Source organism: Lepisosteus oculatus, chromosome 3 (assembly GCF_040954835.1).
Source record: "Lepisosteus oculatus isolate fLepOcu1 chromosome 3, fLepOcu1.hap2, whole genome shotgun sequence".
In the NCBI taxonomy this organism is placed as follows: Eukaryota; Metazoa; Chordata; class Actinopteri; order Semionotiformes; family Lepisosteidae; genus Lepisosteus; species Lepisosteus oculatus.
This window is the reverse complement of record NC_090698.1, coordinates 28,075,764-28,147,852: the sequence shown is the minus strand read 5'-3', so window position 1 is coordinate 28,147,852 and position 72,089 is coordinate 28,075,764. Positions and strand designations below refer to the sequence as shown.

Sequence of the window (72,089 nt, the reverse complement as noted above, 5' to 3'; positions counted from 1 at the left end):
TAAATATCTAATATTCTTCTTAATAGCAATAAAAACAGATATTAAACCATGTGGATAGATTCAGCATTCTCTCTGACTCACATGTTGCTTTCCCTTAGGGGTTTAAACAGTCACTTGGGTGGGGGAATTTGCACCTACTGTACATCTACCAGCAATTAAAATAGTAAAACTTTTCCACCTGGCCTAGTGATGAGTCTAGTGATGGAAAAGTGTACTTGAAAAAAATGTCAAACTTTTTGTGTGTCAAAAGAATGTATTTTTATCACACTGAATGTAAGAACCAGAATTAAAAGATCATTAAACATTGGGGGAACATGTTTTTCTACTCCACTGTGCATGTGCTGTACTGTATTTTAAACATTAATTAGGATAAAAAACCATGATTGATAAAAAGCATTCCATTAGTGTTATTAACTCAATATTACAAAGTTACATAATTTACATAAGTTACAAAGGTTCATATAAGTATAAGTTACATAAGTATACTTATATAAGTATAAGTTACATAATTTTCAAAATACATTAGGAAGCACGCAGTGCTGCTAACTATTCAAACCCAAAAAGTTGTTAATTTTTTAATGAAAATCCATTATTACTAATCAGCAAATATTATCACAATTAATTAAATGTATTTTTGAAAATGTCTAGAATATTATCAACTAATTTATATATATATATTAAATATACATTTTGTTTGTTGCATTCCCTTTGTAACAAAAGTCAATATTAAGCTACAATTCTTTTTTATAAGGAAGAATCCATGTGCAAATATCAACACAGAAAGAAAGAGCAATAACAATGCAAAAAAAATGCTCATCCTTTTAAAACCTTTTTACAGAATGGAATAAATAGTTGTAATAATGGGGATTAGTACTGTCAACAATAATATTATCAGAGAAGGGACAGGGAGCTACATAAGAACTGAACTGTAAGGTGGAAGAAAATAATGAGCACTAAAAAGATGCTAAAGTAGTGACAATTGATCTTCTGACATTTAAAATATATAGATAAATATAATCAAAAATATTTTTGTCCCAGAAACAAGTACAAGTTCATTAGTTTATCTCATAATCACACTTTGTTGGCTAATAGATTTTAATTGAGATTAGATGTGTGTTGATCTCTGTGAACACTCTGTCACTAAATATTGTAAAAAATCTCTTTATTTCCTTGTTAAATACTGTACATTGTAACCACAAATTTGGTGTGACCTGAGAAGTGTCAAAAAATATTCCTCAAATAATTCTACCTATTTATTCAACCAAAATTGGTAAACTTAACTTTGTTCACCATCATGACTGCATCATCTACACTACTTATCACCTCCATACTTAGCTCTTTAAAAGGGATTTTTAAAACAGATTTCTTCTAAATTTCTGAAGTGAATTTTTGAAGGTTTTTACTTATTATTCACTAAAATTGAGAGTATTTTTCCCCGATTGTCATACCCTTTACTTTTAGTTAATCTGACCGCAGAACAAAACTGTAATAACTCATCAGAATCCAAATTGACTCAGCAAGGGCACTAATTGTAGCAGTGCTTTTTTCTATTTTCTGAGAAACACTTTAGTCTATTTGACATGTTCATTATAATGAATAATAGTAGAAAAAAGAGAAATAGTTTCTTTCAAGAGGGATGGAAGGGACTCAAGGCTCAATAACAGTCTACAAATTCAGACTATAATTCACAATTTTGAATACTTCATAAGAACTTCTTAGACGGGGTTCAATGTTTTAAAAACAGGTCCTTCTATATATTAAGAAAATTCACTTATCCCCAAAGAAAATGTGGAATCATTAAAAGAAGGATAATTTCCTATAGTCCAAATAAATGTAATTGAAATAAAGAGAATTTCTTAAGGTAAGTAACTGTCACCAAAATTAGTGATTTATTCTCAAGAGGGTAGTTAGTTGAATAAGAAATATCACATTAATGTCATGTGATTATGAGAAATGCGTACATTAATTCAAATTCCATAAGTGTAATGTAACAAAATAATTACTTTAAAGAAATTAACTTCAGCACTTTTGTCTGTTATTCTCATTCCGATCATTGTAATGCCTTACTTATCAGACTTTGCTCAAATACCCAGGCTAAGCTACACAGGAAACAGCACACTTAACTGATTTATCCAGTGCTGTATTATGAATAAAAGCTAATTAGTGTAAACCATATGCTTTGCTCCATTTTCGATAGAGTGACCTAAGGTTTATTAGTTTAACAAAATGTCTTTACACTAGAAATCACAACATCACTAACAAAAAAAAACTAGGACAGTTAACTCAATTCTAAATGTTTAAGGGTTATCTCTCTTTCTCTTATAAGATCTTTGACAGGAAGATGCCATAACAGTTCTGAGAACCTTATCTAAATTGTACATCTCTGGTGTGAATTACAAGAATCAACTTGGATGAAACAAGGAGATGGGCATATAAGGCTGATTTATACGTTAGGTTTACACCTTTTCAAAACTCTAGCAGAGATTTCTGTTTAGTAAAAATGCAACATTATGCACAATAATTCTTGGTTGGATCTGTTTGCTATCTCATGATGAAACCCAATTGAGACTGAAGCTATTTTATGACCTATTTTAACATTTTTACCACATAATCATACTCTTATTCTAATTTACGGTATGTCTTACCATTATTTTAAATTATTTAATTTCTTTTATATTTCATTTTAAGTTTAAAGAATTGCAGAAAATGTTATGGAATCTCACACATTTTTTCATGCAATGGCTGGGAAAATAGTGCTATCTACATTTTAAAAGGAGAGTGTCAAAAAGCTGAACGTATATGGTGAAAAAGAAAGTTGCAGGTTTATGCTAACATTCTCAAGGAAATTGCTAACTATAATAGAGTCTTCCAAAAAGAAAGACAAGTTTATTTTTCCAAAATTATTTTTGGCAATGGAAATAATCCAAGAATATTGTTTTCTCCTATTAATATTTTGATAAATCTGTCTTCAGTGAATGACTGGCAAAGCCAAGTCTCATCACGAAAATGCGAAGAATTTGCATTATATTTTCAAAACAGAATCTTGAGTATATGATCTTGCAGACCTCAGATGTAGCAGTCCTAGACATCCCTTTTAGTCCACCTATGAATAATATGAATGCTTTTTTCTAAGATAGAAACATACTTAAAAATGTAGTCATACAGACTAAATAATCTACTTGCTGTTTAGACCCTATTCCAACTAGGCTTTTTAAAGAAATTTTTAAATTGTTTAGCAGTGTTCTGGAAATTGTAAACTGTTCTAACAACTTTTTAAATGAAAACAGTGTTCTGGAAAAATATCAATCTGGCTTTCGTAAAAATTATATCATTGAGACTGTTTTGGTAAAGGTGATTACTGACATTAGACTTGGTGTTGATAGAAACATTGTATGTGTACTTGTTCTCTTGGATCTCAGTGCAACACTTGATATGATACAAGTAATAGGTTTATTCCATGCTGAAAAAAAGAAGAAAGAGAACACAACGTTTCAGCCGTGGAGCCTTCTTCAGGTGTGAGAGAGACAGGGCAGTAGGCAAAGGTAAAGTAGCGGGAGAACAAAGGTTGGGAGGGAGGAAGAGTGAGAGGCGGGAGCAGGGGACAGAAAGAGAGGCCAATCAAGAGGTGTGAAGCCAGAATGGGTGCAGAGAGGTGTGAAATGAAACTTCCAATGAATGGAGAAAATTTAAAAGAACAGTAATCTGTCGTTAAGGGAAGGGAGAATGTGTGATCCTAGCTGCAGAATAATTTTAGTTTCGGTGGTCTTTCTGATGTATGAGTTCGGAAAACCGTCTTTGAGAACACAGACGGAGAGATTAGAGTGGTCGTGGCCGTCAGAGGTGAAATGAGAAACAATGGGCTTGGAGAGATCTTTAATCTTCACAGCCCTGACGTGTTCTCTGAAGCGGTCTCCGAGTCTCCTTCCTGTTTCTCCAATGTAGATGGCTGGGCATTTACTGCAAGAGATACAGTAAATAAGGTTGCTGGAGGTACAAGATGCTGTCTGGGTGATCCGGAATTGTCCTGAGGGGCCTTGAAAGAGTGTGGTGGTGGCTGTGTACTTGCAGGTGATACAGCGAGCTCTGTTGCAAGGCGAAGTGCCTTGTGTGGATGGTTGTTGAGGGCGGTCAAGGGAGCTGTGAACAAGGAGGTTACGCAGATTAGGTGGTCGGCGGTATGAGATGATAGGGCGATCAGAAAAGAGAGCCCCAATGGAGGGATCATCCTGTAGGATGGAAAAGTTCTGGTTAATGGTCCTGGGGATAGGAAGTGTGTTAGGGTGGTAAGGAAGCACCAAAGGAATGCGGTTGTTACGGCGGGAGTTCCTGATTGGGTTGATGGTCCGGGGGGTGTTTTTGGCTCGGGCAAGGGCCCTGTCAATCACACTGCTGGGGTATCCTCTGTTGATGAAAAATGAGTACATTTCGAGGGCTTGGTTCTCGAAGTCGATGTCGTCACTGCATAGTCGTCGTAACCTAAGGAACTGTGAAAAAGGAAGAGAGTTTTTAGTGTGGTTGGGGTGAAATGAGCTGTACAGGAGGTAGCTGTGTGAATCTCTGGGTTTGTAATAAACTGAAGTGGACAGTTGGGGGTAGTTGATAGACAAGTGGATGTCTAGAAACGGAAGAGTGGTGGAAGATATGTTAACCGTATATTTGAGGGACGGGTGGAAGTTGGTGAAATGGTGCAGGAAGAATTCAAGCTGATCGTTGGAGCATGTGGCGGCACCGACGCAGTCATCAATATATCGCTTGTAGAGGTCAGGGACATAGCCAGTGTAGGAGGCGAAGAAGCGTTCTTCTACCCAGCCGACAAAAATGTTGGCATAGCTGGGTCCCATTCTGGTGCCCATGGCAACTCCACTGACCTGTTGGTAAAAAAGATTATTGAAAGAGAATGCGTTCAGTGTGAAGACCAATTCTGCAAGGCGTACCAGGGTGTGGGTGGGTGGATCAAGCACTGTGCGTTTGTCCAGCGTGTGCTTGAGGGTTGTAAGGCCGGCATTATGGGGAATGACGGTGTACAGAGATGTGATGTCCATGGTAAAAATGTGGCATTCGGTACCCTGAAATTGGAAATCATTGAAAAGTTGGAGCACGTGGTTGGTGTCTTTGATGTATGAGGGAAGATCTTCAACCAGCGGTCTCATGAGGCTGTCGAGAAAGGCTGAGATGTAAGTAGTTGGACAGTTACATGCTGATATGATGGGGCGTCCAGGGGTGTCCGGTTTGTGGATTTTGGGGAGGAGGTAAAATTGAGATACCTGTGGATGTTCCATGATGAGCCAGTTCGCCTCCTGGGGGAGCTCGTTACTGCTGATAAGAAGGGAAATGGTGGATACCACTTACTTTTGGTAGTCAGTGGTAGGGTTCTGTTGGAGAGGGAGGTAGGCAGAAGTGCCAGTTAGTTGTCTAGAGGCTTAAAAGATATATAGATCCTTACGCCACACCATAACAGCACCTCCTTTGTCCGCTGGTTTGATAACGATATCATCCCTGTTGCGGAGAGACTGGAGCGCCTGATTTTCTCCTTGGGTGAGGTTAGACCTACAGTATGTTTACTGGGTACTGCCTTGGGAGCTTGATTAGTGCATTGGTTGATGAAATAATCAACTGGTGGAAAACGGCCAGAGGAGGGAGTCCAACAACTCTGTTTGGGATTAATGTTGTTAATGAAATCAATAACCGGATTGTTATCAGCTGCCTGTGAAGAGGAATTGTCGGCAAAATGTGCTCTGAGACGGATCCTGCGGTAAAAGCAGTTAAGGTCGACATTGGTCTGGGGGATGTCCAGCTTCCTGGGAACTGGTACAAAACTGAGCCCTTTGCTGAGGAGGGATCGCTCATCCTGTGAAAGGGAAAGGTCAGAAGGTATGGTGACAACAAGGTTGGGGTTGGTGAGGGTGTCCGGGGTGTTGATGGTTTTCTTCTGTAGAAGATGACTGAGTTTTTTGTCCTTCTCTGTAGTGAGAAACTGGTAGAGTTTAGAGTTGAGAGATCTAATGAGGTTAGCTATGAAGGGAAGATGATGTGGAGCTGTCAGCCGTAGAAATTCCTTAGCCTCTTTGATGTTGTTGTCGGAAAGGATAATCTGTTTTTTGAGGGAGAAAATGGTAGAGAGCATTAGTTTCCTAGAAAATTGTTTTAGAAGTCTCTGAGTGTTACTCTGGGTGGTATCAGAGTCAAAAGAAAAGGTATTCAATTTAAGGTGAAACCCTTTAGGGATGATATTATGTCGACGACATCTGCAAAGGAATAGAAGGTGGTTAGAAAGCCTCACTTGATATGATAGACCATCATATTCTGCAACATCGTCTTGAAAACTGGGATGGTCTTTCTGGTAATTTACTCAAATGTTTCCAAACATATTTAACATGTAGACAATTTTAGTTAGTTTAGGTGATCAAGTAACAAAGAAAAGATATGTAACATGTGGAGTCCCACCGGGATCGATTCCTGGTCCACTTCTGTTTTCTTTGTACATGCTCCCTCTTGGAAGAATTATTTGTAAGCATGGTGTCGATTTTCTCAGTTATGCAGGCGACAAACAGCAATGTATCTCTATAGCACCCAATGACCCAAACTCACTACACCGTTTAGTTAGCTGTGTAAGTAGCATTACAAATTGAATATAAAAAAAAATCTTAAAATTTAATGAGGACAAAACAGAGATTTTAATTGTAGGTTAGAGGGAGTTATTAACCTCCAAGCTTGGTCATCTTTCCCGTCAGAGTGAATCTGAGGTGTTATTGTTGATTCTGACCTTAGTTTCTCATCCCATATTAATAATGTTACAAAAATAGATTTTTTTCCAACTATATAGCAATACTATGTAGGAATATAGCAAAGGTTAGACCATTTCTGTCTCTGTGTGATGCTGAAAACTGATACATGCATTTGTTAGCAGCAACTTAATGCTCTCTATACTGGATTGCCTAAAAAATGTATTGATAAATTACAGCTAGTGCAAAATGCAGCAACAAGAATTTTAACTAAAACTAAAAAGAGAAATAATATACAGTAACTCCTGTGCTGGCTAAACTGCATTGGTTACCTATTGTTTTTAGAATTTATTTTAAGGTTCTCCTCCTTGTTTTGAAAGCTTTAAATGGATTAGCACCAGAATATCTTACAGAATTTAAATCAAAATATACCCCAGGTCGAGTTCTTAGATCCTCAGGTGCTTGGATATTTGTAAACAGCAGCTTAAAACATATTTTTTTACTCTTACTTTTTATTTATTTTTCTTATGTGATTTTAATTCTTTGTTTTGTTTTTGTATGTTTCTTTTATTGTAATAAGCACTTTGGGTTGCAAAATTGATATGAATGGTGCTACATAAATACAATTATTATTCCTTTTTATATTTTCAACACAGAAGATGTCACTACTCCTCCTCCTCGTTCTACCTCATTCCCCACACCTGTCCCTTATTCCAGCCCCTCTTTAGTTCCACCTTAAAAGCCAGGCGTAGACCTCACACGAGGTTCCTCATTGAATCCCGTGTCATGAGAGCCCGGGGTCCTGCTGCGTCTGGCTCCGTTATGCTTTTAACTTTCTGTTCCTGACTCCCCTCGCCGGTTCCAATCCGGTTCCTGTCCCCCCCCCCGGAAGGATCGCCTGGCCATGGACTTTTCCCTTTGTTTCTGATTACCCGTTTGGATTTCCTATATGGATTGTTTGCCCAGGACTCACTTCCCCTGGACACCTGCACTCCTTGGACACACCCCCTTGTCTCCATCCCTTCTCCTGCATGATTATATTCCTACTGTGTCTTCACCAACCGGATCGTGTCGTCTGCATAGGGCCTGGATAGAACTGTTCGTGACAGAAGACTCATTCCTCCATGTAATTACCAGTTAAACTTAATTGTATTACGCTGCAATGTCTTTGCCATTACATGGCAAGTACATTTCTAATCAAATGAAAACAAACCAGTGTGTTAAGTGATTTTTGTGTATTTTCTTTCAAATTTTTGGGATCTTTTAAATTCTTTCAGCAAGTATGATCTTAATATCTTATGTGAATTTCCTCCTTATAGCAACTGCATACATGTTAGGCAAAGCCACACTTTAGTTAACAGCCTTTCTGCCTAAATTCATACTAAAAACAACTTTCTGCTAGTTTTCCATAATCTTAGTCTGGCTGTGGGATGTATAGTTTGTACATAAAGCCTTCTCCACCCAGATCTCCATCCAGAGAGAACAGTCCAACTTTCCTTTACAGGCACATTAATTAAAAAAAAAACACCCTTAACTTTTGACCAGATCACAGATCAGTCAGATTTCAGCAGATAAAAAATAAATGTATAATTAATACATTTCACTGTTTAAAGCGACAGAATTAGTTCAGGTTTGGGATTCATAATTCCCAGACTCTGCAAATAACCTAATTCTTTACAGCAATAGAAGAGAATAAAAATAAACCAAAGACACAGACAAAATCAAACCTATAAACGTCTTCAGAATAAAGAGTGACACATCACGCAGGGGGGTGGATCCAAATGGAAATTGACATTTAGCACATTTAAAATGACGAGCAAGGGGCACTACTTTACACAAAGGGCAGTGGGAGTCGACTGTGCCATTCTGTCGCTTCATTGAAGAAATTACTAGCTGAGATCCTCTGATCATTTAACTGCTAAAAAACAAACAAACTCAATGGCCCGAATATTTTTCCCTTGATCGCAAACTGTGTTATCTTCTTACAAAAGTAGACTTGATTCTAGTCAAAAACCCCTAATCATACATACTTGAAAGCACAAGGGAATTTCTGTTTATTCGAGGGTGGAGTACAGGATGTTTAATTTTACTCTGAAAATAACACAACAAAGACATTAAACTCCTTGAACAGCTGCACTTCCTACTACTGCATTACAACTGACTATGAGTCAAGCAACTGACACCATAAGTAGAACATATAATGACCAAATCACCAGATCTCCTGTCTGGCTGCAGGATGTACTGAATATTCTGTATATGAGGTTTTCTCCACCCAAGTCACCATCCAGGGAGACAAAGTCTAACCTTCCTTTGCAAGCACATCAACTTTAAAGGAAACACTTCTGAAAGAAGGATTGGCAGACAGCCTCAATATTTTCTTAGACACTACATATAATTGTGCCAGCACTACTTTAAGAGTTCTAATAACACTGCTCAGAGGAAATCTTTCATTGTGACATAATGTTAATAACACAAACACCATCAAGTTAAACGATCTATGGATCTATGAGTAAATATTTGCACAATTTAAATATTTGAAAATTATACACACTTTGTGCATTTACAAATGTGTATGTATTTTCATTGAAATATCAATCGGTTAAGCAATAGCCTGCCTGAATTATTTGGAAACTAAATATTCAATGAGAGGCAACCTACTGTAAAAACATTCCAAAATGTATAAAGAAAACTGTACTTATTTTAGTGTTACAAGAGAAAAGAAATAAGGGTTCAACTAAAGCATAGGTGTAAGTGGAGGAATTTCTTCATATCGTGCTTATGAACTTTAAAAACTTAAAAGATCAAATGTTTTAAAGATATTAGATATGATATGTGACATCTGTTTCTTTGACTGACTGCCAAAACATGGTGTTTACTGCAATTGCTTTGACTGTGGTTTACTATTATACACTGCAGCAAAATAAATCCACATTGGCCTAGTTTTGTGTTTCTTAATGCTTCAAAGCCCCAATTTGCAATTTTCTATGAATGAAACAGGAATCAAGGGGAAAACCCCAAGTGCCTCGTGGAAAATATATTCAAAAGTCTAAGTGAAGATTTCTTGCCAAGTTCATACTGAGGAATATTGAAAGTGCTCTCAGTACTTCCTTAAGGGACACAAACTCGCTCATGAATCAATAGTGTTATTTATTTAAGCAGCACGATCTTGAATCAGAAGTGTTATTTACAAGCAACTTGCTCTTGAATCTGCAACATGCTCTCAAATGAATAGTGGTATTCACAAGTAGCAGGCTCTTGAATCAGCAGTGGTGTTCACCAGCAGCACAGTCTCGAATCAGTGCTGGTATTCAATGGCAGCACAAATCAGTCTTGAATCAGTAGTGTATGCATGCAGTACTGTGCAAAAGTCTTAGATATTATGCATTTCCCTGTTCCTCCAACTCAGTGTTTTCCCTGCTTTATGCAGAACAATTCTATAGTGATTTTCTACTGAAATTTTAGTCATTCTGTTTAAAGCCAAGAGTTAATCCTTATAGACTTCTTACTTTGTAGTACAAAAGTAGAGATTTCGCTCAATGGATGTGTAGAAGATGTAATTGATGTACATGAGTCAATGATATTTAATTGGGAAATGTGATAGATTTTCCCCTACAATGCAAAGGATTGCTCATTGCTTTGCATTTCTGGGAACAATTTCTTATATCTGCAAGTCACTTGTAGTAGAGGTCGCACACCAAGAAACAGTCTGCAACAGGATGATACAAACACATAATTGTCCTTATTAAAAACATCCTGTACAGAGTTCCAAAATCAAATTTTACAAAAAATCCAAGAAAACTTCTTTATAGTTCAGTCCATTGGGTAATCAGAAGACATCTAAATCTGAAATTAAATTTCTCTTTCTTCAAAATGCTCAGGAATATTTTGGGTCATTCTCTTCTTTTGCTAGAAAACCTTTGCTGAAAACTTCAGCCATGTCTTAAATAGAGGAGAGTTGTGATTCCCCAGAAATGGCAGGTATATGCAATGAGTGGGCCCAAGAGCTCTTCACAGCCAGAGTGACCTGTGGTGAGCTGGTGACATCACCTTCTTCCGTGGTTTACACACCAAGAAACACTGGCCAAACCAGACATCATGTCCTTGTTTACATTATTCTTCCCTGACCACTTTTACACAGAAAAACAATAAGATGGCAGAGAAAAAATATTTTTCTCAGATTGGGGTTATGACCTTTTGGAGAGTGGCATGGTGGATTTTAGTGTAAAAGCATGTCCCTACCGTCCCAATCTGTTTAATGACTAAACAAAAATTGAAAATTCAAAAATTGAATAGGGTGTTTTCCAATGCAATGCTAAAGTAGTTTTAAGTCCCTGAAATGTTGCCTCACGCATCAGGGACCATTTGATTTTCACCTTCCCCCTCCCTTTTTTGAAACTCTGAAGGGTTCCTGCGTGACACAGAACAGCTGAAGATATAATGTGCTGAAAAAGGACTCCATATATTTTCCTAGAAAGACAACTGTGTTGTCACAAGGGGCTATCTGTACAGACACTATGGATTTCATCAGTCTGGCTAACAGAAAGCAATGGTGAAGAATACAGTATTAGCAGATCCACGGCGTTTCAGATTGACAGGAAAGATGGAAGAGGTGGAGATATATAACACTACACGTGAAGATCATTCAGACAAGAGAGATGTAACCTAAAAGCATCAAGGGTGTCAGATTCAGTCTGAATGTTTCTGATTGAAGAAAAAAATATTCAAAATGTATAGTATTAGAAGTGTGCTATAGAACATAGGAGGTCATTCAGCCCATCTAGCTCAGCTGTTTTTTAGAAGCTAAGCGGTCCAAGGATCTCATCCAGCAAGCCTGAAAGAGTTTGACACTCTTTTGAGCCTGGGAAGTAGAATAATCTTTGTCTCTCAGGTAGCCACACAAGCTAAATTCACCATAGCAACAGACGTTGAAATGTTAAAAAAAAAACTAACCTGCAGTTGAGTCTTTCCTAATCAAGTAGAAAAAATCAAATCCTATATTATTGACCTCCAGACCCTCTGGGTTTGCATTCTCCAATGGTTCCGCAGTGATCTAAGGAAATATAACATTTGTTTTATATACAACATATTAATGTGGATTATAAATCTGAAGGAAAATGACTGCAGTTAATAAAATTATTTGCCTTGGACTTTCTAGTACTGAAAGTGGTTTAACCTTCCATCTTAATGCATTCTCCCCTCTTCTTTGTGTGTATAGCTGCCATTTTTTCCTCCTTTTGGGGATTGTGTGGATATGGTCGACACATCAACTCCATCACAGAATGTAATCCGAAGATACAGAATCCAATACAAGGTAGGTATTAATAAATGACCATCACCATATTTTATCTCTTTCTTTTGAACCTTACAGTAACAGTCTTATCCACACACCTTTATAGTGTCTACTGTACAATTTGAGTATGTTAACAAAAAGGTTTAATGTTGTTTTGCCAGAAGATAGCTTTTCAAAGACATAATAGTTCTCAAATCTTCAATCCTTAATACCTGCAGGACTCCAAGCTTTAGACAAAGGGTTTGTTTTTCAGTAAGCTGGAGATTTACATAACCATTAACCATCTATTGAAGATCATCTGGACTGTAGCTGACAGCATGTGGGAGATAAAAGATATAAAAGAGATAACCCACAACACTGTGCTTTAGCTCAAACTTGAAATTTCTATAGTAAAATATTATAACATTCATAATAAGAGAACTACTGTGACACACTGAAAGTGTCTGTTATTTTCGGCTCTCTAAATGCCACAGGAATGTCATCTGTAAAATGGGTGATGTGTAGGAAATCATTAACCTGAACTTTTGAATAATTAGTCTATCTTAAATTTTAACTGTTCACCCCATAATTTTGAGGAGCAGTTTTATTAAATTCAAAAACTGTAAAGTAAATTAAAAATTCAGATGATACTTCTAAACGTTTTTTAATTTTAGATTTTATTTGTGCATATGCTGTGCTATCTCTTTGACTACGTAAGATTATACTATATTAAAAAAACCTTTGCACTGCTAAATGTTAGATAGTCCACAAATACAAAACATTTTTAAAACTGTAAAGGTAATTGGTACATTATTAATCATATTCTATCTGTAAACGTTTTTTGCTAGAAATGTCAAACCAGCAAAAGTGATTTATTTGGACTCTGAACTCATACAGAAAGTTTTGCTGGTTTCAGGAGACAACACAATGTCTGGTTTCTTAATGTGTAGTCTAGCACTGTATATGCAATGTGATTTTAGATGATTATGGGGAAAAAAGGTTTACAGAAAATGGCCTTGAAATTGAAAATGTTTCAGAGTGTGTTCCGCCCCTATATGCATCTACATCTGTAAAACATTTTTTTCCACACATGAGAGTCTGGCTGTTATTCAGACCTCCATTTTCATGCTAAAGGAACCCCATATCTTTAAACATCTTACAATTTATTAGTTCAGGTGGGTAGCTGCGTCAGCATGCGTAGGCTGCAAAGGAACAAGTAATAGGTTTATTCCATGCTGAAAAAAAGTAGAAAGAGAACACAACGTTTCGGCCGTGGAGCCTTCTTTAGGTGTGAGAGAGACAGGGCAGTAGGCAAAGGTAAAGTCTTACAATTTATTATTACAATTTATTAGTCTGAGCCTTGGTTTGTACTTTTTTCACTTTTTTTCCTTAACTACTCAAATACCATTATAACATCTGAATATGATATTTTTCTAAGCAGAAATTACAAAGTACATAGCATGACACATACCAGCAGAACTGTAGCAGAGTCAAATTTATTTTTAGAGAGAAGAAGTGAAACTACTTTTTTGATAACTTTGAAAAAACAGTTACATTTACTTATTACTAAAAGCACTTCTTAAGTAATATATTCATTTTGGCAAGCAAGTTATCATTTTCAAAATTCTGCATTTTTTCTAATTGGTCATGAAACCTATCTCCTTTGATATTAGGTATCCTTTTCAAAGCATTTAATTCAGAATGCGTGTTGCAAATATTAACTACACTGGCATGCACTGGGAAACAACACTGGCATGAAAACATGCTGTTTAGAATTAAAGGAAGAGTATTAGATGATAGGTAATAGTACATAATTACTACTAGCATATTACAATGTGTTATAATACCATATTACTAGAGCAATAGCAGGAAGACGAAAAGTATAATCAGAAAAAGAGGAGAATTAAACAGTTTTTATTCTTTGCCCAGGGTTGCCAAAATTCCTAATTAATAATCATTAGCACCGATTTCATTTTGATTCATACCTTTATTTATGCAAAGTATGTTATACTATGAGTATACATACTCACAGTATAGCGTGAGTACACAGTATACAGTATTTTGCCAGAGACTCCAGTGAGTTGTTAATGGCAAGCACCTCAGAGGAACCATACTCTCTATAACATTATATTTTTTTCATGGCTTCTGAGAACACTGCAGATACTTAATGAAATGTGTGATATGAGAATGAAATGTGCTAATTGTCATTGCTGCACCCCTGCATTACACATACTCTATTTTTTCATACTTCACAGCCACACATTAATTTTGAAATGTGACAGCCCTCTTTTACCAGTAAACCACAGACAGGATATTCAATTCCCAGAAGCATGGTGCTACCAAGAGATAACTTAGCACCTGTAAACAGTAGTTTTCTCGACTCCACAACTTTCACACCAGGAGATTGCCATTCACAACATTGTCGTCTTTAATGTCATTTTGGCGCCTGCTATTAGAATTTAACATTTACACTAGTATTCTGTGCTAAAGGCATAGTCGAGGGTAGAAAAACATGTTAAATCTTGGTAAAAGTATGTGAAATTATACTGACGCATAGGAAGGTATGATATCACCTATGGAAAACCATGGCAAAGTGATGTCAAAGCATAGAAAAACCACTATGCAAATTTACAGTGGTTATTTTTCATAAGTGAAGAAATGATATGACTGTTAACTTACAGGAATATGGTAAAATGAAGCTTTAATCTGTGTTGCTGATTCTAAATGTTCTGAGAATGCTGAGGAGAGTGCCAAAGTAGTAAATTAGTGCTTACAGCTGAGGTACAACTTCCTATCATGTGGTATTCCTCACATTCACAGAGGTCCCCTAAAGGTAACCCAGTGTGGTTATATGAGGTGTTGGTTCACACTGCTATGGTGTTGCCTGAAAACATCCCCAGGGTTTATCATACAAAACCTATAGATAAGGATGCAAAAAAGCTCTAAAAATACTGAAAATAATACAATGCAGGTAAATGGGTTTCTATATAAAATTTCCTGGTTTCATCCACCAAAAACAACTTTTTAATGGATAAAGGTGATGGTCGAGCTTTGAAATAAAAGCATTTTAAATATGGTCCTACATTAATAACCATCTAAACAATCATGAACAATTATTTCTGTGTTAGTTTTAGGGCTTTTAGGACATTCGAACTGGCTTGTAGATTGGCAAAGATTTAAAGTCCCAAAGATCATTGTGCAGAATCTATTCAGTTTGCTCATGTAGGTCATAGCCAAATCATAACTGACTTAATTGTAGCTTTAATCAAATTTTGCTAGATTTTTGTTATAAACAACATTCATGTAATAAAAGCCCCCCCCCCATACACACATACTGTATGCACATAAAATAGTAAGTAAAAAATATTTTAATCCTTTGCTTTGAAGCCTGTGACAGGTACTGTAGACATATAGCTTTGAAGGGCTTTTTAAAATCATGATGATTAAAGAAAAAAAGTTCAAATGTGGAAGATAAATTGCAGGAGGTCAGTAGGTTTCTGCATAAAGAAAGCATTAAACTTGTCTGATAATTTGAAGGGCTGTGATTGGATGCTGCTTTATAATGTTATGCAATGTTTTTTCCCCTACTCTTATTGCCTTTCTTATATTCTCCATTGTTTGAGAATCGTATTCCTCAGATTCAGTGCCCCAGCTGTTCATTTCAAGAGTTTTCTCTAAATATCTAAGTAAAGTTGCTTCTTCTGTACTTTTTAAACAATTAAGTTGTTTTTTCAATCTCCTTTATGTGAGTTCTGGCTTTTGCATATTTAAAATAGATAAAATACATTTTGCAAATCATATTTACAGTTTTGGACACCAGTGCGTTCTTAAAATAACAAAAAAAACACTAACATTCTTTTCACAGGAACATGCATAACGTAGCCAGCCCTGCCCCTTTCTGTCCTTCTGTGTGTATGTATACAAGTGCGGCTTTTTACTGCACTTTTTTCTTTCTTTCGATTTACTCAGCTAAAGTCATTCGCAGCCAACAAGACGAAGAGCCTATTGGAAAGAGGCAGTGCTGGAGTTTGTACAGTGTGACATCTTCACAATGTGACAGAAAAAAAGCTGATAATGAAACATCCTGCTTTAATGAGATTGCTTTGTGTGGAGATAGGTAAGTCACTTCCATTATTCAACTTATGCTGTTTAACTTGGAAAATAAGTAAAGCCAGGAGCAGTAAAGTTTAGACTTGACTTGGAAGTAATGCCAGCATAGGTCTGGGACTTGAACATTAAAATTAACTTGGTAGCAGAGGGCTTCAAAGTAAATTTAGAAATAAATCAGTTCTACTTCTTATATGAGGCATTTTACATCACCGAAGCAATTGAATATATGTTTTTAAAACTTAGTCTGTCAGTCCATTTTCTAAACCGCTTTTTCCAGGAGTTGCAAGCTGTGAAAGCAGATAAATATCTCCTCATGCAAATCATATAAGGAAATAATTAAGGATGTAATTTAAATATAACTAAATAAAACACTTGACTAAATAAATGTGAAGTAAACTTAGACAACTGTGACTTGCTTTTCTATTTTTTTTCCATTCAGGTATTGTTTGTGCTGGTTTCTTTGTCTCTGTGCAATGTCAGACATTTAAAGGTGTGTTTTATCTTTTTCTCTATATAATTCCCATTACTCTTTGGATATAAGAACTGCCTTTGGTAATTTAAACAGTTAATATACAGTATTTGTACAGTTGTCAGATAATTGAGGCATATTTGGTGTGCTTACATTTAATTTACTTTACTTTACACCTTTTACTTGCCCAGTACACATCAGTCGTGCATGTTATATCACCAGGCTTTTTTTTAGTACTTTTGACCAGTTTCTGCAAAATAGTTTGAATTGGGCAATTGTAGATATGAGTTATTTTAAATAATAATATATTCATTGGGTTTCACATTGATTTTGCTCAATATACTGTAATTACTTATACATACCATATTTAAGTATGTACTGTATAAATAAAACTCTACTCTGTATGTCCTGCTATAAAAAGCTTTGTGATTGTAGATGTGTTGTGGCAGAGAAAACAAATCCCATAATTTCTTGTAGTTTATGATCTTTATTTCTTGATTAACCAGAAATACTAATACTAGCGTCAGACTGAAAATGGATCGCAGAGTAACAGATCGCTCAGCTCTGTTACTCTGTAAAAAAAGTTAGAATGCAAAAAGTAAGAATGTATTGATGTTGGGTCTTTTTTTTCGTCTTAGCAATGAGTTTACATAGATTCTGGTGCCACACGAAAATAACCTTAGCTTTTAAATTCTACTCTATAGCATAATTGACTTACCTTGTGCAGTCCACCTTTAAGCAATATGGCATGCCCTTTCTTCTTTTTTGAAATCCAGAATCATAGATTATATGTTTTACGCCCCCTCACTCTCCCACACAGAAGTTGTCATTTCCAATTGTAGCACATTTCTAAACCACTGCAAACAGCACAGAAGACTGGAGTATAATGTTCTGCACATGCATCTCTGGAAAGGTGCAGTCTCATGCTTTTACCACACACTGACCAACAAAGCACCAACAGTAGAGCTGAGGCATCGGACAGTGTTCCAGAGGGACAGATCAATTTCTTTCCAATGATACTGCCGTGTCACAGTTGCCATTAGGTTGCAGTTGAAAGCCAAGGAAACCGAGACTAGAATTAGGGATCTCTGGACCATATGATTCTGTTTGCAAACTATGCAATCTTTGCAAACAAGTGCCTGTATTTGTTGTGCCTCTTTGAAGCCTACAACTTTGTTTTTTCTAAGTTTGCAGAAGCTGAGCTGGAGAGCGTGTCACGTACAGTAGTTTTGGTAAATCATACCAGAATGTATATTTGAAGACCACTTTAAATGCCACAGGCTCAACTGTTTTTTTTTTCTTGTCTATTAGGGGTTGATGTTAAACTTTGATGTTTTATTTTTTTTTAAGTTTGTAGATTGGCATTGAAACAAAATTGTATAATTTATGTGATGAACTGTAATAATATGGAGAATGCAACGTTTAACACATTAAGGTATTTTTGGAAAAAGAACGTTTTAAATTTTCATCACTAATTGCAATTTTATTGCAAGGCATCTGTTTTATATTGAACCAATTTTTAAATTAGTGGAACTTCACTGAGATGCCTCCAAAGTCATGCCTTTAAATCATGTGTGCAAACAACTACTCAGGCAGAGTTGAATAAATAAATTAAATTTGAGTATAAAAAAGTCATTGAGGATAATTATAACTGCAAAAGGGTAATAGTAAATGCAAAAGTAGTGCAATGAGGTATCTAATTGTTTCAAATGTGAGTAGATTGAAAGATTGAAAGCACACAGCTGTATTTTACATTCAACATTCACATTGATCATATTGTGATTAAGTCTGTGACTTAAGTCCATAGTGGCACAAAGATCAGCTCCGCTCACAACTAAAATATCTGTGCTGCTCACACAGTGCATTGTCTGTTTTTAGTGCAGATCGCAAGCAAAGTTGTTTGTGATTTCATTAGGTTACATCACAAAACATCCCCAGAATATGACATTTAAGCATGCTTACAAATGATTGAAAGCACTCTTTAAGAATGTGAGAAATTGCAACAAAGAGTTTGAAGTAAAACAGCAAAAATTACAGCATTTTGTATATCCATTATATCTTAAAAATGTCATTTTTTTTTCTCAGACCTTTAATGTGTTTCTTTTTTATTTGCAGAGAACAATGTTACCTCTTGTTTTAATTATCATCACTGCCAGTCTTCTCAAAGTAAGTCTTTTGGTCTCCCATAAGAAATAAGTTTTGTTTTTGTTTCATTGTTACGATGTTTTTTAGTAAAATGGCATTTTCAGATTGTCGCTTCTGGTATAATTTACAAACGTTTACCTGTCCCCCCTCAAAACAACAATTCTCACCCAGGTTAGAGATGCCTTGCTTTAGATTTAACATAATTGCAGACACATTTTCATTGTTTATTTATTTTATATGCATCATCAGGTTCTCATATTAATGGTGTTCCACTTCAAAGAGCACATTAAGAGTCAAACTAAAATAAAACAATAGTTGCAATTATAATACAATAATTTTTTTTCGGTATAATTTTTATAATTTATATTCTCACCACTGCAGATATTCATACTATGCGGAAGTATAGAGAAGTATAGAGAATCTCTTTTGTAGTAGCAGCCAATGCCTTGATATTTTTGTACTAAAGAACAAAATCAAATAATGCAATAAATATGATATGATGGAATTCTTTAAAAAAAAATTTAAATCTTTCAGCTGCAAGCTACAGTATCACATTTTAAGACTTTTGGCCCTTATGATGACAACATTTAGGAATCTAAAACTGTATTTAATTTAAGGAAATTTGCATGATTAGTACTTTCATAAAGACGATTCGGTCAGTTCAGTTCAAGCCACAGAGTTTCTGAAAACATAGGCTGCTTATGCATTTCGGTATTAGCCAGCTCTGAATACTGAATAATGGGGAAAGTATATCTGTTGGCTAAATGATGTCATAAGTGAAGCTCAAAGGAAAACAAAAACTATCACTACAACCGCAGTGTTCAAATACTTTTTTAATGGATTCAGTTATCAGACAAGGTATAAAATGGTGATATTTAACAGAAGTTTGAGAGGTGGTCAAATTCTAATCTCGGACTTGCACTCTCCTATGAATAAGTGCTCATGGGTTGCACAATATATTGCACACTTTGATGCTTTTTCTAGCACCCCCTTGCTCCACCACAACTTCACCTTTGGAGCTGCCTCCCTGATTTATTATTGTATTGATTATATTGTGGTCTTAATTTGTTGGTATTAGCATTTGACCAAATTAATTAAATATAAATTGCAGCACAATATCAGTCCTTTGACAAGATGTTTTTTTCATTACTGCATTGTAATTTGGTTACATTTGGCTACTTTCCTTCAGGAAAGTAGAATCACTTTTATTTTGGATGAAGCATAGAGTTTAAACTAAAAAGCATCAAGTGCTGCACTAATGGGACACTAATGGGAGACTTTTTTATTACCCTGTTCATTACAAATACAGACCTCATATCTCCTGATTCAAGGAGCATTTGTCTGCTTTACTATGGATGTAACCGTAACAAGTTAAATCAATTATTGGAATCAGTGTTTGAAGCAGGCACTTCTATTTTATATCACTCTTTACCACTTCAGTGTTTGCGATTAGAGTCGTGGTGGTGTAAATTGTAGACACAAAGAGATGCCTATCATAGAGATATCATCTATACAAAGAAGGTAGTATATTTTGCAATTTGATTGATTTAACCACATCCTATTCTTTTTATTTTTAAAAAACAGAGCTTGCTCTCAGTCATCACGCATTGTGTTGATCATAGATTTTGTGGATTCAGTTGTGTTATCTGTTCAGGGGAAATGTAATAACTGCCATCCTGTGAATTGATGGAGGGACTGAGAGAGAAACAGTATGGTGTGGGTAGTTTTACGAAACGTCTTCTGGACATATCGCAGAAACCGAAGTGCTGAGCCAAAGTGAATACAGAAAGACAGGGAGCCATGGGTTGGGATGCTAGTAAACAAACTCCCATGAGTGTTTCCACTAAGCAGAGCCCCTTTCTGCATTGTGAACTTACAGATGTTAGGCCTACCATTTGTTTCCTTCTCCAGGCAACATAAATAATAATACAATTGTATTTCTATCATTTTTATACATTTCTAGGTTTCTAGGTGCTTTTCCAGCAACCCAAAGCATTGAAGAATTGTGAGGTCTTGCCTACCCAACTTGTCAAAGCTCTTAGAAAAAGCACCGACATATTGGATACACAAACAGCATACGAAATGCTGTTTAGATTTTCAGAAGGCTTTTGATAAAGCTCCTCATTAAAGCCTAAATCCTACAAGTTGTAGGCATTCAGGAAACGTCATGTAATTTGGATTGACAATTGATGAATAAATAGATGAAAGAAAATACAGATCAGAAGTGAGGTTCAAATCAGGGTAATGTTATTACATGTTATTATAAAGATCTGTATGGGGACCACTAACCTTCCTAATTTAAATCAGTAATGTATATTCGGGTATAATTAGTAAACTAATCAGATTTGCAGATGATATGAGATTAGGAGGATTGGCAAATACTGGAGAAGAAGTATATAGCATTCCAAAAGCTCTAGATAAAATTCAAGACTGAGCAAAGACCTTGGTAGATGATATTCAATGAAGGCAAGAACAGGGTTTCACATGAGCAAAAACATAATAAATACAAAATGGGAAACATACACAGGTGTTAATGTTGACACACCATTTTCATTGTGTAGAAAATGAGGGGAAACAATTATGAAGGCAAGCAAAACATTAGGGTACATAGTTAAAAGCAAATAACTTAACTTAAAGGGCCCTTATGCTAGGTGTGTATAATGCTGTGCAACTGTATAAGGCCTTGTGTAGAATACCATGTACAATTTTCGTGTACTGTAGCCGATTTATTTTACAGTTGCAGTTGATCAATTAACTACTAGCTACGAAAATGGCTAGTTGGGCAAAATGGCCTCCTCTCAAGTGTAACTCTTCATATGTACTACAATGCATGTATTATACACTTAACAGAAATACAATGCAAGAAAGCACAGAAAAAACAATAAAACCAAGAGCCATGTAAAATTTAATTGTATATGTTTTACGTGTAAATATCACATGTAAGACATTTTTCATAAGAATAAAAGAGAAACCCAAGTCCATAATGGTAAATCTGCTACTGCTGGTAATTTATTTAGCCAATGTGAAGTACTGTACCTTGCTTAATGTTACAGCACCAGCACAATTGTCTCACATGGTATTGGCACCCACAACCTTCCAGACGCATCTAGAACCATATTCTAGAGTCTCTTAGCAGTTAAATCCCCAACACAGAACTTGGAGTGCTATTACATTTAAAACAGCTAAGATTTATGAGACTTCCTGTTAGTCAAACAGAAGCCAGAACAAATAAAGGATAGTACTAGTGATCCCTAAAAATATTCCATGTGTTCCAGTAAAATTACATGATTGACAGTATCAGAAGGTGATATTAAGTGATCCTGAGTCAAGAGCTCATCATATGCAAGATTATAATTAAGATTATAATTATGGGATGGACAGTGGCATCTTAATTATAATCTTGCATATGATTATAATCTCATATCCAAGATTATAATTAAGATGCCACTGTCCATCCCATAATTATAATATATATAAGACGGAAATTAGACCTATTAATAAGTATCTTAAGCATCCAGGCTAGATTTCTTCACAGATATGTGAGATCAGCCAGATTGAAGGCTACAGCTGTAAATCTATATTTTCGTGATTCATTGAGCAGATGGACAGAGATGGACAGGTCTTGAGTAGGGCCATTGATATAGGATTCAAAACACAGGTAGTACCTGTAGGTCTCATTTTAGCCACATAACTCCCTCTGAACCAGATGTCAGCCTGCATTTACTTGGAACCTGTAATATACTGTATTTTGTCACAGTAATAAAACTAGAACTCTGGCATTTATAATATATATAATTGGTCTAATCTGAGATCCAGCTACCATATTCACCTCCACTACGCATTCCACGTGCTGGCCATGTGTAGATGTTCCACTTATTGGATTTAACTCTTCCTGTCCTTTGTGCAATTCTGTTAAATCATGTTAAATCATGAGCTTTCTTTTTTCCTAAATGAATATGACCACAACATAATTTCCTGTTGTGCAGACGTACATTTCTGTACTTCAGCTCTTAGTATGAATGTTTTTTAGAGATTGCATGCAGTTTGTGATGTCACTTTTTTGCTGGCTTTCCTTAAGTGTGAGCAAAGAAATATTACACTGGGTGCCCGGTGACTCACTGTACATTTAAACAAATAATGTATATTACTTATTATCAACAATTATTTACAGGAATTTCCTGATAGCTGGGGTTTGAGCTTTCCTGCTGCAAATTGTTTGGCTACAGTTTTTAAATGTCTGTTGGTAATGAGAACCCAGACTAACACAGGAAAACATGGTGATATTAATAAAATGTTTTGTAAAACTACTTCAGCGTAACACTTTTATCCTCTTGTTAAGTTTCTCTGAAGAGGACCTCTGCACCTTTGGCATTTACAGATACAGTATATGTGTTTCATCTATATTACCCTTTTCCATATTTCCCAAGATGAACCAAGATGTATTTGGTTTGTTTTTATGTGTTGAAATTAAAATACCAGATGTGGCAATTATCTTTGAAATCTGTTACCACCCATTTTTTTCCTTTCTCACTTGCCCTTTAACAAAATACAGGTTAGACAGATGTAGAACACATTGTAAAATGTTTGATTGTAATTCATGTGTACTGTACAGAATGTATACTGCCTTGTGTCTCTGCCTGTTGCTTGCTGGGATAGGCTCTGGCTCCCTGTGACCATGTATTGGATGACGAATGGATAGATTGACTGATAATTGAAGACAAAGACATTGAAGGTTAACTTAACCCAGATAGCTGAAGATTAAAGAGAGAGAAGTTTAGAAGATATAGTTTCTAAGGTGGAAATGGAGGAGAGGATGGCAGCAAGAGAGAGGGGCTTGTTGATTATTTATAGTTTTTATTTTCAGGAAATGATGTCATGGAGAATTAGTGTGAGTTAGAGTAGCAGAGGAAGTTCAGGGAGAAATTTGGTTGCCACCATCCCTGCCATACTTTTGTTAGTGACCCCATTTATTCATGAATTTCTTTAAGAGTTTTAAAATGTAATACAGTATATATGTCAAACTAAAAAAACAATATGTAGGTCAGTGCTTATTTGAATACTCAGAATGGAACAAAACCCTGAAGACAAAGACACTCCAGGAACTGAGTCTGATGTCCCTAACTTAAACAAAGCAGAAACCACCAGTGAAAGAGCTGAATGACTCAGTGAAAAGTACTGTGTTAGCTATTATTGATAAACACAAGAAAACAAGAACTTCTGCAGTTATTTTCAGGCATTGAGGACTAACATTTTTAGAAAATATGTAAGGAAAACTATTTGGTCAGTGTGACAAAATCCACAGATTACTGCAAACATACAGTATGTATTACCCATTGAATATTTGAAGAAACCTGTTAATTTCTTTACACAAATAATGGGGCTAGATAGGGCTCACAGCAGGATTGATAGAAGAGAGAAAGATGTATCTTGTCCAGGTGTTAAACATGACTTCTATTTATATGTTGTTTGTCTTCCTTAGAAAAGAAAGACCAGTGACGTCTGTGAAAAATAAAATAAAAAACATGTTCCCAGTGCTAGAAGGCTTGTCGAGAAGCTCTCGGGTCACTTTAGAACTAAAAGTAAGGGGTGGGAATTTTGATGACAAATCTCTGAACGAGCATCTCGCCATCACCCTGAAGATATTACCAGAAGCATATTACCTGATACCTCCAAATGAGGTATTGACCATCCCTAACAACAAAGCCAATTGCCCAGACTTGGTCATACAGTATGAGACTGTTGGTGCAACAAGGAGTGTGAAGTTGATGGCAAAACTCAAGGCAGTTATATTCTGAATAAAAAGCAAAAAGCACAAATATCACCAGGTAGATGACAGGAAATATTGCAGATTCAAAAGACTCCCATGTTTAATGGAATAAAAGGGTAGGTACTATAGGAAGTATGAAGAGTATGAAGTTAATGTTAGCATTTTTCTATTTTATGCATGCTATGTAATATGTTGTTGTTTTATTATAAAGTTGCTGTAGTTTGTGCCTTGCAAAAACAAAGTCTGAATCTGTAAGCATTAGTGTGGTTTGTGCTTTTTCAATTTTTTTAAAATGCCTAAATACTTTAATACTGTGGTCTGCAAAATTACTATATGTTATGCAGAACTTGATGACAAGTATTTGAAAATGTCCAACTCCTTTAATTTTTTTAATTCTGTTTAATTTCAATTTTCTTTGCATGCAATGGAATTAAAATTATTTTGTTCCTGTTGCAAAGTTTGGAGTTCAAAATCCAAATACTTAGATTTCCAAGATTAATCTGAAAAGTCTAAATAGTACAGTTCTTTAAGCTGGGTAGTACTGTATTTGAATTTTTTTTTCACTGTACTATTTCAGCCTTTCGCATTGCATCAGGATTAAGTTTATTTGGTCATATTTCTAAGGAATTGAACTACTGATTAACTTTGAATTAAGATTTACATGATAAAAACAAACTAAAATATTAGAACATACTGTAACACAAAAAGCTAACGAACAAAGGGCCATTTAACAAGAAAAGGCCATTTTAGTGTGTCTAGCTCATTTGATTGTAAGTAATCTATCTGTTTATTACACGTCAGCCATGGTGATGCAGTGGTTAGAATTGCTGCCTTGCAACACTGGGGTCCTGGGTGCAATTCTGCACCCATGGTGTTATCTGCATGGAGTTTGTATGTTCTCCTGTATTTGCATTGGTTTCCTCTCATAGGCAAGAAACATATAGGTGATTGATAGGTGAACCTGAAATTCACTACTTTTGCTTTGTGCACAATTACAACATCAGGCAATTATAGGGACTTTTAGGACCCCTTTTTCTTCTAATACATCTTTTTATCACCTAGAACCACCAATGGATCCACAAACTAGACAGTTGACACATATAATATTCCATTTTATTTCAGTGCTTCAGTCTTCCCATTACACAAATGTAACCACATAGGACAGCAATTCCAATGCTGCCCACCCAATGTACAAAACATTTGACATGATTTACTCATAGAGCAGTCTATGAACCTCAGTATCCAGAACCGAAAGCCCCCAGTGAACAGATTGGCTTTGCTGTTCTCCGGAACCAACCTATGGTCGCGCCTCCTTATACCATAAAGAAGAAACAGTGAAATTCCAGGCATCCTCCTCAATGTCCCAGTGTCCTACACAATGTGTCCCTGGTGTTTTCCTCTTATAGCCTGTTTATCTCTAAATCCAATTTTTGTAGAGAGGGATGGAAGATGATGCTGGATCTTTCCTCCACTGATCCCAGCCCCTGATCTCTGGGTAAATGTTATGTCCCAGTGTGTGTTTTTTCTGTTATGTCCACACTGCTGACCCTTGATTGTTCTCCCTTCCCCATTGGCCCACCATTACACCACACTTTCTGCATGATGTCATCATCAATTAGCTCTCAGCCAATCGGAACACATTTTATTCACTATATAACATGGAGGCTTTCAGGAAGAAAAGGCCTTTTGTTTGACTTCGGTCCCATTTGGTTTTGGTTATCGCTTTGCTTCACTTCACTTCTGGTTATTGCTTCGGCTTCATTTGTTGGTTTGTTTTGCTTTGTGTGTGTGTATTTTCGTATAGCTTCGGCTTTGTTGTTTTGTTGTTTTTTTGTTAGTTTCTTTGTATTTTCGTTTGTTTGTGTGTTCATCCTTGTTTTGTCATTACCTTGCCCCAGTGTTACATGTTCAACTTTTGTGTTCTTTTGTACCCTGCTCCTGTTAATTACTCTTGTTTTCCCTTATTTGTATTCCTGGTTCACTTGTGTTTTTGTGTGAACTTTTGTATATAAGGTTAATTTAGGTTGTTGGGTACACTTTACACACTTAGTTGATTTTGTATTAGTACACTAGTTTAGTACGGGTGAGTGCCATTTGTCTTGTATGGTTTTGGGTAGTCAGTGCAGGTTAGCTAGGGTGTTAAAGATGCAGAAGACCGTGTGTTTCGGGTTTTCTTTTGTAGTTAGGTTAGCTTTCCCTCACTGCCCTAGCCAGCTCCATTTTGTTTGTTATTTTCTTTTCTTTGGCACCACTCTAGTTCCTTACCCTTATCACGCTTCCTAGTCCCTCACCAAAACCCACCTGCTTCCAAAAGAATTATCCTAAATGTTACACCCCTTTACCCCTAGACACTTGGGGTCGTAACAGTAAAGTACGGTGTACAACCGCTGCAGACTCTCTTGCAGTTCTTAGCAAGGGCTCATGACTCATTCTTGTCATGAGTTGTTGTTTGGTATTCACACCCCATTCCAGACCCCACCTCCAGCTCAATAGAAAGCTTAAGAACTGAGGCCGGAAATATCAATGCACCACCCTTATAGAGGCACTGGCCATTCAATGCCCACTTAAGATCAATCAGCTCCAGACACCATTCATCCCACACTAGTTGTTTTTTTTTTATTCTGTGACACATACTGGTAGGTTAATTGGCTTCTTGGAAAATTGGCCCTGATGTGAGTGTAGGCCCGTCTGTGTCTGTGTCTGCCCTGTGATGGACTGGAGTCACGTCCAGGATGTACCCTGCTTTGCGCCCATTGTTTGCCAACATAGGCTTTTTGGCTGCCCCACAACTTTGAATTGGATGAAGCGGTTAGAAAATGTCACATTGGTGATATTATGTCACGTTTCGGCTCGTGACAAGAGAATTGTTTCCAGACTATACAAACCTTTGTTTAAAGAACTATCTTCTATTTGCAGTATTCTTATTTTCAATTGTGTCCCTGTGTCCGACCTGTTTTAATGTACAATTTTGATTAATTATGAATTTAAAATCTGTTCTCCACAGCAATAATTATTCCAAAAATCCACACAAATAAATATTAGTTCACTTTTTATTATGTTCTTAATAACTTCGCTGTGCTATATTTAATGCAAACAATTATGCAATATGCAATTAATTGAAAATAAAAGAAAGTAATGCACAACTTCAAAAAAAAAGTGTGTCGATGGTTAATTTGTGGTTTTTAAAAATAAGTGTATGTTTGTCCATTTTCTATTGCTCAGCAGTTTTGTTTGATTTGCTCCTTGTTAACCAAACCGCCGTGCTATGTTCGTCACCATACATGGGTTTTGCACGAGCAGCCAGAAGTTCCATACAAGCCCTTTGGCCAAAAAGAGTTTGAGTGCATAAAATGCACATGTTAAGGCATGTCAAAATCAGAGTGATGAGCTGCACATTTTACATTAATATTGTATATGCAGAGGAGAAACAGTGAAACCACTGGAACAATATGGATTTAACAATCCACCATGATGGAAGGGACAGAAAAATATTCTATTAACATTTAGAGATTTTATGTGCTTACTGAAGTGCCCATTCTTTGCTTTACTTGTTGAAATCCTTAATAGCCATTAACAATGCTTCCAACTTAGAAATTCAGATTGTTACTCTTCTATGTTGTCTGCAATGTGATAATGATACTACTAGTAATAATAAATAATTCTTTATGACCCAAGAGACAGGTTAACATTGGTGAGTCACAAGTTAGAACACGTCTAACTAGTTCCAATAATGCTCTTAACTTTATTCCGAAATTGTAACAATAAAGTAATGGATGCCTTGTTTGGTGAAAAAGTATTATTGTTAATTTTCATTTTTTGCATGAACTATAACAAAAATACAACATGAATCAGAAAGGACTTCAGCTGTTTGATAAAACCAAGAAAAGGGTACTTAAGTCTTACTGTAATCAATCCAAACATTCTTAAAGGACTTACTGTGGACTAAAATACTGAAATACCTGTTTTATTTGTCTAATGAACTAGTCATGCCAAATGGTTGTTTAAACAACAAGCCAATATCTTCTACAGGAATAACACTATGGAAGTTCGTATATCTACTTTAATTGTAGCATAAAATTATATCACTACTACTATGATGACCATGAAAAATAATAGTACTGGCAGTAATAAGATTGAGAATAAAGGTACACTAATGCTACTTCTCAGGGTAAAGTACAGAAAGTGAGACCAAGACTGAGCAACTTATTCCAGTACTCAAAATCCTCAAAGGTGTTGAAGTCAACTCAGTGGACTTTTTCATAGTGAAATACAAACTAGAGTACACAGGGGAAATGAACAAAGACATTTCAGGAGTCTTGAATAACATACATAGCAGCATTGTCGAACAGCTTGTTGAGATCCTTAGATGACTTAATGCCTAGTAAGCAAAGAGCTAAGGTGCTCCTCTCCACTCTGACCTATCTTATTGTCTAATGTAGATGCTACCGTGATTTTTTTTAAAGTATTAAGTTAGAGTAACCAATTACAATGTTTTGTTCTAGCAGCTCAAAACTTCATCAAGACTGTCAAGGCTGAGGTGAAACAATGTGTAATTAATATTCCAAGTAGTTTGATGGAAACCCTATGCAGAAACTTTAAAGAAAAAAGTCTCTCAGAAGTATATCTATCTGTTTATTTTCTACAGATGGAGTCCAAGACTTAGACTGTTTCAAAAAATCAAAAAAAGATCCTTTGACTTGCTACTGGAAATCTGGGTCCAGTGCTTCAAACACTACAACGTACACACTCATAATTGCACAGTAAGTTCTGGAAGTACTTTGTTTTATTTTATCTACACCAGGAGAAACCACATTTGTTTGAAGATACATTCAGACAATGAGGTTTTTCATTATCTATATTTAATCAGAGTTGCACAATGTTGTAATGTAATGTCCAGTAATCCATTCCTGAGAATTATATGCTTTCTGAACAGCAAACAACACACTGCAAAATATCGTTGTGTATCCAGAGTACAGAATTCCCCGAGCATGGTAGAAATGAAGAACTGTCTTAGTCATGTTTGATAGAACATTGAAATGTTCTGCACTGCTGCCTCTGTTGATTGCTATTTCTTGCACAGGATATAAGTCTATATGAATTCTTTTGTTAAAGACAGAAATACAAATTCAATTCACATTTATGAGCAAATATGGTAAATGAGTACTGTTCTCTTTTTACTTTTTAATTTTTGTGCTAAAGTTTCCTAATATCATTGCATGTTTAATCATATTTGTATAACCCTAAATACATCACTTAAAAGACTTACTTGTAGTTTGACTAAAGCATAAAACACTGTAGTGCCTTCCTTTTTTCAATTTTGGATTTTAGCATTCTACAGTGTGTTCAGTTAATAATTTCTATAAATGTAACTATGACTCTTTAATTACATTGACTATTTTGTTTTTATGTTGAAATAATTGTGTATTTCATGATTGTTTTTCCAAGGGAGGTCAGAGATTACTGTAAAATACACCACAACATTTCTAAAACATTCCATTCCATTGAAGTTTTTGGTAAATATGAAATGAATGCTTGGGTAATAGACGAAAGCTCACGAAACAGAAATTGTTCAAAAACCTTTTTCAGGGGCATTCCTAACAATCTGAGTAAGTCACATTTATTTTTCGTTGATTGATTAATTGCTTGATTGAACCCATTAATATAAAGAAGAAATACTGTATTTACTTTTTAGAAAGATTAACATATCATTGCCCATTCAAAGATAAGAAATATTCTCATTGTTTCTGAGAACATTTTCAGGTATTTGCAGCCACTTGGAAAAAGTTTAAAATTGTAGCAACATAAAACTAAGTTATTACTAAACTTTTAAATCCAGAATGCTTAAAATCTATTAAGTATTTATGTACAGTCTTTTTCTACATCTCTGAAATATAAACAAGTAACAAAGGACACACAGGTATCAGACTTGTACTGCATAACAAATGGTAAGTATAGAGTATATTTTCTTTGTCTCTGTTTCAGTTCGTTGTGATCCACCTACAGAAATAATGTTTAAACGAGATAGTGGAAAGATTTATATATCTTGGATGGAACAAAAACACATTAAGAAGTACAATATCCAGCTTAGAGAATCTGGCCATCCATCTTGGAAAATGGTAAGAATAAAATAATTCTTGAGTTTCATGTGAATATTAATAGGCTCTTGTTGCATATTCCTACACATAACTCAGTTATTTAATATATTGAAGGGACGCAAAGGAACAAGTAAAGGTTTATTCCATGCTGAAAAGATTAGAAAAGAAACACAACATGTTGGCTGTGGAGCCTTCTTTGGGTGTGCCATATTGAATTGATAGCATATTGATACCTTTTGATCCTAACAGAACATTAAATGATCAAGTGAAAAAATCTATATTTGTTGATTCTACACTGACTTTTAAATACGCAGGTGAAATCTACATACTGTATTAAGGTGTCCTCATTTCATCATTGCAATATTACCATTAGACTTTAACATACTTTGACTAAGGTTGATAAACCGATCTACATATTTGTTGCACTTAGAATTGATAACTGCAATGGTCTTGTTGCTGATTTACCTTAAAATCTCTTTAAAATATGCTATTTCAATTGTAGTTACAAAGCATAACTGTTAAGTTAAATATGTCTCATGAGCATGTAAAATCAATTTGGACTCATTTTACTTTGTTATGTTTTAATACTTGTTTATAAAGCATTCAATGAAGTACTGTAGATGCTTTTGATGAGTTCAAAACTGAGAGAGCTTGAGCTATTAAATGTTTCTCTGTTTTTTTTAAAGAAACTTGCTATAGCCTGACAGGTATCACTTAAAAGAGAAAGAAAACTGTGAAAACCATAGACTTTGATCTGTTCTAGTTTTCTCATGCTCTAGATTTAGAACTGGATTGACTGAACTAGGCTTGGAAAATCGCTGACGTAAACTGTAGAGCATTATCACTATTGAGTATTAAACATATTTGAAAGTCATAATACTCCATCTGGACTTTGGTATAAGAACAAACAATTCTTGCTATCATCTTTTGTGAATCTGGTAAAAAAGGCGATTTCTGAAATCAGACTATTTTAATGGCATTGTCAAGGGCAAAAGAAAGCTCTCCATAAAGGGAACATTTTCTAGCTAATTTTGATGCCCTTGGCTGTAGTCAAGGGAGGTCTTATATCTGACACATTCATGCCTGCAGTACACCACTCTTTTCCATTCACCTCACTCTACAGGCTACAGTATGTGGCTGATATGGTAGTTCCTGGAAACAGATGTATTTAGAAGTACATTTGGGTTCTACTACTGATGATTTTAGACAGGGGTTGTACATGTAAATAAGTCTCTCATAAGAGAAATAACATTGACAAGCTTGGATGATCACTATGCTCAGGAGAGTTGTAGCACGTGTTCTGTTCCTTGATAGATATACTTTACAGTATGTGCATATATGGCTACATATACTGTGTGTATTCATATGAGTATGCAACATGAAGCCACAGCCACTTGCCCAGGTATTGAAGTTGCAAAGATTTAAATATTAGTAATATTCTGAAAACCATGTATCCCCGTGTGTTTTAACCCAATGAGACCTTTGTCAGTTCCCAACTAGAATGATGTGCCCTCAAATATTTTGTAATACCTCTTGACGTTTCTACAGTAGAAGCCTGGTTTATGGTTTAAATTAAAGCTAAACAATGTTTTCAAGATTTAAATATACAATTAAGAAAAAAGACTTTTTTCTTCATAAAAATAGTGATGCCAATTTTTCTCCTGTTCTTGGCATCTGTCCATTGAGCTGGAATGTGTTTCTTTGCAGGTGGTTACCGAAGAGAATGCCAAATACATGTTATTTGAAGGGCTCAATCCCTCACTCTCCTATGAAGTTCAGGTGCAGTGCACACCAAACCAAAAGTGTCCTCAGTGTTCATGGAGTGAAATGTTTCTTGTGCCTGCAGGTGTGTTGCAAGCAGTATATTTTGCATATGTATAAGTGCAAAATCTGTTCTTCCTTTTCTATTAAAAAATGGGCATTAAGTGAAAATGTGATTTCAATTATAACAAACATTATAAAGGATGGAAACATTATCATGTCAAGAAGTTCTCAGAGATGATTCCCTCCTTATGTGCTGTATTATCATTATTCATTTTAAGATCTTTCAAGTGCAGTAATGCTTTAATCATCATGCTGCATAAATAATTTTCAGGATTATCACTACCTGCTTCATTGTGACCAAATTGTAAAAGTCACTTGACTTTGTTGTCTAGATTTGCTGAAGGCAGAAACACATAATTTATCACAACCCATTTCTATTTCTATCAAGATGTACGATATGCATATGCATAATTTATGATATGTGTATTGATAGAAATAGAAATGGGTTGTGATGGAGTTTGGCACAAAAAAAAAACATTTTCCTCACCAAGAATATAGGTTGTGCAAAACATAAGAAATCATCTTGAAAGTACAGCTTATGCAATTACAGATTTTAGAACAGAATAGATATACAGTAGCTGTCACGGACGCCCAAAGGGACTAACCGTGGGGAGCAGGAGAGCAGAAAAAGACCCATATGCGTAGCGGCGAGACGGGAAAAAAGCCCGGGCTCATTAGTGCAAAGAGTTCAGGAATGCCGTATAGAAACCTATGCCCTCAGGGAGCGGACGTGGGGGGCCCTGGTGCTAGGCGGGTCTCAGGACATCCGAACGTCAATGCTGAGCGAGGACAGAGAGCAAGACCCGGAAATATATAGCCCAAGGGAAAGAGAGGGACAGGAAGGACAGCAGACCGGAAACTAGGGACAGGACAGAGAAGGAGCGCCCTCTGGCTGCAGAGGGCGTGACAGTAGCCCTATCTAATTAACGGTGGTGTTTTTAACCATTGTCAAATACTTTTCCTATCAACCACACAACAAATTCACAAGTTTCTAAACAAAGCTGTGTAGATAAGGGACCTCTGCCACTCTTTTCTGAGCATCAAATTTGACAAAAAGTTGCATTAGAAATGTTCAAATACGAAGCACAATTTTCAATGAGAATAGCTCTCATGGTTTAAGTTCTAATCTGTTTTGTTTTTCATTGGGTTTCCTTTAAATGTCTCTGTGATTGTAATACTGCACTCCATGGACAGGAGTTCAGATTTCTCTTTTTGCCAGTTAAAGTAATTAGCAATCAGTCAGCAGTTATGATGCTGTGGATCTTCAGCCACCACATTGTTTTTTAATTTAATGAAATGTTTTTCCATACATTCAGCATGGTTTTCCGGGTAGTACGCAGATAGATAATTCATAGAGCACAAAGTATACAGCCCACCCATATCCATCAGGGAAGGCTCAGCTTCTAAAATTTCATAATTTATTTTTCAGCATTAACACTTTCATTTGGAGAAATGTGACATTAGTTTGTCTACTGACATTAGGTAAAATACAGTTCCCTAGAAATGTATTTGTGTCCTTGGGAGTTAAAGGCACATGCCAAAGTATTTTAGCATTAGTAGAATGTGCAAAAAAGTAATATAATGTATTTAGATACTGTTTCTGTTAAAACGTTCATACAGATATGTAGAAATACATTTGGTTTTTACAAACAAATTTAAAATAGAAGTCACAAATGGAGTTTTTAGCAGCAATCCTGATCTCATCTACTTCCTCACCTACTTCACTTTCTGAACTTCCCTTTTCCACATCTCTCTCACACTGTCCAACATCTTTTCAACACCCTTGCTGCAGCTCCCTGTCTCATTCCTGGTGAAAGTGAGGGGGGGGGGGAGTTCAGTCAGCCTCATCCTTACAGTTAGACTGCCATTCCCTCAGCTAGGCAAGCTACAAAAAAAAAACGGTTCGTCTCTATTAATCAGGCTCTGAACGAACTTCTGAAATCAGGGTTGTTTAACTCTGGCCTCTGCAAGTTTTCAAGGTCTCTTTAAAGCAACAGTCCTTGAAGAGCTAGGAGGAACTGTTAAATTGGTCCTGTTAATCCAGTAACCAGGATAACCAAAAGCTGAGTTAAAATGAAAAACCACAGGCACACCAGCCCCACAGGACTAGGATCTGCTGTAAATGCCTGCTAGAGAGGTTCTACAGGGAGGATTGGTCAGAAATATCTCCGGATCAGAACGTGGACTTTTGAAAACGGTATAGGATTGAGATTATCAAACCTGAATAAAAATGTGATTTTTAAAAAATAACTGAATTCATTTGTACATGATATATTTGTGATAGATATGCAGTACTGACAGTCAAACATTTTGAAAACAACTGAAAATAATTTAAAGGAGGGGGTATACAACAGTAAAATACATACAGCCCTACAATATTTTACAAATGTGTCATCTCCTGTTGCCAGTGTGTTGGTACAGGAGTTAAGCACATTTAAGGTGATCTTTCACATGATTTGTTCTGCTGAAGCCTTTCATTGACTCCAATCCGCTTGCTTCTGTAAAAATAACTTTTACAGATGTCACTCACATTGAGTAGTTTACTTAAATCTAATTTACAGCCTCTAAAAATGTCATTAAAATCCTTTACGAATGTCACATTGTCACATACTACTCACATCTCACATAAACATCAAGTTTATTAACAGTTTTATTGAACAACTTCTGATTTCAGGTTTCAGCTTCTGTGTCCTCACCGCTACCCTCCATCAGCAGCTAGAAAACATTTTCCCTTTTTCAGCTGAATGTTATTAGTAAATTGTGTAAAAACTACTCTATATAGGTGGTAAATATGGAGATGTGAGAAATGCTGTAATAGGGACTTTCATCTGTTATCAAATAGCTGCTTATTCCTAGTGAGTGAGCACTAATGTGGAGCCTGTCTCAGGTGTGCAGAGATGTGGTTTCCACGCCCTGGACCTGAGGGAACACACTGTCTGCTGGTTTTCATTTCAGCTGAGCTCTAAATGTGTCAGTTTATGACCTAATTGATCTTCTTGCTTGTTTAGACATTTAACTTGTTTATTGTCATGAGTGTCACAGTTACTATTTTCAACAACTTCAACAAACAGAACTTTACAGTGACGCTCCTCAAATTGCTTTCCATTATTTCTGACTACACATCTCTTACTAATTGATCAATCTATGATGATCAGACACCCATAGAAATGATACTGTATCAGAGGCTCACATAATGAACAGAGGCTTACTGTATATTTCAGGAAATATACTGTACCTAAAAGAGGGCAGTTCTGAAACTCAGAAATTGGTTCAGGTTGATAATAATTCCAAATTCCAAGTTATATTTGACTGAAAGCAAATTTACAAATTGAAATTGTCATGGGTGCATCTGAATAGTATGGAATGTGCCATTTTGGCATATATTTCTAACTAAGCTTTTAAATATTTTAAAATAGAGTTTCCAATTATTTCATTTTTATAAGTCAATGTCTAGTAGTAATTTTCAAGTCCTCCAACTACGAATCAGTCAGGGAGAAATATGTTTTACCTTTTAATTTAGATTTAAAATCGAAAAATATAACATCTCCCTAATGGATTTGAGAAATATTATTTCTCTGCAATATAGTTTGAATATGCATAGCAGTTCTTTAATGACATTATTTTTTCAAATGTTATTACAGTTTCAATAGTTTTCCTTTTTTGCAATATTTCCTTTTTGCAGAGTTGACAAAGAAGCCAGTTATTGTAAAATTTCAAACTTATCCAGTGAAAAGAGGACAACGATCATTCTTCATAAACTGGACGGTATTTAATGAACTGAATATTCTTGAAAAGGATTTAGTAGAAATATGCTGCCACTTGAGTCTGTAACACACTTTGTTTTACAGGTTTTATCAAAGAAAAAACATATATAAATATATGTATAACATATTTATATAATATATAAAAAAATATATTTTTAAAAAATCTTTTCTCATTTTACTTAAGGCACACAAAAAATTAAGAGCAACATTTTTTATTGAAAGGCTTCAAAACATTTTAAAACATGGATTTAAATTCCTTTTTGTTTTGTAACTAAGATCTAGTACCTCTATTTGTATTTTAGAAACAATATAGTTATTTAATCTAAACTATTCCATGTTGTTCATATCCTACATGTTTCAATTCTCACATTTATACAATTTTCTAGTTTGCCCAAAATGCGACTGTGGATGGTTATACTGTGACTGTAAGAAAGGAATCAAGAGAGTTCAATCAGATTTTAAACACTACACTCCCAGAACTGTATCTGACTCTCTCTGGATCATCTTATCTGGTCAGCGTGATGGCTTTCAACAGTGCTGGAAGTTCTCCACAAGCCGAAAGAAAACTACCAGCACTTCAAAACATTGGTAAATTACAGTCAACTAATAAAATTCTTGTATTATAAGAATGTTATTCTACTAATAACATTTCTTCTGAACTAAATTTCGTTTTGCAGTCGTAGCCTCAAGTTCCAAAATCCAGTTCACTTAATGTTTTCTATTTGCATTTAAACTCAATAAAAAAGCAGATCTTTATCTCTCTAAAATTTAAATCTAGCTTAATATCTAAAAATGTCAGAATGTTTAATTAAATTTATAATTGTTTACTTTTAACGGGATTATATTTGATGGGCAGAAAACATACTGTTTTTCTTTTAAAAATACTTCCGTTTAAAACATCAGTGCACGAATTTAGTATATAAATATATAAGTAAAGGTAAATTAGGTATATTCCAAGATGTAGATTACATCTTACCTATACATACTCAGCACTCAACTAAGTAAATCTTACATTTGTTATCATCTTCAATTTTAGACATTGCACTCCCTAGTGAAATTACTCTTTGTTTTTATTAATGCTGATGTCTGTATGCTTTAATTATGTATTTTCAGACTTACTTGATCAGATAAATGTAACTGCAGCATTCAACAAGAGTTTCATCATTTCCTGGGATCCCAAAATGAAATATTCTTACAGATGCTATTCTATTGAATGGGGTCTGGTCAATCAAACATTGTCACATATAACATTTTATCTAGCGAATGAAAACAGTCGTGAAATAAAAGGTACAGTATATCTTTCTTTTGCATATGTAAAACACTAATTGTATTATGACTGTCAAGTGTAGTGTATAGTTAGGAAATGTAGGTTATTTCAGCATCTGCTCCTTATCATTTCAGGATATTATTTATTTTTTTCAATTCTAAGTGTATTATAGATGTGTAGTGACAAACATAAAAGAAAATGCTTTCCACATTACCAGCGCATCGGTCAGAATCAATAGCAAACTATAAAAGGAGAATTTGTAGTATCTCTTGATCTGTGTCTCAATTCCTGTTAAAACGACACTGAGAGTATCCTTACATAATCACTTTAAAAACATATCTCTGTGTTCGGTTCATAATGCAGATCATTTCGAACCCTTCAAGAGATACCAGTTCATTCTACATATAAGACCCTATAAAGACACATGTAACTTGAGGCATGTGAATAACAGCGAGACAACGTACGCAATGGCAGAAGCCTACATCTCTGAAGGACGTAAGCCAATTTATATTTTTTTTAATTACACATGAGCTCTTTAGTGCCATGATTCATTAGAAAATAAATTTTGTTTCTTTTTTGTTTCTGGCTCAATTTTGTAGGACCTGTAAGTGCCCCCAATGGAACCTATCACAATGTTACAAAACATTCAGCTTTGATTGAATGGACTACAGTCCCTGACGAAGACTTACGTGGATTTCTCCAGGGCTACGTCATTCACTATGGAGTCAACTACCAGGAAGACGCTATCTCAAGTAATTTAAAAACGTAAACATACAGCAATGTTAACATTCAGTTTCTGTCAGAGTGCTGATCTTGTTTGACCAAAAATTCAGAAACAGATTTTTTTAGACTGGCATTGAACTAATCCAGCATCACATGCTTCAGATTTTTTTTTACACATTTGTATTCCTTTCTCTTTCCTTTTGGCCTTCACTTTTCACCTTTGGTACATTGTAGAGATGGAAAGGTGTAGTTTTATTAGAACTTGTATCCTTGTTTGTGGTTGTACAATATTTAACACATAAAGACATAGTAAAGTATCTACAAACCCATTCTTTTGCAGGTAGGTTGATACACATTTTCAATAATTCAATTGAAAAGTTGTTAACTGAGAAGCTATCAGATTATTCATAGGAATGCCTTGGTCTCATTAATGACAATTAGCCTGGTCTCTAGAATTGTCTCTTAATACAGCCCTTCCGATCTCTTGTATGAATATATTATAATCAGCTGCCTCAATCAGTTTCCCAGATTGGATTTGAAAGCGCTTAGATGAACCTGTTATGTTCTTGTGTTTGTGTCTTTATTTTTGTAACATGGCATTTCCAATTACTGGTTGTACCTACCTGATCAATGATGTACCTACATAACAATGATGTAATGGTTGATGTGTTACATTTTGCATGCTCTACAATGACATGCAATAGATGAATGGTTAGTCATAAGGCTTTATTCTCTTGTAAAATGAATGAAAACCATGTTTTCTCTCCTTCCCTCTAGGAATCACTGTTAATTCTTCCACAAACACCTACAAGTTATCGAACCTAACAAGAAATACTGTATACAAAGTACAGGTGTCTGCTTTAACAAATGCTGGAGAAGGAAAGAAAAGTCACTTTATTATTTTTAAAACACAACAATACGGTAATTTGTTTTTAAAATTTCAGGGTGCAGAGAAATGAAACAAATTTGATTTACATGACTGAATCACATGTCACAATAAATAACACTTATAATGAATTTATGGCTTTTTAAAATATTTTAAGTATATATTGTTCTTATTGAGACTTTATACAGCTGTATTAACACAGTGGAACTATGGCAAATAATAGTAAAATATTCACAAAGGTACAGTAATGCATAATTTGCAGGGTACTGTAAATCTGTACATACTTTTTCAAAATGTAGGGAAAAAGTTGGAAACTTGATTTGTGGCAAAAATGCTGAAAAGAAGGATATTAGAAATTAAAATATGACCTGGGATGCATACTTTTGTTTTTGTCTGCAGATCCTCTAACAATATCCTTGTTTGTTTTCGGCACGCTCATTGGAATAATATTGGGATTGTTTGCTGTAGTTTGCACATGTTCCAAAGCCCTTAAATGGTAAGGAGACAAACCCTGCAGTTACATGTGTTTTCATGTTTTTTATAATGACATTCTCCTTCACATTGGGTTAAAAGAAAACACTTATATTTATATTAATCTATAATCCTGTTTTTTTCTTAAAGAAAATATATTCTTCATTATCTTACCCCTTTTCAAGTTTGTCACAGGCAGAGTTTGGAGGAAGAGTTGTTCTTCCTCAACACACTTTATTTATTTTAATGTACTACATGTATAATATTACAGATTTCCTTAATCTTTTTCTGTTCCTTTTTTTAAAAACAGACAACAAAACCTGGTGACCTAGAGGAAAACATACAGCAATGTCAACCTTGTTCTTACATTTATTTCCAAATTATTAATGTTGTTGTATGATATGATCTTCTACACAGGTTCTTCACTGCTAATTCTTTCTTGAGTTGACATTACAGATTGTGTCAAAATATTTCACCTAGTGAGCTAAATAATGGGACAATTCTGTTCCGAATTAGATAAAGTGTACCAAACAGGGATTTTTGTTATTCTAATATTACATATTACTCTAGTATCGATGGAATTCCTCAAATGGATAACTAAAAGTGCCGGTGGTGTGAATATAAACACCAAGACATGAGCAATCTGACACAAAGCAAAACAAAAACACCTTTTGGGGTTATACACAACTGGTTTAAGTACAATCTTATTGTAACACTTAAGTTTCACATGGGCACCCTCGCCGGTGCCACATCAGGTCGGCCCCCCACCATCAGGGACTCAAACCCAGGCCTCCAGTATCTCTCAGCAGGGACCCAGCCTCTTGAGCCAAAGGGAAATCTCCTGTCAGCCTGGCGGCTGCGGTCCCTGCTATTCACAGGGGAGGGCGGTGACATCACCGCGCTGGTAAGCCGGCTCTCGCAAGCAATGGAGGCCGTATGCGTTACACTCTCCCCCGCTTAACTCGCTGTCCTCGGTGAAGGGCTATCCCATCTCATCTGATACCAATGTAGAGCTTCCAGGGTTCACGTGGGCACCCTCGCCACTGCCGCATCAGGTCGGCCCCCCATCGTCGGGGACTCAAACCCAGGCCTCCAGTATCTCTCAGCAGGGACCCAGCCTCTTGAGCCAAAGGGAAATCTCCTGTCAGCCTGGCGGCTGCGGTCCCTGCTATTCACAGGGGAGGGCGGTGACATCACCGCGCTGGTAAGCCGGCTCTCGCAAGCAATGGAGGCCGTATGCGTTAGACTCTCCCCCGCTTAACTCGCTGTCCTCGGTGAAGGGGTATCCCATCTCATCTGATACCAATGTAGAGCTTCCAGGGTTCACGTGGGCGCCCTCGCCACTGCCGCATCAGGTCGGCCCCCCATCGTCGGGGACTCAAACATGGGCCTCCTGCGTCGCTCAACAGGGACCCAGCCTCTTGAGCCAAAGGGAAATCTCCTGTCAGCCTGGCGGCTGCGGTCCCTGCTATTCACAAGGAAGGGCGGTGACGTCACCGCTCTGGTAAGCCAGCTCTCACAAGCAATGGAGGCCGTATGCATTACATTATATTTATCATTAGTAGGAGCCTCCCAAGTGGCTCAATCAATAACAGCACACAGGTTGAGCTCTATAGTCATGGGTTTGAGTCTGGGTCATGCCACACAATTGGGTATTACAAATTGGGTAGGTATAACAAAACAATATTGATGGTTCTTAGAGTTTTTTTAATAATAATAAGTTTACTGGAAATAATAGTGTTAAGAAAGGTTTCAAATGAGAGGTGGCTACTTTTTTCATTTTGTTGATAGAAACTTAAGGATTCAAAAATTCCATCAAGTTCCTATGGTATCTGTGGAAGTTTCTCCTGTTTTCTGTCATGAATTGTTCTTAAACATACTTTAAACATACTTTCTGCTTGTGTCCATTGGTTTTTGCAACATTTGTGATCTTGAAAATGTCCTCTGATTTAGTCTTGGTCAAATTTAACATTTTCAGCATTTTGAATACTTGAACCATGTCCTCATGTAATCCAGTCAGCTGCTTGCTTAAAAGGTTAATTTAATTGAATTTGTCTGAACAGATCTGCCACCTTCATATTAGAAAATTAATCTGCTTTACTCTCTTTTGTACTACAACTAGAGCAGCAACATGTTTCTTGCACTGGGGTCACCAGATCTGATCACAATAATCCAGTTGTAGTCTCTTGAATGCATGAAATGGTACAAATTAAATTCTACGATTACAGCAGCGCAGTTTGAGGTATCAGAACATTTTGGTATTTTCTTTTTATTACTTACCGTTGTATTTATTTTGTTGGCCTTTTCTTTTCCACAGACTGTCTAGATGAGAACTCCTAAATCTCTCGAGCATTGTTTATTCTAATTCTAGTCCATTTTTACATGTACTTTTTGCATTTTTCAGGGCAAAGAAATTGTTCTGGCCAAATATACCTAATCCAGGCAACAGCAATGCCATCCAGAAAATTGATAGCACCCATGCACTGGTGCGTACTTTCTAAGGAAAACGTCCTAATTTAATTGACAAATCTATTAGATTCAATAATTGCATTCCCTGAACATTTACTAAGATATACTTTCATTAATATTGCTATTTACTGCACACTTTGCTTTCATTTGGTACATTTTTTTATAGAACATATCATCACATCACATTCATTAACTGCTTATCCAATCCAGGGTCACGGTAACCTGCAGTCTATTCTGGAAATTCTAAGGCACCCTGGACAGGATGCCAGTCCATTGTGGGACACACACACACCCTCAAACCAGGGAACATTTTCCCAGAGGCTAATTAACCTACTGTATTTTGTCTTTGGATTGGAGCACCTGGTGGAAACCCACACAAATGTGGGGATAACATACAAACTCCAAACAGATAGGACCCCTGCAATTGAATCCAGGGCCCTAGTACTGTTAGGCAGCAATGCTAAGTGCTGTGCCATCTGTAGCCCTTCTTTTTAGAACATTGAAGTTTCATTTCTTCATTTAGAAGCTTTTACAAATAAGTACTTAGAATGTATGTGCTTAGTACTTAGTTTATGTGCTTCACTGCTTTGAGACTGACCTATAATATGTTTTCTCACCCTTGTCAGGATGTTTTGGAACCCAAAGTGACTTTGTATTTACCTCCAACAGAAGGCAGTGACACCAACAGTGTGCATATTATTGAGGAGGCAACAGAAATGCTGACTGAAAGTGATTTACCAGTAGCACAAGAATGTGAAGAGTTGTATCGAGGACTCCTCAATGAAGAAGAAGATAATGAAAACACTACTTACACTATAGGATGCACAGAAACCAATCAGGGTCCCAGTGTGCACAGGGAAACAGCACCGTTTGTTAGTGATTATACGACCATGGAAACCTTCCAACAAACAATGCCTCAGCTGCCTGTAGCAAACCCCCAACCAGGGGACAGCAATGAAAAAGATGTTACTTCTCCAAGGTCAGACCAAGACTATGTCAAGCAAACACTATGCCATCTGTAGCCTCCACCAGTGAAATCCCTTCTGTCACACACTGAGACACGAGTGGAATTTTATTTCTCTACCTGGCACAAAATAAGCTCCAAAGCACTGGATGTTGCAGGTGCAGCTGTTCTGCAGGTTCTTATGTGAAGGCTCCTACATATTGAAGAAGAAAACAGAATACCTCTACACTTGCTTGAGACAATATGGCTTCCCTCTTATTTATCATGGGTCCAAAAATACATTCTTTCTTAATATATATAAATTAATAGAAATTTCAGTTGATTGTTTAATTTTTTAAGTTTATTTTATTTTTAAGTTGTTTACCATGAGTTCTAAAACACATATTTTTCTAAATATATACTGTATAAACTGAAACGCACATATGTCAATTGATTGTTTTGGGTTTTTTTTCAAAAAAAGATTCAAAATGTGTATAGAAAAGCTGTTTTTTAAGTTATTCCAACATTTACGCTTGTGCTGGAGTGCAGTTCAGCACTAACATGGATTCTGAGGGAGGGAGTCATTACATAACTTAGCCTTGGCTTAATCAGCATGGTGTGTGCTGCTTCTACACGAGGAAGAAGGCACAGAAAAGAGAGAAACAAGTACCTCACACAATTACCCAATACAGAGTCGCAGTGGAGCCAGAGCCTATCCTAGCAAGGAGCAGACAAAAGGCAGGATACACCCTGGATGGGACAACCAGTCCATAGGAGACGCATACAGACATGCACACTCTCACACCAGGACCAATTTTCCCACTAGTAAGCCTTTGGACTGTGGAGGAAACCCGCAGAGACACAGGGAGAACATTCAAACTCCACACAGATAGCACTGCTGGAACTGAACCCATGATAGCTTCTATGATATGATGAAGGATATACTGTATACAGTATATGGTATGATAGCTTCTTCTTGTAAAGGGTTTTAGTAGACAAACTAAAGGGTGTCAAAAACTGCAGAAAAAAACATGATAGAGGTTGACAGCTGGAAACAGCTGGTGCCATTTCCTCACACCATCTAGCCCATAAGAGGAGAAAAAGGAGGAAGTGGAGAAAAACACAAGAATACAAAGTTTGCAAGGGAGAGCATGTTCACAGGGTGAACATTCAGTTTAGAAGGACAGAGATAAGACTAGTAGTACAGAGAAGAGCTAGGATGATGATAGGAAGTGGCTTTAAGAATTTTTTATTAGACCTAATGCACTTAAAATGTCTTTGATCATCCTAGAAAAGACCATAGCTAGAATGACGCATTTGCACATTTGCAATGCCGCAAAGAGTTTCAAAACCCTGCACAACATTAACAAATACAGTATTTCACACCTTCTCAAACTGCATTTCCTTTCTAGCCTAACAGTATGAGGTAAATAATAGACTCAAATGGGGGAAGGATCCTTTTGATGCTGAGAGTAAATGTGAAAGATGATACTCTGTCACCTAACATCTTTTTGATTTCAACATGAAATGCACAAACCAAAAATATCTCCTGATGATCATATTTGCTATTCGGCGGAATTGGAAGTACTTCTATGGAGAAAAAAATCCTAGGTCTTGGAACACAACAGGACAAGAACCAGCATTTGTAAATTTGTTCAAGGCTTCACCGCATGAATTGAAAATGTGCTATATGTAAAGTTCCAAAATGCTATTAATTCAGTCAAAACAGAGTTTAATTTGATAAAGGGAAAGAAAAACAGGAAATACAGGAAAGTGTGTATAAAGAGACTGATTTGTATGTATGAAGGGACTGATGTCATACTATTGTAACACTCAGAAAATATTCCATACTCATAAACCCAAGGGCGTTTCTTGAAAAGAGTAGAGGTGTAACCCCGGCATCCTGGCCAAATTTCCCATCAGCTTTTACCAATCATGGCCTCCTAATAATTTCCATCTATGAATTGGCTTCATTACTCTGCTCTCCTCCCCACTGATAGCTGATGTGTGGTGAGCGTTCTGGCGCACTATGGCTGCTGTCGCATCATACAAGTGGATGCTGCACATTGGTGGTGGCAGAGGGGAGTCCCCATTACTCGTAAACCCCTATGAGTGAAGTACCCAGAAAAGTGCTATATAAGTGTAAGAAATTATTATTATTATTATTATTATTATTATTATTATTATTAAAAAGAATGGGACTAAGAACACAGCCACGCAAGACGGCAGATTTGTCCAATTCTATAGACGTGGAACAATGATGGATTCTTAAAACTGTATCCTGTCAGGTAAGATTTAACCCACAACAATGCCGTTTCTGTCATTACAACAGCACTCGCTTATTGATTCAGAAAATCAACCATATCAAAGGCAGCAAAAAGACTAATTAGAAAAAGAACACATACCGCTGTCAGTATCTATCAGCAGATCATTAGTAAACCTAACAAAAGGGCTTGCTCCTGTACTATTCCTTGATTTGAACAAACTGTTATCTACAAGCTTCCCAAGTTTACTATGTATGCTAGGATCAATATTACCATTGTCAGTCAGAGGGGTAGGCCTGATTCAGGTTCCTGTGGTTCTCCACCTTTTTATTTACCAGGTATATCTCCTTACCACTGCTCTCCATTTCCTAAATATTAACCAGTTCTCATTCCATTCACTTAGTTGCAAAGGAACAAGTAAAGGTTTTTTCCATGCTGAAAAGAGAAGAAAGTAAACACAATGTTTTGGCTGTGGAGCCTTCTTCACATGTCACAGCTGAAACATTTTTTCCTTTCTTCTTCTTTCAACATGTAATAAACCTTTACTTGTTCCTTTGCAACCTACGCATGCTGACACAGCTTTCTACTTAAACTACATTCACTTAGTATACATTAAATTTCTACAATCCACCTTTCAGCCCCAGGATGACCCTTGCAGAACATTATGAAATACCTTCTAGAAACCTACACATACTATATCGTGAGTTCTGCTTTGATTACTGCTGTTAATTGCTCGAAGTATTCTAGCAAGTAAAAAAAAATAGCCTTTTCTAAAACCATGTTCATTTTCCCCCAATACTTTTTTAAAATAACAATTGGATTTGAAAGTGATTTGAAAGGTAAGATTGAGATTTGAAAGGAAATACTTACTGGTCTGTAGTTGCCTGGTTCAGGTATGCCCTCCTTTTAATGGACTGGTACATTCTATTCTTCAAACACCGAGCACACTTTATATTTTGAGTGACCACTGAAATTGTGCAGTTAATGGTTAATGTTCGAGGAAACTTAAACACAATACCAACAGTAGCCAAGCAACACGTCTCTGTAAAACTTGTCTTTTTAAGAATTTTAAAAAGAATAATTACAATTGATGTAAAAGCTAATACAGTACCTCTCCCTGTATATACAATATATATTAAGACGACAACCCTTATTGTGGACCGCATTCCACATAACTGTGTAGGGAATGAGTGGCTGCTGGTCAGGTGTCAGTTTCTGAAGCTAGAAGAAAAGGCTTCCAAGGATGTTGGTTGATCTGTTGTCTGAGGGACAGAAGACGGATTGTCTGTATGCTGCATTTAGCAAAAGAACAAGGAAATCACAGACCATGTGGCTGTGAGTCAGTCTCAGAGAGGGGGCCTTTTAAAGCCTATAAGATCACTCTTGCTTGCTCTCCATGAGACACACAGACAGGGAGAGAAGCTTGGGGTCAGAGCGCAGGGTCAGCCATTTATATGGAACCGTGCCGGCCACGGGATACAAATCAGCAACCTTCCAGCCACAGGCGCAGATCCCTAGCCACAGTGCCACTGCTCCACCCATAATAGGCAGCCCTTGGGAAGAAGTCTATTTAATGGCTCAAAGAGCTTAGGTTTTTGTTCCATGTTCCCTGCATTATAAATAAACCGCAATGTTTTTTACCATATGCCTGTGCTTTGTTTGTTTCTTGTGCTTGCCTATTTTAAAGATCAAATTACAGCATGCCCAGTCTCACAATATGTGTATTCAACTTGATGAAAACCTGGAAATACAGGAGACTAGGTTATCTGTGATGAAACCAAGTAATTGGAAATACATTACCAAACTTATTTTGTATACAGTAGTAAACCTCATATGCACAGCCTTTCCCCTGTCCTTCCTGAAAGGCCCCACAGGATCTGGATAAGTAACAGCCAAGAAAGGAGGACTATTAAGTCATTAACAGTAAAGCAGTGACCAACTACAAAAGGCCATGTCCTTTTTGATTGTAGGTTGGAAGAAAACAACTGAAAATCAATTTTAAAATGTACCGGAATTCTATTAGAAAGGATCTGATTGGTTTACCAAGTTATAAAGTGCCAAATACTTCTAGCCTTTCAATAAAAAAACATACAGTATTTCAATGTTTGAGATTCTCATACCAAGAAATAAAAGTGTTATGTTCAGTGTGAATGTGAACCTGAAAGTATTTTGATGGAAATTTAAAAACAGTACTATATATTGAAATCCAAAGTGAGAAACAATGAAACTAATGTTACAGAAAACCCTTGTGCCTATTAATTTATCATACTGTTTTTTCAATTATTTTTAAACATTGAAAATGTTCAGGGAGAACCCAGGACTTCATTATATTATGAATTGCACTGTTTATGTTCTTTTTCATGCAACCTAACTTACAACACATACAAAATCATGAAATGACTGAGAAAATAACTAACAGACTTTAACAATCTTAACTGTTCACCTTGTTTTATTTTTAGAATGTAAATGAAAAGGAAAAACAGGCGAGAATGATATGAATGAAACAATAAAACACCCTACATTCAAGCCCTGATACTTAAGTGCCACGGGTGCCGTCCAGTTTCACCTAATGAAAACAAAATACCATTACCTTCTCGTAAGTCTCATGAAAAGATTTTTGAATCTTGTGAATCAGGATGGGGAAAAAAGCTTCAGAGGCCACTGACATGTAACTTCAGATAGCATTCCACAACTTTTCTACTGGGGTCCTCTTAGATTCAGGACAAAAAAAAATTAAAGACGTGTGGAAGTTCTAGCAACTGCTGCGAGTTAATTGCCTTCAGCTAGACATCTAATTTGGTTACCAAAGCAATACACAAACATCTGCCAGAACAAAAAAAGTGGAGGATCAAACTTCTGTAACATTTTTTTGATAATTAAAAATCACACCGCTTTTAAAATTGTAATCAATGCCTCTTTAATGTTGTTACAGTTTTGAAAATCTGCATTGGACCAATTTAAAGATAGTTTAAAGTTGAGCACACATTACTAAAATTCCAAAATTTACTAGAAAATTAAACACATTCAGGACAAACTAGACACTCCTTTCCAACACCTTCTATCAGGGCCCCAGATTTGTTGAGTAACCACTGATTTTTAACTTTTGGCAACATGCCACTCTTTCCAAAGTTCACCTTTAAAACATTTGTTTCAGGTATCGATCACTTAAAACTGAAAATCTTCTAAAATTTCCACTTTGGTCTAGTTTAAATTCTTCATTTTTTTTTTTTCTGTTGGTGTTGCCGAAAACGACTGTGGGTCATTAAGAGTATGAATACATCACTATGCATTTTGAACTCATTTGCCTGGTGACTTATTTTACATCTTGCATGTGGCATCTAACAAATTATGGCAGAGCAGATCAGCACTCGCAGATTTATGGAATTAATTTAGGTGTAGCTGTATTGAATACACTGTTTCTTTAATAGCCAATATAGAATAACACTTCAAATGCTGTGACATTTATACATGTCAGGCAGTGGGCTAATGTAATAATATAACTGCAGGATTAAAACATTAAGACATTCACATGCCATTTATTAAACACTGCATGAAGGACTAATTTGGTTTAAATTGACATTAGACATCAGATATTTTTGGGGTTAGTTAGTAAAAAAAACTTTTTAGCAATTAACATGCTTGAAAAGTTGTGTATATTTTTAATTGATAGGCTGTGAACTGTATGTCTAACAGTTGAAACGAGAAATGTTGAAATAATATTTAGAAAGCTTAAAGAGAAAATGGTCAATTCACCACTGGAAACTTTGAGACCTTTGAGATAACTTTTTAAAATATCTACACAATTAAGTACAAACCCAACTCAAAAATCCCAAACCAGCTAACCATACAAACTGGCATATTTTAAATACATATAAAAATAATTTTTTACAAAGAATATTTTGTGAAACATGACAAAGAAATGATCTACATAAATCCTATGTAAATTATATGATTGAGCCAATGTCATAGGCCTAACTCCCATGTTGCTCATTATCATTTACCCTGCTGTTTTTCTTCACCAGTTCTTAATTTTTCATGCAGACAGGTATTTGATTAGTATGAAAATCGTTTTTCCCCACTGTGATAAAACTGAAAGTGTTTGATATAAATGTGAAAATCACCAGGATTCGTCTTAAAAGAACGAACTGGTACAGTTCAGCAAGTTAGGTAAACAGTCAAGTCTAACGTTTTCTAACTGGGTGTATACGGAACCAGTGAAAGGCAAGGGGAAGTATATTAACATTTTATTTGAAATGTGACCACAGTTTTAATGTCTGAAATGTAAAAATAAATAAACCCCAATTCTTGACTCAAACATTGACTAATCCTGGTGGGTCTGTGGAAATTGTGCCTGACAGAGCTGAATTTCAATTCAATAGCACACTATAGCTGAAACTTTACCAACACTGTTGTCAAAGCACAAAGACACGATCACTACTGTCCAAATTTCCTGTTGTGAACTGTACCAATAAAGGAGAATTATGCATCATTAAAACAGCCATTTAATACCTTTCATTCACTCTTTGTTCTCGTAGCATCAGGTGATTTCTATACTGCAGATAAAGGATAACCAGCTTTTTACATCTTATCAAAGGAAAAATCGCCTTACAATGTTACGTAATAAAATGCCTGGGCTTGTATGTTATAATTGCAGTCTAGGCACTTTTCACATTTGAAGTACTTGAGAAAATACAGAGATTAGGTCTTGCTTTGTACACGTTTTGCATTAACATAAAACCACAAAGAAATTGTGTAGACTGATGCCATTTTAAGGCATTATTTTCTAGTGTCAATATCAAACTATATCAGGATATTTTACGGGATGAAGTGGCTTTAGTCAAACTGCAAAAATGTAATACTTCCATTACACACAATTCAGTGGTTCTAATTAAAAAGTTTAAAACAATTAAATTTCCAGTTAGGCCATAGTCAGAAGCAACACGAAAAAGAAAGTGTTGAGTGGGAACCAATCGTCGACCTTAGAACAAAAATTCAAAACGATTACTTAAACAAAAGTATAAAATGGCAGTACAAATCTAATTTGCAAAAAGAACTACGCAGCACTAAAGTACACCTTTTAAGTAGACAAGCTAAATTCTTACCGAAGTTTTTTTTATAACTTTTACAGTTCTACGAAATTAGCAAAAACTGTCAATGTTAATGTGCATCTTCCATATGAATATCATATGATACATAGATTCACAGTACTAAAAAAATTATGCTATGGTTTTTTTTTAAAGAATATCAGTTATACAAAACACAGAATTTTATATACCATCTTATTTCAGGACTTGACATTACAGGCTTCCGCCAGGAATTCTTTCGGAAGTGGCTGACTTCGTTCTCTGGCCTCTGGATTATTTTGCTTCCAAACTAGACCTGGCTGAAATCCCAGCCATTCTGCCTTGTCCCGATACCATAGTCCTCGCCTTTACTCTGCTGCTTCTGTTTTGACTGGAGGGTTTCCTTCATGTTTACTATAGCTGCCATTGTGCTGTATCTTTGCCTGGTCGCCACTCCTCGCCTTGATGCTGTCCTTGCCACCTTCATATTCCTTTTCTTCCTTATCCGAATGTTTGTCCACCTAAAACAGAAGAGTTCACGTTGAGCAATTAGATGAACATTCCATAGGAAAGCAGCAATAATAATGGAGTGACTGTACTCATTGGAATCAAGTCAATTATTTAGATGTCTACTCTCCTTCCTCTGTGAAGAGTATAAAGTGACACAAGTGATGACCCCCCCTGCTTTATGAACAGTCCATATCACATTTGAAACACAATCTGAGATCTCATAACTTTTGATCTTTTACATCAAGAAAAGCTCAAAACAGTTATAAGATATTTTTGGTGAGGCGAAGGATTTTGTGAATTCCCCATTTAGACAGACTATCCCCTCCGACATCACGTTTAAAGTCTTGCCCCCGACGCTGAGAAATGAGAGCGGGGAATTCCAGCAGAGCTGCTTCTGTCTGCGGGAGAAGACACTTCTGTCAAGCCAGGCCACACTTGCATTGGCAACATGCGATAACACTTTTAATCTAAAAGGAGATCTAACTGATAAATTGCTTTTATATGAAAAAAAATACCAAAAGTGAGAACTTGAGAAATGAGATTAGGACTTCACGCTGAACATAAGGTCAGATAAAAACATGTCGCACATAATTACAATAGTTAGCCTACAGCTTTCAGCTTTGATCAAAACGCATTGTTACAATTTAAAATATTAATTAGCATAATAATAAACTCCATAAAGAATGAGTCTGAGATGAATTTCCATGACTAGGAATAATGGAACAGATCCACTGTGATAAAAGCACTGCGTATTGCAGGGGGACGGCAACTCCAGTACTTACATGCCAGGTTCCCGCAAATTTTAGAGATATCTTTAAATTAGCACAAGTAAGATCTAGAAAATACAGCTGATATGACTTCATAGTCATTTAATCAAATCATGAAACCTTAAAATCTGAAACAAACACAATACTTTAGGTCTGTAGTTTCCTCCAGTAAATACAAACTGGAATGAGAACATATGCAGTCCCAGAGGACATACGCTCAACAGAGCTGCAGTCTGATAAGGTGGAACGATTTTAGCTGAGCCTTGCATCAGGAATGTGAAATGCATATGTAATCTCGCTGGAGCCCCAAGCCAACAGGGGGCTACTACGGTGAATTAATGACAGAAGATGAAAGAACTTTAATTTGACCAGTTTGTGAACTTGAGTATGAGGATTACAAGTTGCTAGATTACTAATGAATACTCCATTTTTATAAACATCACAGCTCCTTACCTTGATGGGCGTGACAGCTTTCTCCTGTTTTTCTTTGTCTTTGCTGGGCTTCTTCTTGGATGTTGACCTTTCCCTTTCACCTCTTTCCCTGCTCCGTTCCCTGACCCTCTCCTTCTTCTTGTCTTTCTTACTTCTGTAAAGCAATGTGGTAAGACATTGGTGTCCTGTTCCCACTGGATTTTTCCAATTATAGCCAAGCTGGCTAATCCGACTCAGCTATTGTTAAACATTGGCTTGCGTTCGCCAAGTTCTAATTGCGGTTAAGTTCAGCGGATGCTACAGATTCTACAGAACAGTGGAATAGTGACACCTGTGACTATTCTGATTTCATTAGATATCTGTGAGCACCTTATCAATGGCTTTTCATTCCACAGGATAACAGTGTCAAAAGACAAACATCAGACAAACAAGTATTTTGAACTTTTTCCACCAAATATGATTGCACCTGGTGGAGTACGAGGTACAGAACTGTAGTGTCCGAGGTATAGCAAAAACAGTGGAATCACCCAGCTATAGCAGAATAATTTAATTAGAAACATGCCAGTGGTGTTTTCCAAAATGTAGTGGTAGAATTGGTTATTGTCATGGATGGATATACTACTCAACATTTGGGAGAGGTATGTCAGATACTCCACGATAACGAAGTTATTGATAATTTTATATTGAAACAACCGAGTTCTCAGATCACGTATATATATGTGTGTATCAGTGAAATTATTACTGACAATTTATGTTTACTCCAAGCCTTTTTACTATTTAACTTCATCACCATTTGGTAAGATTTCTGGATCTGTACCAAAAGACCAGACAGAAAACCTGCCAGCCTAAAATGATGAGATACATAGATAACTTTTTCAAGTTTTTCAATGTCACAGCTAAAGAGAGAGGATAACAAAACAGACAAGAAAATAACTTGAAAGCAACTATCTATTAACTTTACAGTACTAAACCTTTTAGATTCTAAAAAAAAGAGACCTATAAAATATAGTGGGAACACCAATGGGCAATAATTTACTATGATTTAGACAACACATCAAGGTCATCAGATAGTTACAGTGATACAGCTCTTCTGCTAGAGTTCCTGGAACACAAGATTCAATTTGACCAAATCTGCTCACTGCATTTTCTAGGAAAGGGAAGAGTGAGGTTCTCAATTTTCTGCCTATTTTTATAATCACAATCCGGGAAAAAAAATCTATTCACTTTTATGAACTTTTAGCTGATCAGTGAATGGTTCTGCATATGATAAACTTCTTGCCTTTAAAACTATTTTTAATGAGTAACAAATGTATTCTTTTGTTCATAATTGTGACCCACCTAGACTGCATGCTCGTCTTACTTTTATATAGATATAATATTAGCATCATAGTAACTACTTGAACATCTCCAAAATTATTGGGTCAAAGTAGGTTTGGGAAATGGTTGATTTAACTTTGTAAAATGTAGATGTTAATGTTTACTATTACTATTTTTATATAATTGCATTATAATGATCCAGATTGACATACACACAGCACATGAAACACTAATTTCCAGAAAATCATTCTAAAGCATCATGATACAGAATACTAACAGTCATCCCCTATTAAAGTTAGCCCAGGCATCAAACCCCTTCACATTTGGAGGCATTTAATGCAATATTTACATTAAAATGTAATATTGCCTTTAAACAAAACTGCGATTAACTTAGCAACTACAGCAGATGGCAAAGAATGGCAGCCTTTTCATTTGCATACAAGATGTATCATCAGTTTATTTTATCATGGTGCTTAAGGCAGCGAATATAGAGAGAAAATATGCTTGCAAAGCTGAAGTTAATAATCAAATGTATGCATTTTATTGTATTACTTGATTTCAAGTGTCACCAAGTATTAAAAAATATTTCAGAGCTAAACATACCATGTACAAGTATAGAACAATTAAAAAAGGCTTAATTAACATTACAATCAAAATGATTTTTCACAGATCATACAGTTACTATAAAGCCTGACACTATTTAATACATTTTATATAAAAGCACTTTTGCTATTATTGTTACAGCTATAAACAACTAAGAAGTGTCTCTAAACGACAAGTGTGTGCAGAGATGTAGGGGGGCATATACTGGGATCAAGGCAATTACACATTTTGCCTTGGTCTACCTTAGTTAATTAAGTTCTAAGCAAATGATTAAGTGTCATTCAACAGTCCAGGATGACACCATATAAGATCAGACCAAGACAAAAAGGGGGGGGGGGGGGGGGGAAAGTCAGACTATGAGAGAGGAGAAGGAACTTGAAGCTTGGGCCAGAGTTCCTTATTTGAGTTCATCTGAAGAGACCTGACTGGAACTAAGTATTCGAACCTTGCTAAAGAGAACTTGCTATAGTGTTTTTTGGGAACTTAGATTTCCTGAGTTTCCTGTGTCTGGGTTAAGACAGCTTTTCCTGCTTGGTGGGTACAATACATGAGAGATTTATTTTGTGGCATCTGGGTTTTCAGAAAGAGAGAGATTTAACTGCATGTTGTATTGCATTTAGTGTAGAAGGCAGCTTCTTCTTTTATTTATTTATCTGTTGGCTCAATTTGAGAGTCAAATACTTGGTAGCGGTCGGAGGTTTTCTGGGTGGTCTGCAAACCTGTGCTGAATATTTGTTTAATTAAGTGTGTCTGAATTATTGCTCTTTTCATCACATCTGTGCCAGAGAATAACAAATTTATGTGCGTTTAATTATTTCAAGTGCTCTGGTGCATTCTTGGAGTAATACTTAAAAGTTGGAGGTTATGATTATTTTAGTTATTGACCAAGCCGCTCTGTCAATTTCCTAATTTTCTCCATTTTCCTAACCTCCTACTTGTAACAACTGGTGTCAGTACCGGATTGTCTGCTTTAAACAGTTTTGTGTGAGATTAAGTAACAAAATAAAAGATAGTCCTTACCTCCTTGGAGAAGGAGATTTTACTTTCCTTTTAGGTGTCCTGGATCTCTTCAAGGATTTAGACCGACTTCTACTCCTCTTTCTGTGGGTTCTGTTAACAGAAAACAGAAAACCAACGGTTATAGGATTGTCAAAACATTAGTTAATATACTTCTTCCAAGATGGTGCCCAGAATCCTTTGGGGGCATTTAATTAATTCGAGACAGTGTTACTCTAAATCAGTGGTAGGCTACCCTGGGATCTTCACTTCCATGCCATCACAGCATTTTCAACTTTCTAATAAACTAATTCCTGAATTAATTGAATTGCGGAAGATGATCTTACGGTAAGACTTGCAATGCAGTGGAATACCACAGCTGAGTACCCCTGCTCCATACAGACTGCTGTTTTAAACATTACTTTATTGGGATACTCACATTAGGACAATTCTTTAGTTTTACATGTGCACTGAGCTGACCTGCTAGGACTTCGCGATCTTCGAGACGAGGTGTAGCTCTTCGGCGGAGTCTTCCCCTTCTTGTCTTTTTGTCTCCTCTCCTCTTTATCTTTTGAGCTCTCCTCTTTGCCTTTTGATTTGCTTTCCTTCTCCTTCTTTCTTTCACTGAAGGCAAAATGAGAGCTGATCAGACAATGTCCTGGTAAACTCTGTGACAGGGATATAGTCAGGATTAAAGATATCACACTTCTTTGCGACGGGCAACCACGACTCACAAAAAATGTAGAGACTCGCAAAAGTTCATTATATAAAAAAATAATGGAATCACATTGCAGTCCTATGCATTTTAAACCAAGCAGAACACAGATGTCTCAGGTAGGTACTGTATCTTACGAAATGAGAAGGATGTGGGAACTGGGCATAGCGATCATGATAAGTTATATTAATACTGGCGCTATGAATTACATGTACTTATACAAAAAGGACGTGATTGTACAATCCCTAAGAGAATATGAGCACTTCACTGGTTCTTTCCATAATGTTGAGTCTTGAGTGGGGGCTTGTGACCTTTCAAGTGGGAACCTTCCATCATCAGTGTTTTGTTGATGAGCCCACGGCACCACATAATTCTACATACACATGCATTCAATATACAAAAATGTCAAATACCTATATAACAAAACATATGGTACAATCTTTACTGTACAAAAGTACTGCATTTTCCTTTAGAATATCAGCTTATATGGATGTCACTATTTCACACAAACTGGTGCTGATTGCGGCTTGCTTTTGCTCAGATTTTCTAGGTATCATTTTCACATCACAGTTACTGGAATCTGAGTGTCACTGCAAATAATTCACTTAAAAAAGTTTTCAATTTTCCTGTTATCCAGATATCATGCATTAATCACAGAAAGAATGTATTTTGCCCAGTTTAGGCAAAGTTACCAGACAAAAGAAAACATTTCAAAGGTATGGCAAAAGAAAACAAAGGAATTAGGTCAGTTCCTTTGAGATTATGAGCCTTTACTGAACCAGAGAAAAAAAGAATATCTGGGAAGAAGCTCATTACTTTGAGACCTAAACATCTTAGTCCACCATGACCAGACTATACAGTACAAAACCTCACATAACCCAGAACACTAGCCAGAGAGCGCAGATCCCATAATGACTTTACCAGTTACTTTAGGTTCAAGGCAGACAATCATCCAAAAAGAGACAACACAATGACAAGGACATACAAAGGTAAATACAAATAATATTAACACTTATTACACAGTGTTTAAAAGGTAAGGAAAATTAAAAGGCTTTCTACAAAGACAAAACAGCAAGCAAATCACTTTAGCCCTACAGGAGCAATTAGATAAATCACTGCCATTGACAATCCACTGAATATTCTCAATTGCTGTTGAAAATCTATAACTCACCGAGACCTGGATCGACTTCTGGAGTGCCTTCTTTCTCTGGAGCGAGAATGCTTTTTGTGGGAACTCCGAGAGCCGTGAGATTCGCGGACTTTGGATCGGGATCTCCTGGACGCTCTACTCCAAAGCGAGGAAAATGAGAAAATTTAACTGGAGAAAAACAGTCCTGAAGAAAAAAAATCTCAATATGGAACAAACTGTGGAAGTCAGTCTTTTCAACAACCGTAATGGCTATCCTGCACATCAAACTTCTTAGGAGATAGCATTTAAGAGTCATGCTGGTTTAGAAAAATTTACCTAAACCACCTGGCTTAACAGGTTCTGAATACTTATATATCAAAAACACATAAGAGACTGTCTCAATTAACTTCCATTTCATTTACCTGTGCCTGGAACGAGATCTCTTCCTTCTAGATCGAGAATGAGACCGGGATCTGGTTCGAGATTTGGCAGCTTTTTTGCTACCGGTGGAACTGCTTTTCCCAGATTCTGCTTAAAATCAAACACAAATTCCAGCTGATTCTATTTCAAAACAGAATAGAAATATAGAAAACTGCTTAAAAGGAAGCCAAGGAGAATAGCTTAAAACACTGGTGTTGGCTCTCACTTCCCCTGTTTGCTATATTGCTGCCAAAGAAACGACCCTCATGAGTATAAATGAGAAGAAACCTCTCCCACAAAAATGCATCCAAGTTTTTCAGTGGAAAAAGCACTGAAATTAAAACAGCTGCATTCTCAATAGTAATTTACACTGCTGTGCGGTTCAAGTTCAGGGAATGGGATATAAATCAAATATTGGAAGGAACTTAAGTCAATTAAATACAAGCCTTGCCAGAAGAAAAAGAACACTTAAAAGGGTGTTGTGACCTCCCTATATGCTGCTCAAAGTCACCAAATCAGTTACTGGAATTGTTGAGTGTCATCATCACTGCAAATAATAATTCATTTCAAATTTTCAATTTTCCTCTAAATCATTTCAACAGTAAATATTCTAAATTACACAAGTGTTAGTGTAAAAATTGTTTTACAAACCAATTACATGTGTAAAGTGCTAGGTTTTTCCATTGTAAGGCAGTTCTACTGCATGCTACGGGCATTATTTCCAAATTTTCATATATACAATACCTCTGATTATCTGAAAATCCATACCTTTCTAAGTTCGGTTGGCAGCACAGTCATAATAAGTATAATTAGTACATATTTTTACATAACACACCAACTTAAAAGTCATCAGTTTTAGTCTTGGTAGTTGAGTCAGCCCTGTCTTGTATTTTTATCAAATTTTGTAAAATATATTAAACAAAAAAGGCAGATAAATTAATATGAATGTACTCATTACTGGGAGACACCAAATATTACTAGAACTAATTTGAAACTCTTTAAAAACCTATTTGTTTCACATTTTCATATGAACGGAAAAAACAAACACTTTCGTTCACATTTGAGAAGCAGGACAGCAGAGGGAACTGTGACTGGAGAGCAGTGTTGGCAGACTTGATTCTGACTGAGCAAACCGCATCTCTTTAATACTGAGTGTTCACTGATGTGTTGTATTCAACATAAATGAACTTCCAAACCAGAAAACAAAAACTACTGGCTCTTTTATCTTCACCCCAAGAACTTAAGTCTTAACACCTACATCTTTAAACATTCTAAGCACCTACCTACATTAGCAAGATATTGAAAAAAATGTCTTGTAATTACACAAACATTTCAACCCAAAGGATCTCTGAGTACTATACATGTAACAGAGGTCCCACTCCATTCATCACTGAAGTGCAGCACCCCCCTGGGAGACTGGTAGCTATTATGTGAAACCCAGCTACTATTGCAAACAATTCAATTAAGCAGGAACATTAAGCAGTTTAACCACTGGGGTTAACACCTTCATTTCTCTAAATGCTTTGTCATATGCTGAAATTAATCCATTAACTTTACCACACAATTCAGTTTTTAAACATGGCATCACTGCCACTTGGTAATATTGTACCTAATTTTTAGCCTGAAGTGCCAAGTAAAATGTCCTTTATGAAGCATTCTTCATTACAGAAGAGCTTTTTTTGTCTTCTGGTACAGCTACCCAATTATGTTTCAAAGTTTGGTATGCTGGTTTCCCCGATTAATAATTTGATTTAAAAAAAGAAATAAGAACCAAGGTGAAAGATCACTTCAATTCCCCTATTATGTAAGCATGAAATTAAGTAAACAATTGTCATTCATCTTCAAAGAAGAGTATTTTTTTCCTGAAATGTATTCATCATGTTAAGCTTAACAGCATGTCTAGATTAATAAGTACATTTGTTAATGGGAAGTACATTTCCCATTAACAAGTGTGTTGTAACACAATGCACTGGAGTGTGGATACTATTTACTGCATTTGGATTACTGAACAATGTATTTGTATGGAGTTCTGTTAAAGGGGAACTGCAATGCTATTTTTATATTTTGGGTGTCAGAAATAATCATCATTGATGAGTGCATTTCAAACCACAATAAAAGTAAAATGTACACAAACTTGCTAAACCTCCAATTTACATTACAAAACAGATGAAATTTCCAAGTATGTGCTGCACCTTATTCTGTGATTCAGAACAAGGCATGAAGCGGTTCAATTACATTGTAAACAAGCGGGATAGTGAACATCTCTTTTAATTCAATAGAAATATTGCTGTCGACTTTGAGATGGTTCTGCCGACAAATACTACTTGCTTTTTAACTCTGCATGCAGACGGAATATTTCAGCGGTAAAATGTCTTCTGCACAACCTGTACGTATTTGCTCGTATATCGCATTACATTAGTCATTACGGTGACTAGTGAGCAGGAAGGGCTGCTTCATATCACAATTATTGCAAACTGTCCCTAACACCTGTAGTGAGGCCAGTGGTTTGTTACAACAATAGTGACCATCCAGCACTTTCACATTATTTTGCGCTTAATTTGCAATTTGTCAAAACTTTCTAAATTGTCAACTAATTCGTTTGTTTTTCGTCAGATTTATGACCAGTCTGAGAAACTGGGACTGCAGTTTCCCTTTAAGAATGGGATTTAAAGGTGAAATCCTCATGCTTGCTAAAGGTGTAAAGATTTCCTTTACCAATGAAATACCATTCCTGAGGTGAAAAATTCCTCATCAATTTAATTCAGATGATAGAGGTGAACAATTCCTCATCAATTTAATTCAGATGAGAGAGAAAACAGGAGCCCTGATGGCACAGGATAGCATGAGTATACCTGGTTCAATAACTGCAGATATAAAGGATTGTGCCTCCCGCACTCTCTTCATCACATCCTCTAGCTCCTTGGCTGCAGCCTGAGGTGTGAGCTCTGGAGGCTTCACAATGGCATTGTTGGAGTGGTTTATTCTAAAGGAAAAGAATGGCAACATGGAATTAGGTTGACTAAGCCTCTTACAACAAACTTCACCATGCATTACAATGGCTTCCGTTAAAGAAAGACCTGCTTTAACAGATTGTGTGGTCATTTCATCAATGCAGTTGCTAAATTTACTTGAAATTCAAACCAAGAGAAGAAAAGGAAGAACTGCTGCTGTTCTTAAAAAAAAATCAATAAGGAAATGCTGTTTATAAGCAAGGATTGATTTAAATGGCATACTTTAAGGGTCTGTCTCCAAACATGACACCATTGAAAGCCAGGGCTCTTGGTACAGACTCCTGATCTGAAAACTCCACAAAGGCAAAGCGAGTGGGCTGGGTCTCGTCCCCAGCCATGCGCACAAACTTCACATCTCCAACTTGCTTGAAGTATTCCAGCAGCTGCTCAGCTGTTGTGGTCTGCACATAAAGAAATTGAATGTTTTACTATGTCCATGTTGACCATTCAGAAATCACACAACGATAAGCTTGAACAAACAGAGAAAACTGACATTCATATTGTTCAAAAACCAATCCATACAGTTGTATGCAAACGTTTGGGCACCCCTGGCCAAATTACATGTTTCGTTGATTTTCTAACTGAAAAAATGATGACACAATCTCTGCAGTGAACAAACTTAAAAGTTGACATATTTCTGCAAATTGTAACGCACAGTTACTATTTATTTGCTAAATTCAATGGATTAAAAAAATAAAACAGTAACTGTGACATGTGAAAACGTCAAAACAGTCAGTACTTAGTAACGTCCCCTTTGGCAGAAATCACAGCCTCCAATAGAGGCATCCTATTCTTGTGTTAGGAATTTTTTCCCCACTCTTCCTTGCAGAACACTTCTAGTTTAGAAATATTCTTAGGTCATCTTGCATGCACTGCATGTTTGAGATCTACCCACAAGGTGCCCAAACATTTGCATACAACTGTACATTTTATGCCTTAGTTCAAGTAGGGAGCTGCGTCAGCATGCGTAGGCTGCAGAGGAACAAGAAAAGATTTATTCTATGCTGGAAAGAAAAGAAAGGAAACACAATGTTCCGGCTGTGGAGCCTTCTTTGGGTGTGAAACGTTATTTCCTTTCTTCTCTTTTTAGCATGGAATAAAACTTTACTTGTTCATTTTAACCCTTATCGTTTTTTTTCCATTTTCATACCCACATATAAAATTGCCAGTTGTTATTGAGACCCATCATGATCCACCTGCACAGCCAAAGGTTTCTGGCGAAACCAGAGAGGCAGTGGAGCCTTGAAGCCGACTGCTTTTCACTGCACTCTAAATCCTACACGGAGACTGCCCCATTCACAGGCCATCCTCTGAAGAAGCGTGTGTAGTCTTGTTTAAAGGGGAGCCAGCTATAAAAAACTGGCTATGATCGTTCCAAGATGGAGCGTTGGCTTCATAACTACAATTCCCATCAACCGCACCGAGCAACTTCCTGGTGGCATCCATGTCGCAGTCCCTATGCTGCCTGGCTGTGCTGACATCTAGCTGGTCCCTCCCACCACTGGCAGCTAGTCTGCAGCACACGGAGGAGGAACCCACACGGGACTCCTTTTAAAGTTTCTTTTTCTAAAAAATTCTACAAAACCGGGGGAGGGTCTCCAGTGGTCTTTACAAGTTGGGAGTACTGCACGCTGGTTACAAGGATCTCACGGCCCACCTCGTACATGCTGTCCTGTCCCACTTAAAACTTTTACAATACTACAACACGTTTAAAAACGACAACAATTCCGAACATTAAAACACATTCAACTCTCAACAAACAGACACTTTTAGCCTAGTGGCTTAACACATTTAGCTCAAGGAGCTCAGTATTCTTCTCGGATGACCTACAGCCCTAGAATACTTTTTATGCCCTTAAAACAAATAAACACTTAAACCTTAAACAACTCTACAGCAACGTCACTAAACATAACACTACAGACATTTTAAACACCTTATTACTTGATGTTTACTGATCTTACCTCAAATTAAAAAAAAACACATGACAGAGATATTTACTAGCTGGAAGCACTGCAAACTGGAAGTGAGAATCTAACAACCTGGCAGTGTGAGGCGCTATTCCCAACTCCTGTGCCCCCACCTCATTGTCTGGTTACACATATGTGAGAAACACTAGCTCCTCTCTCCACCCCTTCAAATCCCAGCAGTGCTCAGGTGAAGTTTTATTGAGTTTTAGGACAAAACCCTGGGCCCTTTCCTTCCACACTGGTCTTTCAAAAGGCAGTAACTATGAAAAAAAAGAAAGTTGACCACCTTCAGCTAGCCTTACTGACACCACAATAAGACATTAACAACACGAAAGATTCATGAAAATGCCACCAATAGATGGAAATATTCAGAAAATCTAACCTTTCAAATTGTAGTTTTGACTGAAACGGCATTCTCAACTCTGCAAGCTAATAAACACTAGCTTGGTTCCACAGCATAGTACTAGTTATGCTTCAACATGTTAAAAGGTAGAGAAAGAAATCCTAATTGTTCTACTTGAAAAAAAGTGATTTAAAGCACACATTGTCACCTGTTTGCAACTTTTACTGCAATGTGGTTAAATGACACAACTGTGGTTTGGAATTACCTGAGAATTCAAGTTGCCAACATAAATAGTTCTTCTGATCTCATCAATTTTAGAAGGGTCCACATTTCCCATCAAAGGGGGTTGTGCCGGGATTCCTCCTAGTGCTGCCACAGTAGGGTCGAGGCCAGCCTGCAACGCTCCCAGATTGCCAATTGGGATACCAAGCTGCAACATTCCAAACATAGTTCAATTAAAGAATCTAAAGGAAGCCTTTTCAGTCAAAGCATGTCAAACCAAACAAAATCCAGGTACATTCCCATCCCAATATTTTGATTTAGTTTTAGTTTTGTGGATTGAAAGACAAACATCAGGTTGTGAAACAAAGCTTAAGAGGGGCAAATCATCACTGAACACAGATAGTTGGCCTTGTTCCATACCTTAGCTCTGTCTTCCACTATAAAAAAGCAATACCTTGGGGGAACAATCTCTGGCTTATTTGAATCTAATGACCCAGCTGTCTACTTAGTGTTCCAGAGGAAAAAAAAGGACAAAAGCATAAAAAATACCATGTTGTTTTAGTTCAAAGAACAAGCGGGGATGTCGATAACTGCTGCTGAGTTATTAGAATCTACAAGACCACTCACAAGTAAACTCTCTCAGGGACAAGCAGCAGAAGCAACAGCAACAGAAATTGAGTGAAAACACCCTTGTGCATAAGGTGGAAACACAACAACAACTAGCAATCATAAACTAGGGCATCCTATGAATTCAATAAGCGTGTATGGCTCAATCAAAATAAAGACGAGCTTTTAAAAAGCAGCAACATAGATGAAAACTCTCACCCTAGATACAAAATGCATTTTGTGAGGGGGATTAAAATGAAACGTAGAATATATTCATGAGCTTAAAATAAAACATGGCACATGATCAACACATTACTTTTAAAGCCTGCTTATCCAATTCAGGGCCACAGTGGCCCGGAGCTTATTCCAGGAAAAATTGAACTGAAGGCAGAATTTACCCTGGATGGCACGCCAGTCAATCGCGGGCACGGACGGAGACAGACAGAAACACAGAGACGCACATGCTCACACCAGGACCAATTAATCTACCAGCATGCTTTAGACTGTGGGAGGAAAACTGCAGCACCTGGAGGAAATCCACATAAACGCGGGGAGAACATGGAGACAGCACCACAGGAAATGAACCCTGGACTCCAGCACCACAAGGCAGCAACGGTAATCACTGCACCACAATGTACTTGACATATGTTCCTATTAGTGCTGGGCGATAATTCAATAACGATATATAATTAATTTTCAATAACGCAATATAATTTTCCTTGGTATATTTTTAACAAAAGGACAATAAATGTTCGATATATATATGTTTATGCTTTGCGCATGATATGCGCATGCACACAAAATACTGCGCGAGTGCCCGTGCGTGTTCCAGACAGCGGGCAGCTAACCTGGTGTTGTTTACCCACACGGTGGTGGCTGACAGGACTGTAGTTAGAGTGGAGAAATGAGCGACACTGAAGCAAATGTAGTGCTGCCAATGACCAGCTCGAAGGATGATGACATCGTCGACAGAAAAGGTCATTCAACTTCAGTAATTTGGAGATATTTTGGCTTTTTACGATCAGACATAAAACAGAGCACTTTAAACTTTGCAGTCTGTCTGAGCCATCTTCTATGTGTGTTTTACCACACTGCAGTATTTAATTTTTCTATTAAGATATTTATTTTGTAAATTTTACACATGCATATTTTGACATAAAAAAGACTTGAATACTCTACCTCAGATTTGTTTAATGTTTCTGCTGTTTGGCAAGTGTTTGTTGTGTTCTTAAAATAAAAAGTTGTTTAATTTACCAATTAACTGTCTGGTTTCTTCAACTTTCACTCAGGAGAAAAAAATCTGCCTTTAAACTTGAAAGAAATAATGATTTGACATTTATCGTGATAATTATCGATATCGAATGATATGAAACTTTTTATCATGATAATGTTTTTGGTCATATCGCCCAGCCCTAGTTCCTATCGTATTTGAACACACTGTGTTCAACTGAATAGTTTCAAGTCAGACTAATGACACAAATTCAAACTGCCCAACTGTAAAGCAGAAATAACAGTTCTGACTATGCGGTCCCAATACTCTTCAAGGACACTGCATATTGGTTTACATCCAAGACCAGCAGTTTAGCAGTTATTTTTTCAAGTGAGCCTTGTGACTTTCGCTACATAAAAAAAACAAAACAGCCACAGGGTTCTCTAATTTTAAGAGCAATGGGGAAAGAAAAAAGAGAAAAGAGACACATCCTTTTAATAAACATGTCTATTTTCTGTTCCCCTGAAAACATTACAAAAATGATAACAGAAACAGATATACCCCCACAAAGTGGCAGACATCTGGATTTTTCTTTATATTCACCAGAAAAGTAGTATACTAGGAAACAAAGCTACCTCATATTAAAATGGCATCAGGATTTGAGCAGAGTGCTCAGGGAATCTTACAAGATCTCCCCCACACAAACTAAAGAATATAATTTTAAAATGTTCTAACACCCCTCTTTTCATTAATCATAACATACCACAGGAAAGTTGCGTGACAAGAGCCTATTCACTATTAGGCTATTGCGTTTAGGTTCAAGTTATCTTTTAACAACATCTGACATATAAACTCCCTGAGAAACAGATATCATAGTAGTTACTTTACAGCATATCGAGAAATCAGAATTTAAGTAGATTAGATTAGCGCAGATCTTAGTACTGAAGCCACATTTGTTACTCAAGCTTCCATTAGAAACTGACTGTCTGCAGAGAAAAAAACATGTGTTTAAAACACCTAACAGCAGCCATATCACCCTGCAACTCACAACTGGCCAACCACTGAAGATAAGCAGGTGTGAGCCTGGTCACTACCTGGATGGGAGAACTCCTGGGGCAAACTAAGGTTGCTGTTGGCAGAGGTGTTAGGGGGCGCTCACCCTGTGGTCTGTCTGGGTCCTAATGCCCCAGTATACACTATACTGTAAAAAGGCACCGTCTTTCAGATGATTAAAAATCATTAAAAATCCCAGGGCGTTTCTTGAAAAGAGTAGGGGTGTAACCCATTGGCCCTTATCAATCATGGCCTCCTAAAAATCCCCATCAATGAATTGGCTTCATTACACTGCGCTCCTCCCCACTGATAGCTGATGTGTGGTGAGTGTACTGGTGCACTATGGCTGCCGTCTCATCATCCAGCACAATGGTGGTGGTGGAGGGGAGTCCCCATTACCTGTAAAGCGCTTTGAGTGGAGTGTCCAGAAAAGGGCTATATAAGTGCAAGCAATTATTACTATAACTGGAGGATAACTTAACCGGGCACAAATATTACTCAAGTGTAACTTTGAATACCAAGTAGGCTGCCAAACAAGAACAAGTAAAATAACTGCGACGAAATGAAAAGATCTCTGCGACTGGAAGAGTAATTTCTGTGGAAGCACAGGCACTTACGGATGGGATGGGGGCTGGTGTGGGTATTGGCAACAGCCCTGCACCTGGTATCAAACTGGCCACTGTAGTGGCAGGAGCTAAAAGGGACAGGGCTTTGGCTTCTTCTGGAATTTTACCTGCAGGGCAAAAAAACACTGTGTTACTGAGAATAATGGTAGAAAGAGTTCAACCTTTTTTATATGACTTTATAAGCACCCCAGTATTCTACAAAGAAAAAAAAATATCACCTAAACCCTTACTATACTACAAGGTGAGAAACTCCTGATAATACAACCACTTGCATCAAAACCAAGCATCCTCATTGCTTTCAGTGAATTCCACTTGAACGGAATAACTCCACTGATTGTCAAATTGACAAGACTATTAACTGTTCTATTATCTTACAATTTATCAGACTAAATAAATAGGCTAGAATTAAATATACTTGAAATTTTCAAAATGAATCAAACAAAAATGGATTTTTCCCCTTCTTTAAGAGCAAGATAATGAAGAGAATTAGTTAACACTTTGAGCTATGGGTCACCTGTACTGGAAACTTATTGGTCATGAACCATACGATATCAAGCATGGACGCTTTTCCCAGGCGATCGTTTCGCAGTGTTGGAAAGTTGTGTAACACAAGACAACCGTTCGTGTTGGCTGCATCACTAATAGCACACAGAACATCAGATACAGAAAAGAAGAACATTTTTTAAATTGGAATCCCCAGAAATTGCAAATAACCAAAAACTTTCAAGGCAAATGAACAAAATATTCTGTTTGAACCACCCCCCACCCCCCACAATACCCCCCCACCCCTCTTGTGTTACGGGGGTCTGCTTGAGTTATATACAGAAGCATATCCAACCTGTATATTAAGTGCCAATAGGTTAAAACATGCAACTCACTGAACACAAATAGGAGCAAAAAAAAAGGAATTGCTTTTTAAATACAAACTTTCTTTTTCTCACTTAAAAGCATAATTAAAGGAACAATAAGCCTGTAATCAAAGTTAAAAACGAAAAGTGTTTTTGCTATTCACAATCCCAGCAACAGATATATCATATTAAGGTCTGTTGTTGAGGAAACTAATTACTTCTAAGAAATGCTGCAAATGATCACAAGGAGCAACCAACGAAAAGACATCCCCTCTGCCCTGCTCACTAAATGTTTTGCATGCATGATCTCAGCAAGACAGGAGAGAAAAACTTTGCTCTACACTCCCTCCCCCCATACTCACTGACTGTTTGCTACGTTGTGACAGCAGAACTCTGCCTCTCTTACATGAAAACACCAGCACAAAAGCAAAATATCATTTTAAATCATGAAATGTATGAAAAATATGGTGAAAAATTACATTTGCTATGGGGTTAATTTAATAAGGCTAATTAACTTAGCCTCCAGCAATTAAAAAAATGTTTTACTGCATCAAAGCAATTAAGGTACATAACTGCAATGCCTATAGAATTTATTAAAATACAATTTCTTCCAGAACTTAAAAAGCTCCTTTCTTACTAGGTGGTCAGGGTTTAACCAGTTAACTTGCTTTTTAAATAATTTTGACTTTTCATTTGTTATAATGTAAACAGCATTGCAAAATGAGATACTAACAAAAACACATCTGTTTGTAACTGGAACAGTCGGGAAATATTAAGCCCCAATCCTATGATTGAAAATAAAAAGGGGAAAGTTAAAGTGCAGCTCAAGTTCAGTACATAAGCTCTACAAAAATGTTTGTTTTGTTTTTTTTACGTCCACCTAGATAGGTTTTCAAACAGACATGTGAGAAAGAGCAGTTATGGAATAAAGTATTTAGGACTGGAAAAACAACAACAACAAAAAAAAACAGTTCTAATGAAAATGCAATATAACTTGCTTTTTGGTCCTAGTAGAGGCAAACAAGGGACAAAAGAAAAAAAATAAAAAAGAAAACAAAAGAAAATAAAAGAGACAAGGTGTCCATCTTGGAAGGATTCAGCTGCTATTCTCCCGGTCACATTTTCCCCCTTGAAGGCTGCGGCTGCCAGCGGGAATAGTGGCAGGGCAAACAAAGCCTTACTCAGGCTAGTGTAACAGGTCTGCCTTGGCCAGTCTAGTCATCTGATAATGCACACATAATCACACAGAAAAAACATACAAAACCAAATTAATAAATTCAGAAGCCATCTACCACGATCACGTGGACAATAAATACAAAACAAAAGGGAAGGCAGAAATACCACTGTTTAAGAAAAGAAAGCGCTTTTCCAAGAGAGAAAAGAAACAAAACAAAAAAAGAGAGAGAAAGACGTAATTAGCTACATGTTCAACACTAAGTACCTGAGCATTTCTACCTCAGCCTTCTTTGCTTGTTGAAGTTGGTTTTTTTTTGTGCTGGTTAAACACTTTCTGCCCACTTTCAACACCCCCCCTCCCCCTCCCCAAACCATCGACTTGTTTTACCTCTGGTACCATCTCAACTCTGGGACAGCAACACTACCTGACAAGAAAAATGTCTAGTAAAATAACACTTTCTAGACCTGTGCTCTTCCTTTCAACCTCATGCCCTAGATAGTAATAATAATAGTAATAATATCGTAATTTGAAATGGGTAACCAGTTGGTCTTCGTTCGGCTACAATTAAACGAATGTTAATACTGCCTTGGGACGAGATTCACATAAATAACTTAACTTCAGCCATGGCGTTTCAGCTTGTGATTCTTCCCACCCCAAAACAGGACTACTAGTACTACAATTGTGTGGAGCTGTGATACTACATTGTGTAAAAAAAGAAAATGGAATGCAGCATGGAAGAAACTAATGGGTTTTGCACTGTCGCATGTTATCACGGCACTGAAAATGTCTGCGACGCAGATGTGCAGGCCAAGATGTTTTTGCAAAGGTACTGTATTTACATTTACTTTTGTTCGCAGAACTTTAATATAATAAAAACACCTCTGTATTCCACACATACAATTGTGCAAAGAATTTCCTTTACTTTCATTATGAATCCAAAGCCTTAAATCCAGGTCTTCTGTGAAATAAGCAAACATTAATTATAAAACGCTCCACTGAAGTAATTTAGTTACAATATAACCCCAATTTAACATTGAAAAGTTATTTTGAGAAGTAAAATCACGGAAAACTGTACTAGCTGAAAAGGTTGATTAGTGTAGTTATTTTGATAAAACAGCACCATCATTTGGCCTTCAATTAGTATTGCACTTCTCACCTGGCATCGCAGAAAAATGAAAAATAATGTAATCACAGACAAAATATATTTAATGTGTAGGCAGACATGAGATTAGGTCTTTAAAAAATTCAAATAACACACAAGTATTACTTCTAGTCCTTTTTATAAGGCACTTAACTACAAGCAAGAATGGGCGTGAATAGGACCCATACTCACCTTCGGCACAGGGCACTACTATCAGAGCTCTGTCAATAAAAACTGTGTTGGTTAAATGCTGGGCCACACCAACACTTGAAGGCTCTCGATATTTTATATAACATACTTTCGAGGAAAAAGGAAGTGGAGCATTGCTGAAAGACAAAAAGAGACTTAATAAATTTCAGAGTGCAAAATGGTGCAAGTTTATACTAAAGTCATCATTACCAGCCTGTTTTGTATAAGTATTATGTATTATATACTTATAATAATTATTATGTCGGTTTCTTTTTGGACACCTATTAATGACTCATTAGTTTATCTGTAAACGGTGCCCCGAAAAAGATTTCTTCCCCTTTCTGTCATCCATCAATCCATTTTCTAACTGATTAATCCAGTACAGGGTTGTGGAGGAGCCAGGGCCTAACCTGGCAAGCAACGGGCTCAAGGCAGGATACAGCATGTACGGGACTCCTATCCATCGCAGGGAAGACAGAAACACACACTCACACCATGGCCAATTTTCTCAGAAGCCAATTAACCTGCCAGTATGTCTTTGGACTGTGTGGAAAGTGGAGCACCTGCAGGAAAGCTGCACAAACATGGGCAAAACGGATGGATGAGAAAAGTTAAGTGCCACCCCCAAAAAACAAAACAAAATTAAAATAGTTCAAGTAGGTAGCTGCATCAGCATGCGTAGGCTGCAAAGGAACAAGTAAAGGTTTTCATTCCATGAAAAGAGAAGAAAAGAAACAACGTTTTGGCTGTGGAGTCTTCTTTGGGTATTCTGCATGGAATAAACCTTTACTTCTTCCTTTGCAAAATTAAAATATGTTGATTGTATACATATTTACCCACCCACCCCAAACAAAAACTTAGTTGAAGCACCGTTAGCAGCAATACTTTTTTGGAGAAGCCTCTACCAACTGTATCCTGTGTTGGTGCATTTTTTACCCAATGCATAGTTAAGGAATTATTCTGACCAGGAAAAAAAGGAATTGAAAAATATATATTTTGCACAGAAAAATGTACTGCTTTGAATTTCAACCGAACAATAATTAAAAACATTACCTATGCAACAGATATTGCAAACTGAAAAGCCCCTGAATAAGCCCAGTAAACCTCAAATGTCGGCGAAAGTAAGCAAAGAACAATCTTCATATAATGCATTCTTAAGAAGAATTACACCATACAAAATATTGGAATCGCTGGAAACAGTATTTAACTAACAACCAAAATATATGAACCTTACGATTACATCACTGCTCTCGAATGTCAGTGAACTAGAGGAGAGAAAATTTACCATATTGTTTTGCACGACCTCATCTAGACACTGAATCAGGGGAGAAGTGTTTGTAGAAATGTATACATGATATAGATATAAATCAACGTCTTACAGACTATTATACCGTATACTCTAAATACGTTTGGTTATGGTTTCCTGCCATGTGTGTTTTCCTCTTAAGTTAAGCTTCAGTTATAGGTATACGAGTATCCACTATCAGATTCGATTTCAGCTTTTTATACAGAAAAGAACAGCTGATCGCATATCATGGGGTCAGAAACCTTAGGTAATAATTGATTCTATGTGTCTTATCATTAAAATCGGAAAAAGAAACAGCATATTTGAAGACATACAGTTTTGTTTTGAGCCAACTCGAAAAATAACTGCCAGGCCTTCACAGCACCGGCGTTTCCCTGCTTTCAACCAGCCCGTTCATACACTTACTCCGGTGGGTAGAGCCGCAGCTCCTCGATTTCTCCGAGGAACCCGAAGAGAGTCCGCATCTGCTCGCTGCTCACTGCTGGGGAAAGGTTAGTAATCTGAATGACAGGGGTACCGGGGATCCCACTCATCATGGTCTGCTCTGAAAAATAAAAAAAACTAAAAAAATAGCAACTGACCTCCCTAACTTAAACAGCTTCTTGCGTTTTATTTAAGTTCTCTAGCTGCCGCGTTGGCCACTATTTTAGGGTTTTTTTTATCTTGTTAATGGCGATCGCTGAGCGAAAGCAGGCCTATTGCCGCATTACCAACCCGCAAACGCAAGCGCCCCCTCCTGATGAGGAGGACCGAGAAGAGCGCGAACCCCCCCACCCACTCGGGTGCGTGTGCAGCAAAGACAGCCCGTGAATGAGAGAATCTCTCCTGATGCAAACTGTAATGTTAACCATTTCTTTTTGTAGCATTTATATTCGTTTAACCACGAGAGGGCAATATTTATCTCTGTTAAAAGTATTTTAGATCGTAATCCTGTTTACTATTAGGGTTTTGGTGGTATTCCACACTTTTAAGAAAAAAAGCCTGAAAGAATATTTGAATAGTTCAAGTAGGTGGCTGCGTCAGCATACGTAGGCTGCAAAGGAACAGGTAACGGGTTTATTCCATGATGAAAAGAAAAGAAAGGAAACGCAACGTTTCGGGCGTGGAGCCTTCTTCAGGTGTGAAGAAGTATCAAGTATCAAAGAAAGGAAACGTTGCGTTTCCTTTCTTTTCTTTTCGGCATGGAATAAACCCGTTACCTGTTCCTTTGCAGAATATTTGAATGTTTTGCAACAGACAAGAGAAATGAG

The 72,089-nt window shown here is 36.7% G+C and overlaps 2 protein-coding genes across 8 annotated transcripts; one reads left to right on the top strand and one right to left on the bottom strand.

Annotated features, from left to right (window-relative positions):
* Nucleotides 1-15,959: 15,959 nt before the first annotated feature.
* On the top strand, nt 15,960-45,294 carry LOC107075537 (interleukin-31 receptor subunit alpha). Of its 2 annotated transcripts, none has more exons than XM_015336948.2 (16): nt 15,960-16,108; nt 16,541-16,591; nt 18,686-18,736; nt 29,128-29,242; nt 29,928-30,088; nt 30,465-30,598; nt 32,285-32,423; nt 36,084-36,166; nt 36,552-36,753; nt 37,279-37,452; nt 37,796-37,927; nt 38,032-38,184; nt 38,933-39,076; nt 39,441-39,537; nt 41,917-41,998; nt 42,608-45,294. In XM_015336948.2, the coding sequence occupies exons 1-16, from the start codon at nt 16,066-16,068 to the stop codon at nt 43,001-43,003; spliced, it is 2,157 nt and encodes a 718-aa protein (XP_015192434.2). In that variant the 5' UTR covers nt 15,960-16,065; the 3' UTR covers nt 43,004-45,294. The 2 variants fall into 2 exon arrangements, with proteins under 2 accessions (XP_015192434.2, XP_015192438.2); XM_015336952.2 differs by having other exon boundaries at nt 42,651-42,805.
* Nucleotides 45,295-48,080: 2,786 nt separating this feature from the next.
* srek1 (splicing regulatory glutamine/lysine-rich protein 1) lies at nt 48,081-71,575 on the bottom strand. 6 transcript variants are annotated; one of them, XM_069187092.1, is made up of 13 exons: nt 71,421-71,575; nt 71,245-71,320; nt 69,537-69,670; nt 66,170-66,285; nt 62,727-62,891; nt 60,374-60,552; nt 59,993-60,123; nt 57,143-57,251; nt 56,763-56,876; nt 55,357-55,500; nt 54,901-54,990; nt 51,982-52,114; nt 48,081-50,772 (listed from the first exon to the last, which is right to left on the bottom strand). In XM_069187092.1, the coding sequence occupies exons 2-13, from the start codon at nt 71,301-71,303 to the stop codon at nt 50,620-50,622; spliced, it is 1,527 nt and encodes a 508-aa protein (XP_069043193.1). In that variant the 5' UTR covers nt 71,304-71,320; nt 71,421-71,575; the 3' UTR covers nt 48,081-50,619. The 6 variants fall into 6 exon arrangements, with proteins under 6 accessions (XP_069043193.1, XP_069043194.1, XP_069043195.1 ...); XM_069187093.1 differs by lacking the exon at nt 71,421-71,575 and adding an exon at nt 69,944-70,107 and having other exon boundaries at nt 71,245-71,334; XM_069187094.1 differs by lacking the exon at nt 71,421-71,575 and adding an exon at nt 70,026-70,107 and having other exon boundaries at nt 71,245-71,334.
* Between the last annotated feature and the right edge of the window lie 514 nt (nt 71,576-72,089).

Bases quoted from the DNA above. Each gene is read 5' to 3' on its own strand.
- LOC107075537 (XM_015336948.2), top strand. From the start codon at position 16,066: ATGAAACATCCTGCTTTAATGAGATTGCTTTGTGTGGAGATAG. The intron at 37,928-38,031 runs GTAAGCCAATTT...TCAATTTTGTAG, and splicing joins AGCCTACATCTCTGAAGGAC to GACCTGTAAGTGCCCCCAAT. The intron at 41,999-42,607 runs GTGCGTACTTTC...CACCCTTGTCAG, and splicing joins TTGATAGCACCCATGCACTG to GATGTTTTGGAACCCAAAGT.
- srek1 (XM_015337811.2), bottom strand. From the start codon at position 71,375: ATGATGAGTGGGATCCCCGGTACCCCTGTCATTCAGATTACTAACCTT. The intron at 60,553-62,726 runs GTAATTCCAAAC...CTTTATGTGCAG, and splicing joins TTGGCAACTTGAATTCTCAG to ACCACAACAGCTGAGCAGCT. The intron at 50,773-51,981 runs GTAAGGAGCTGT...CTTCTGTTTTAG, and splicing joins AAGCTGTCACGCCCATCAAG to GTGGACAAACATTCGGATAA.